A 70,097-nucleotide genomic window follows, 5' to 3' on the forward strand; every position below is an offset into this window, starting at 1 on the left:
ATGTCATATATAAGAAGACCATTTGTGAATACAGTGGTGCATATCTCTGGAGACCAAGGTCCTTTGGAAAGCCTTGCAGAATTTTGTACAGACTCAAAAATTGGGTTGGCATTTTCTTGCTTATTCCCCACCCTCCTAAATACATTTCATCTCTAATGCTAAGGAGGCTCTTTTGCAGTTACATATTATGAGCAAGCAGCTGGACCAGTCAAATACATTAGGTAGTTTAGATTAATGAGATAAGTCAGATCAGATAAGAAGAGAGATTAAATGGAATCAATAAAACTAGGTTTAAGAAAAGAGATGAGATTAGATTGCATCAGGAGAGATTAGAGGGCAAGGGGGAAGAGGTTCCTCTAAAACAAATCTCTGCTCCAGTGTGTGTGCGTGTGTGTGTGTGTGTGTGAGAGAGAGAGAGAGAGAGAGAGATTTCTCTGGGCAACAACATCAGATTTGTTTGTATTGCTTTGCTTGGGAGAAATCCGCAATTATTAATGAGGCTGCTTTATTACTTGCGAAACAGAAAACAGCCACCTTACTGACTTCCACATGCTGGCAGAATAGCAGGTGGGCATGGAGAGGGCTGCAGAGAAGTTACAATGCATCTGTGGCATCCTCTGTTCATCCCGCCACTGCTGCCCCTGTGCATGATGAGTTTCAAGCAGCATCGAGATCCAGTCAGGGCACATTAAGCATTGATGGTTCGCGGCACAACGCAAATGCAATCAGCTGCTCATGATGAGGGTGCTGCCGCTCTGGCAGGCTTCTCCCTCCAGCCCAAGGGGTCCCCAGCATCCACATACTCTTGCCATCATGTTTCCAAGAGAGTCCTCGAGCCAAAAGGTTGCCCAAGAAAGGCTCTGTGCATCCCCAGCCTCTACACCATGATTCTCAGCCTCAAAAACAATTTGAAGCACATCAGCAAGATCCATGTCTCCACTGAAGAGCAGCATGAAGAAGAGCTGTGTGGCCTAGTAAAGGGGCCTCAGGTGGGTGGGTGAGGCTGGCACAGGTCTGTCCCATGGGCCTCAGCTATGTGTCTTGTATGTGACATGCTCTGCCTGCTCCAGAGGAGGGAGCTCCCCCACAAAACCCACTGTGACCAGTCTGGGTGGGCAAGACCCCTGGCTCAGACCCCTGCGGGCCACTGCCTGCCAGTATCGGCGCAGTGCTGCGCAGTGGCCCGCCTCCTTCTGAGGCCGCTCCCTATGGCTGATGCTGGAGTGATCTGCACGAAGGGCTATGAATTCCCTTGGAAAATGTGCCTCTGCTGAACACTTCCCAGACAGCTGGTCTTGATACCCTGCCAGCCCCGAGGGTGACCGGGGGGGGGGGCTGGGGAGGCCAGCAGGGCTGCCAGCAGGGCCAGGGCTCAGTGAGGCCTGGAGGCGGAGAAGGGCCTGCCCACGGGAGCAGCCACTGCCTTGTGTCGCACTGTCAGCGCGTTGCGTTTCAAATTGCACTGCAAATTGCCATCGGATAATTTTTTCATGAAGACTGGTATACAAATAACTTCAGTAAAGATAAAATGATAAAGAAACTCTTTGCCTGGGCCTGAGTCTGATTGTTTAGCATGCTGTGTGTGTGCTTTATTTGTGTAGTTGAAGTTATGCCTTTCAAGATCAACCATGATAAATCCAAGCGCTGCCTACTTGACTGTCTGAACTGATGCATCGAATGGTTCCCCAGAGGTCATCTCCATCCATTCTAGCCCATTGAAAGATCATTTATTTTCTCTCCCTTTTAGAGAAAATGCTTTTTATGGGGGGGGGGGACATTCCAAGGACTGAGACTTTTTCCAAGGACATTTCTCCAAAATGTAATGGAGTTCTCTCCCTCACCCCTTCTCTCTCTCTCTCTCTCTCTCTCTCTCAGACACACACACACACACACACACTTCACCACACAAAACTGTTGAGAAAAAGTCATCCATCGCGAGGTCTGAAATGTGCTGTGACAAGTGGTCCACCTTGGGGGTCACCATCCACCATCAGCGTACCATTCATGTCCAGGTTTTAACCACCAAGATGCCTTCCGCACCAACGTAAGCAGAGGCGTCAGCCTGAGGCACCTGACAAAGGCTGCTGAGCCTCCAGGGTCAAAGTTCTGCTGTGACATTCTGCTTGGAACTAAGAAATGTACAAATGAACTGAATTAGTGAGAATTATTATGGGAGCCGCAGCCTTCCAAGATGGCCTCCTAATGAGCACCCACTCACATTCTGCAGCTACAAGAGCCTTGTCCTGTTACCTGTGTGCTCGGGAATTAATTTTGCAGCCATCTGAGCTTACAACTCAAAATGGCTTTGTATGGAGAGGGCTTTATTCCTTGACTGGTTGCAAGGAAGGCCACATTTCTGAAGACCATGAGCGGCTTCTCTCCTGTGTCTCAGTCTAGGCCCTGAGGAGGGCATTTGCCTTGATGCTGGACCTTGGGGGTTCCTCTGTCTCCTCTTAAGCAGGTGGCTCATGTCCACCCATGTTTTTCAGGTAGAAATATATGCTTGCAACATCCCAGTTATCATCCCTGGGATTCTCACCACCACCACTGTCATTACTATATGCTGGATTCCTCTGCCATACCTTGTCCTGATTAAAAACTGATTAAAAACCAAGAGGGTGATGTACCCAAAGAACATACTGAAAAGTGGCATTTGCCATAGCAACAGTTCAAGATGTGCCTCAGTGTGTGAAAACATGTTTAAATGTTGATGGGCTGTCAGGACCCACTAGCAGGCAAGAGGAGGAAGCTGAGGTCAGCCAGGAGACAAAGCCAGTAGTCACAACCATAGAATCAAAAGCACAGGACAAACAAACCAGGAGGAAGGAGCAAAGGATAACCAGGGATGCAGGAATGCATCAGGGAGCCCATGTTGCTTCAGCAAGTCTCAGCTGGACCACAAAGCCCATCACAGATCTACCACAAAAAGTGCCACAGTCCTTAAGGTGCTCAAAATGATTACTGCAGAAAGTGATTATTCTCTGCATGCAAAGAAGCAAGAACTGTCTTGTCTCAAAGCAGCAAGTCCTAGACAATGGGACATGTTGCATCAGAGGTCATTGGGAATCCAGAGAATTAAACAAACAAAGGCATTGATATAAGTAGGGAAGACAAACTTCTCAATGACTTTTGGGTAACTGATATCAAAAACTAATTAGCAAAGTGGTCTGGATAATGTCTAAAGAGAGAATGCTGAGATACAGCCCATTACTCAAGGTCAAAGAACCACTGGGGGGATGTAAAATGTAGTGTTTGGGGTCATTATTTGAAGAGTCATAGAATCATAGAATAGTGGAGTTGGAAGGGGCCTACAAGACCATCGAGTCCAACCCCCAATCCACAAGTGTTGGATTGTAAAACTTTATCATTGACTCAAGGTCAAATAGAATTGCCGCATTTTTCCCAGACAGAGATCAACTGACGTCCTAACCCTTAGAAACCCCCAGATGGCTGTTCCTTTGTAGTTTCTCTGAGTCTCAAGCAATTAGCATCTGCATGCCTCATTAGGATAAATGGAATTAAAGCCTTGGAAAGCAGCCCGTTTGTCTGAGCGTTGATTTTGGCTATAGGAGTATTCAGTGGGCAACAGGGGAACCCTGACAGCTTGATCTCCGTCTGAGAAAAATGCAGCAATTCTCTGAACTTAAGGGGTGGGAGGGGAAGGTCTCCCCCTCTCCCATGATGCTTCTGGATGCAGCTGTTGACATCACGCCAATCGGGCTGAGCGCCAAAGCTTGGCCCCTGCGATCTCTCACTTGTGCCTACATCTGTGCCTCACATCTAAAAGTTCAAGTTGTCCCTCCCTTTCCAGGCCTGGTTCACTGTCGCTCCCAGGGATGTGAGAAGGGAGGGCTCCCCCTCCAGCTGCGCCTCTGAAGTCTGAGAGAGTTCCTCCCTCACAAGTTGTCTCTCCTCCTCAGAATCAGAGCTGCTTTGGAACTCTTTGGGCTCAGATGCAACCCTGACAAGATAGTTAACTGGCAGCCAAGGGCTCTCTAAATACTGAAACTGTAATCTGATGGCCCTCAGTGATTTCCAGCAGCCCCCCTTCCATTCCTTCCTATCCAGGGGGTCCAGTGGGCAGGGACATTCCAGGGCCCGGGAACACTAAGCTGGCCATGCAGGTGTCATGGCCCAGGACCAGGACCCTTGGAGATGGAAACCTCCAGCAACAGAGACCCCAGGGAGGCACCAGCCCTGTCCCCAGCCCTTCTGAGCGAGCACCCATGGCCTTGGATCTCATATTCTATGCAGATGATCCCCAGAAGGTGCCATTCCCCAGGAGAAGCCAACGCCTTCAGGAAAGGACTGCTGGCCCCAGGTGCAGCTCCTGATGGGGCAGAGCTTCCAGAAAGACTCTCCTGGCCTGACTGTGAATCCCTGCCAGACCCAGTTGGTCCCTGCCAGTACCAGGCTGACTTGCCCGTGCCAGCTGCAGGGCTGCTCTCCATGGTCCTGAAATCGCCCCCAAGTCCTGGGCTGATACTTGTGGTGCTGGCCGCAGCACTAAAGCGCCTTCTGAGCCAGTCTCCTGGGTCACACTGTGCCTCTCGCATGGAACCAAAGGGTCCCGATTCCAGTCCCGAGAGCAGCCGACATGCACGTGGGCACAAGTTGCATGGGCAGGTGCCAGAGATACAAAACTCCTCCGGAGGCGCCTTGGGGAGGGAACTGCACCCTGCAGACAGGAATGTATGCAACTTGCAGCAACCCTATTTTAACAAGGTGTCTCCAAAAGGAAACACAAGGACAGGATGAGGGCAGTGGTTCCAGGGACTGGCAACAGCAAATGGGGACTCTTCTTGGGAATGGATGGCCACCTAGAGCTGGCAGGATGAGGGAGAGACTGAACTCCCCTGGCCAACTCCTGTTTGCTCTCCCTGTTCGCTCGCTCTGATTGCTCTCTCTCTGGGAGCTTGCTTGCTTGTATCACCCCTAGACCAGCTGGAGCAGGGTCCTCTGTTCTTCTCTGCTCAGCTAGGAGGCGGGGGGGGGGAGACCTTGTTATCTGTGAGAAGGAAAACATTATACGCATTCAGCAACATTAGCAGCTCTGAGGTGGGAGAATAAAAGTGAGAATTCTCTTTGGCAAACCTCTTTTGCCATTGTTAGGGAACTGAAACATTGATCAGATGATTTCAGAAACCATTGCTCCATGCCTCGTATCCATCTTCCTCCTTGAGCCATGATCTCAAGGAGATCAAACAGAACAAACTTGAACTCTTAATACATGAGGGAAATTATGACTTGATAGGTATAACTGAGACTTGGTGGGATGACTCTGGAATACAGCAATGGAAGGATATAACTTGTTCAAAAAGAACAGGAGGAACAGAAAGGGAGGTGGGGTTGCACTGTATGTGAAAAATGCATATCTCTGCACAGAAATACAGGAGGAGGAGCTTGGTAGCCCCATCGAGAGCATCTGGATCAAAATAAATGGAGCAAAGAATAAAAGGAACCTGGTGGTCAGAGTCTATTACCGGCCACCCAATCAAGGAGAAGACAAGGATGAAACTTTTGAAAAACAAATAGCCAATGTTTTAAGGAAGCATGATGTAGTAGTAATGGGGGACTTCAATTTCCCCAATATTTGTTGGGAGACAAATTCTGCAAAACATGGCCCCTCCAGGAAATTCCTGACTTGCGTGGCAGATAACTTCCTCCTACAGAAAGTAGAGGAAGGAACTAGAGGATCGGCTATCCTTGACTTGATCCTAACCAACAGAGATGACTTAGTGGATCAAGTAGCAGTTACAGGAACTCTGGGAGAAAACGACCATGTTGTACTTGAGTTCTTGGTTCTAAGGGAAGCAAAAGCCGAGTGTAGTCAAACGCGTACCCTGGATTTTAGGAAAGCTGATCTTCATAAACTCAGAACAAGGATCAGTAAGGTCCCATGGCAAGCGACTCTAATGAGAAAAGGAGTCCAAGATGGGTGGGAGCTTTTAAAAAAGGAAATTCTCAAGGCACAATCACAAACCATTCCAAGAAGAAGAAAAGGTGGAAGACAACAGAAGAAGCCAATGTGGCTTCACAAAAAGCTTAGGGATGACCTGAAAACAAAAAAAGGACACATATAGGAAGTGGAAAGAAGGCCAAGTAACAAAGGAAGAGTACAGGCAGGTAGCACAGAATTGCAGGGATGGCGTCAGGAAGGCTAAAGCTGAGAACGAGCTGAGGTTAGCAAGGGATGCTAAAAACAACAAAAAGGCTTTCTTCAGCTACGTGCATAGTAAAAGGCAGAGGAAATACATTGTTGTTCAGCTATTAAATAAGGATGGCAAAACGATAACAGAGGACAAAGAAAAGGCAGCGGTGCTCAATTCCTACTTTGGCTCAGTCTTCTCCCAAAAGAGGGTCTATGACCCACCTGGCTAAGGCGAAGTGCAGGCTGAAGGGGCAGGATTGCAGCTTGAGATCAATAGGCATATGGTCAAGGAACACCTGTCTGTTTCCCACCTCCCAGCTGAGCAGAGCAGAGCAGAGCAAGCTGCTCCAGCTGGTCCAGGGACTACAGAAGCAGGCAAGCTCCCAGAGAGTGAGCAAACAGGGGGAGCAAACAGGAGTTGGCCAGGGGAGTAGCAGTGGTTGAAGAGACAAAGGAGACAAAGGAAACAAAGGAGACAGAGGCTAAGAGGTAAGTGGGCTGCAGGAAGCCCAGGGGGCTGCCCTTTATCCTTCTGATTGGCTGTGAGCTCACCAGGTGCTTCTGAGAGCTCCAACTGAATTAGAGGGGTGTGGCCTGAGTAATCCCAGCAGCTGAGTGGGCAGAAAGCTTCAGTCTGTTTCCCGCCTCCCAGCTGAGCAGAGCAGAGCAGAACAAGCTGCTCCAGCTGGTCCAGGGACTACAGAAGCAGGCAAGCTCCCAGAGAGCGAGCTAACAGAGTGAGCAAACAGGAGGAGCAAACAGGAGTTGGCCAGGGGAGTTGCAGTGGTTAAAGAGACAAAGGAGACAAAGGAGACAGAGGCTAAGAGGTAACTGGGGTCTATGACCCCCCTAGCAAAGGTGAAGTACAGGCTGAAGGGGCAGGATTGCAGCTTGAGATCGATAGGCATATGGTCAAGGAACACCTCATTACTTTGAATGAGTTCAAATCGCCAGGGCCAGATGAACTGCATCCTAGAGTCATAAAGGAACTGGCAGAAGAACTCTCAGAACCGCTGTCTATTCTCTTTGAGAAATCATGGAGGACGGGGGAAGTGCCAGATGACTGGAGGAGGGCTAACATTGTCCCTATCTTCAAAAAGGGTAAAAAGGAGGAACCTGGGAACTACAGACCAGTCAGTCTGACATCCATCCCTGGGAAAATTCTGGAGCAGATGATAAAGCAATCCATCTGGAAGCACCTTGACAACAATGCCGTGATTACTCGAAGCCAACATGGATTTGTCAAAAACAAGTCCTGCCAGACAAATCTGATCTCATTTTTTGATCAAGTCACCTCCCTTGTAGACCGTGGGAATGCTGTAGACATCATATACCTCAACTTCAGCAAAGCTTTCGACAAAGTGCCCCATGATATCCTGATGAGCAAACTAGCTCGAAGTGGGCTAGATGAAACAACGATCATGTGGATCCACAGTTGGCTACAGAATCGGACTCAAAGAGTGCTTATCAATGGGACCTTCTCAAGCTGGGGAGAGGTAACGAGTGGGGTACCGCAGGGCTCAGTCCTGGGCCCAGTGCTCTTCAACACTTTTATGAATGACTTGGAAGAAGGCTGCTCCAGCTGGTCCAGGGACTACAGAAGCAGGCAAGCTCCCAGAGAGCGAGCGAACAGAGCGAGCAAACAGGGGGAGCAAACAGGAGTTGGCCAGGGGAGTTGCAGTGGGTGAAGAGACAAAGGAGACAAAGGAGACAGAGGCTAAGAGGTAAGTGGGTTGCAGGAAGCCCAGGGGGCTGCCTTTTATCCTTCTGATTGGCTGTGAGCTCACCAGGTGCTTCTGAGAGCTCCAACTGAATTGGAGGGGTGTGGCCTGAGTACTCCCAGCAGCTGACTGGGCGGGAAGCTTCAGTCTGTTTCCCGCCTCCCAGCTGAGCAGAGCAGAGCAAGCTGCTCCAGCTGGTCCAGGGACTACAGAAGCAGGCAAGCTCCCAGAGAGCGAGCGAACAGAGCGAACGGACAGGGGGAGCAAACAGGAGTTGGCCAGGGGAGTTCGGCAGGGGAGGTCAAGGGGGAGGCCCCTAACATTTTTTTTAATTATTTTTATTTTTTATTTTAAAATAAAAATATTTTATATTTTATTTTAAAAATCACAAGCTGAACATGAGCCAACAATGTGATGTGGCTGCAAAAAAGGCAAATGCTATTTTGGGCTGCATTCATAGAAGCATCGCTTCCAAATCCCAGGAAGTACTAGTTCCCCTCTACTCAGCACTGGTTAGGCCTCATCTGGAGTGCTGTGTCCAGTTCTGGGCACCACACTTGAAGAAGGATGCAGACCAACTGGAGTGGGTTCAGAGGAGGGCAACAAAGATGATCAGGGGACTGGAAACAAAGCCCTATGAAGAGAGACTGAAAGAACTGGGCATGTTTAGCCTTGATGCTTGGAAGCGATGCTTCTATGAATGCAGCCCAAAAGACCACTGGCCTTTTTTGCAGCCACATCACATTGTTGGCTCATATTCAGCTTGTGATAGACAACAATTCCAAGATCCTTCTCGCTTGTAGTGTGGTTGAGCCACATATCCCCCATCCTGTAGCTGTGTATTTGGTTTCTTTTTCCTAGGTGCAGAACTTGGCATTTATCCCTATTAAATGACATTCTGTTGTTTTTTGCCCAGCGCTCCAGTCTATCCAGATCACTTTGAATTTTGTTTCTGTCTTCCAAAGTATTAGCTATCCCTCCCAATTTTGTGACATCTGCAAATATGATCAGCATTCCCTGCACCTCCGCCTCCAAGTCATTCATACAAATGTTGAAGAGCACTGGGCCCAGGACTGAGCCTTGCGGTTACCTACCCCCACTCGTTACCTCTCCCCAGTTGGAGAAGGTCCCATTGATAAGCACTCTTTGAGTCCGATTCTGTAGCCAACTGTGGATCCACCGGATCGTTGCTTCATCTAGCCCACTTTGAGCTAGGTTGCTCATCAGGATATCATGGGGCACTTTGTCGAAAGCTTTGCTGAAGTCGAGGCATCTGATGTCTACAGCATTCCCACGGTCTACAAGGGAGGTGACTTGATCAAAAAATGAGATCCGATTCATCTGGCAGGACTTGTTCTTGACAAATCCATGTTGGCTTCGAGTAATCACGGCATTGTTGTCAAGGTGCTTCCAGATGGATTGCTTTATCATCTGCTCCAGAATTTTCCCAGGGATGGATGTCAGACTGATTGGTCTCTGTTTTGACTGACTTTCAGCCTCTTGCTCACTCTCTTGTAGGTTCCCCTGTGATTCTTCCTCTGCAGGCTGTCCTCCAGTCTCATCCGCAAGTACCTGGAATCGGTTCCACAGCTCCACTGCTTCCACGGGTGCAGAGTGGCGTCTAGTTCTTCTTCTCCTGTCACCCTTTTCCAAGGTGTATCCTCTATTCCATTTTTCCTCACCTCAGCATTACCCACTTCTGCCTCATCTTGCTGTTGCTCTTCAAGCTTCTGGTTTGCCCTTTGCTGCTGTAGTTCCCCCATTCTGTCCAAGAATGCTTCGTGTTCTCTTATTCCCCGGAGGGTCAACAGTCGCCGCTCCAGTCCACTTACTTTTTCCTCCAGCAGCGTGATCAACTTGCACTTGTTGCAGGTGTAGGCCTTGTTGTTCTCAGGCAAGAAAACAAACACTGCACACACCTTGCAGGTCACCACCACTGGAGAGTCTTGTCCTTCCATAGCCTCTTTTCCCTTTTTGTGTCTAGCTTTGTGATTGCTCTAGACTAGCCTGTGCCTGCTCCTCCACTCAGTAGAGGTTAAAAAACAGAGTCCCACTGGTGTGGAAGTGTGTGTTACAAGACAAATAAATGAAAAAAGTTAGTTAAAAAAGAAAAAAATGCTAGGGGCCTCCCCCTTGACCTCCCCTGCTGAACTCCCCCCGGCGAACTCCTGTTTGCTCCCCCTGTGTGCTCGCTCTGGTTGCTCGCTCTCTGGGAGCTTGCTTGCTTCTGTAGTCCCTGGAGCAGCTTGCTCTGCTCTGCTCTGCTCTGCTCTGCTCTGCTCTGCTCTGCTCTGCACTGCTCTGCTCAGCTGGGAGGCGGTATACAGAGGTCTACTATCTCATAAACCAGAGATAACATATAGCCATCAGGACAAGTAGCCACTGAAAGCCTTATCCTCTGCAATTTTGTCTAATCAAATTTGCAGGGTCTGTATCAGCACCTCAGAGGTAGTTAATGTTTCCCTGAGGGAGGGTGTAGCTCCAGCTGCCCTTAAAGAGGCAATGCTGAGACCCTTAATTAAAGAAACCATATCTGGACTCTGTAATTTTTCATAACTATGGCCCAGTGTCTCATGTTCCATTCTTGAGTAAGATACTGGAAAAGGTTGTTGTCTCTCAGCTCCAGGTAGTCTTCAGGAATACCAATATTTGGCTCCATTCCAATCTGGTTCCAGTTAGTCTTGGATGGCACTTGGAATGGAGCCCAGAAACGCACTGGTAACCAATGTAGCTGGTACAGAATCAGTATTATAGGCCCTGATCCCTTGGCTGCTGCAGGCAGCTGCATTCTGCACCAGCTGAAGCTTCTGAACAGTCTTCAAGGCAGCATCAAGCAGAGTGTATTACGTCACTCCAATCTGGATGCCACCAGGGCATCTCTAATGGTGGCCAGTGCTGTTTGCTCTAAATAGGGGCACCACATGCAAATGAGCTGAACTGCTAAAAGGTCCCCAGCCACCAAATGCAGTCTCCACTTCCACATATAGTGCTGGGCCCAGAAAAGCCCCCAAGCTCACACCTAGTCCTTCAGAGGAGATGCAACACCATCCACACAGTTACAAAGAAAAGATGCCAGGCATCAATAACACATCCAGTACCAACATACTGATGACACTTTAGCCCAGACCTCCGGGTGGCTTCACTCACCAGCTTCATAGCAGTTGTTTAAAAGTGCGGGGGACAAGGTGGACCCCTGAGGCACAGGAACAAGAATTCCCCAGCACCCCTTCAAACCTTGTAAACTGCCTTGAGGGGGCTTTCTGCCTGGAAAGGCAGCATATAAATACATTGGATGGAAGAAGAGGGGGAGAGAGAGAGAGAGCGCAGTTATACGAATAATGCCCACTTCTCATGCAGGGAACTGAGGCGCAGGTCCTGGAAATCCCTATCCAACTGCAAGTATAACAAGAAAGCCCAGCCTCCAGACATTGAGTCTTCTGTTTTATGAAAGGAAGGAGTGTACAGGGGCAGTGGAGGAGTGTCCCTGCAAGGTTCTGGGAGGGCCCACAAATGTTGGCTCAAGCTCCTTCTCACTACAAGCTAAATATCCCCCCTCCCCCGCCTTCTCTGCCCTGGGCAACAGAAAAGGAACTCTCAGCTGGCATCCTCTGTGCTTCCGCAGACAGTCCCCTCTGATCTTTCTTCATAAGAAATCAGTTGCACAGTATAAATGCATGGCAGAGGCCTGTCATTGCACCACAGATCTTGCCACGGGCTGCAATTAGTGTGAGTGACACCACAACCCCGCAGAGACTGAGGGGGACCCACACACAGCAGTGCACAGGAGGGGAAAAGACAGGGCCTGGGTGAGCAAGGCCTCTGGGCACTGCAGGTTGATGGGAGCCCTCTGGGGCGAGGGGCTTACAGGCAAAATAGGAGCATGAGGGTGGGGGGCTAAGCGCCCCCTGGCAAGGGTGTGGCGCCTGGGCTCGCTGTCCAGGTGACTGATCTCCACAGTGCAGCCCCACCCGAATGCCACGGGTGTTCACTGGCCCCTGGCAGCTTCTCCATGTGGTGGCCGGAGTGCCTGGTGCCTGGCTGTGTGCACCCTTCGCACGCTGTGGGAGCCTGCAAGCCGCCTCTGCTGTTTCCCTGCAGCTTCCACACAGGGGCTGCCCAGCGCAGACTGGCTCTCTGATTGTGGCTGGGGCCTGGGGAGCGTGTTGAGCCTTGGGGAGCTCCCAAACATGGCTCCAAGTGCCGAGGAACACGCCCCTAGGCCTGCGGAAGTGGGGCGGGGGGCAGCCAGGCTCTGGAGGACATGGGAAGAGTCACTGCTGCCAGAAATCCATTTGGTTGAAATGCTCTGTGAAGCCCCCAGGGGCTCATCTTACTCATCCCTCCCAAGAGGGAAGGACAACAAAGGCATGTATTAAAAACCATTTGTCACTTATCTGGGTTTTTAAAAAATGTTCTTCCCCGCCTGAAAACTCAGTAAGGACTTACAGTGACCAGATCTGGAGCTAAAGTAGAGTTGATGTCAAATGTGTCTTTGCATTTTGCATGAAGGATTCTTGCTGTTTGCAATGCAAATTGCATCAAAGTGGAGAGCTGATAATTAATGGGATCAGAGCAGTTGTGGAAGGGGCATCTAACCCTTTCCTCCTCTGCTGAAGTTCTGAGGGAAATCCCTCACCATGCATTTGCACTGTAAGGACGTCCCCACCACCACCACCAATGCGGGATTCCCCCCCCCCTTAGCAAATAGCAGCTTCGGGAGGGGGGGAGATTTTGCTCAGGACCACAGAAGGTGGGTGCAGGGGCTAAATCCCCCCCATGCCTGTTCTGATTCTGTTATCAGCCTCCATCCCAGCTGATTCCATTTGCACTTTTTTAAACTGCATGTGCAGTACAAAGACACGTTGTACGTTAGGTGTAATGTGACCTTAGCTCCGGATTCAGGACATCTGGCACTCTTCACAGGATCTGTCCCGCTCTTTATTTTTTTTTTTAAAACTTGGCCAGGGTAATCTTTCCACTCTGTCTCGGCACCCCTTCCAGGAAAGTCTGTCCCTCAGGAGCCCAGAAGAGTGAGTAGAGGGACGTGGCTTCCCCTTAGTGGATTTGGTATGGTAAATAAACACATATATTCCCTCCTTCCTCCTCTGACCTGCAGGTTTCCCACACAGTTAATCAACCACAGGTGTGCGGTTCCCCCCTTGGCGTCTCCCCTTGGCCATTGTCTACAGGGCTTTCCATCCTGGCCCTGGAGCTGACTTGGCTCAGCATTTGGTTTGCAGTGAAAAGACCCTGCAAGTACATATTTCTCTGTTTGACTATCTGCTCTCCCATATAAATACTCTGGCGATAGGCCATACTTCCCTGTACAAATATACTCTTTCCAGGTGTGCTCTCAGGAACCACCTCGCTTCCTGTGCAAACAGTTGTCTCTAGCAATGCTTTGATCTCTTCATATGCAAATCTCCTTTTCTGTCTAAGAATTACCCAGGACTGACTGGAGTGGATGTGACATGCCTGAGGAAACAACATTTTTCCGGAATCATTGAGGACCTGTGAGAAAGTGGGAAAGGATGGCACCCTCCCACTGTATCTCTTCAAAGTGCGGAAATTTCAACGTGCAATGGTATAAAGATCATAGAATAGTAGGGTTGGAAGGGGCCTACAAGACCATCGAGTCCATGGGTGCCAACAATTATTTATTTATTTATTTATTTATTTATTTATTTATTTCATTTGTATACCGCCCAATAGCCGAAGCTCTCAACAAAGATCCTGCACAGCCATGTCTGCTGAGAGGGATTGCAATCAGACTGGGGAATAGGAAGGGAAGAGAGAAGCGCCCAAATGTGCTGTAATCAGCAAGACCCAGAAGAGAATGAAGCTGAGCAAATCCTGCCTTAAGCCCATTGCCTTGACTGCCAAAATGCTCTTAGTTTCTAAGAGAGTTTGCCCAGGCTATGCATATGGATCTGGTGCAACCAGCTGCATTGTTGGTGGGAATCACTGGTCTTTACATGCGTTTCATGCAAGCTCTTTGTTTCCTTCCAGAATCATCTGCTTCCACCATAGTGCTAAGCTGCGATTTCAGCTTTGGTACCTGTAGAAGACCTTTTACCTACAGTTATACTGTTTGTGTTCACTGGAGTCCTCTCTATATGTGGAGCTTCTGTGGAATCATTTGCTTCCCAGAGAGTCTTTACACTTATGTCACATCAACGTTAGCACCTGAAGCAAAAAGTTTAGAAGCCCCCTACCCCCTCTCCTCTTCAGGTCTGGAATGCTCTCTTTTTTCAGATGATACACAGAAAAGGCTACTAGAGGCAAGGAAATGGTACCCACTCTGAAATTTTAAAATTGCACATGTGTGATCCACTCACACCGGCACTAAAGCAATCCTAGCTAAATATAGCGTAGGTTCCCCCAGCTCAGAGGAGAACCTCCAGCAGCCCACAGTGCATCTTCACAACCCCCTTGGACACTCCACCTGGCAAGGGTAGGGACAGCCATTCCAGTGGCAACTAGCAGTCATTTAGAGGTCCTGGGATCCATGGTCCACAGCCTGCAGTGTGGAAAAGCAGGGCTGCAGTAGAACCATGCAGGGTGGAAGCATCCAGTGTGACTGCCAGGGGAGGATGGTGGCCACAGTTGCTGCAGCACAACAGCTAATGCTCTGTTGTGGTTTTCCCTTGCTTTGTCCCAGATTGCTGCACTTTTACCATACAATTTCCTCTCACTTGCCCATTATGCCCACCTGGCTTCAGCCTGTGCAGAACTATGTAGAGAAAATGTGCCTCTGGGTGAAGAGAGAGGAACTGAGGCCCACCCCCACCCTATGAATTATCTTGGTTCTCAGAGCATATAATTAACCTCCCCTCTTGTTTCAGCACACAGAGCCAAAGAGTGCATTCCTAAAGCAGAAACGTATCAGTGTTATTGTCAGTGTTAAAGTCAATGTTACTTCAGTAGTGCTGGTGTGAATTCTTTATTCTAGCCCAGTCAATGAAGTGCTGGTAAAGTCCACTGGAAATCTCTTGTGTGTGCCCATGTGCACATACACATTCTGTGCTCACATTCTCTGCTTCTTGCAAAATATTGGTTGTCACTGGGAAATTACAGCATGCTCCAAAGACTGCCAGACAATATTCAGAGGAAGGTGATGTGGGCCAGGAGGTGGGGGAGGGGCCCTCTGGGAGCACAAAGTGATGCAACTCTTCCCACACAAGCCCTGAGATGTCTGCTTGGTCAGCTGTCAGGAGGAGAATTTGGTAAAGCCAGCAAGTGGTCAAGGAGGCTGCAGCTCTGTATTCACTGTAACTCAGAGAGGCTCCCCAGAGGAAGTGCAGAGGACAACAATAAAGCCAGAGTAGGAGAGGCCAGGCTGGCAGATCTCAGAGGAACAGCAGGCACTGGGCCAGGCCAGCTGGTATGACTGTGCAGTGCAGCTGGAGGGCAAACTCAGCTGCAAATGGCCAAATGGCCTGGAAGAAGGGTTCTTAAGCGACGTCTTGTCCTGAACCCCAGTTGCTCATGCAGCCCATCACCCTGGCCACAGGCCTTCCCCATACAAATGGTGAGCCCCTCCTGGGTTGCAGGGTTGAATGGGGGAGGCAACCCTTCCAGTCTCTCTGAACAGGCACTGCCTCGCTGGTGGCGGCGGCTGCCATGGCCCTGCCCCTGCACAGGGACTCTGAAGCCAAGCTGGACTTGTGCCCATGCAAGGCACATCAGGGCACACTTCTCCTGTTGAAAAGGTTCTGAGGGAGCCAGGCTGGGAAAGGCTTCTCTCCACCTGCGTCCAGAGAGTCTCTGCCCATCACGGGAGGCAGCGCAGGGTCAGATGGACCAGTGGCCCATCTCACTCTGTGGCAACCTCAGATGCTCCTTGGTTTCTTGTGAAGCTGCTGCAGAAGACCTGCATTCTCCATGTTCAGCAAGCTACCATTTGGGAGGGGGAAACCCAAATCCCCATGCCACAAAACCAAGAGACCATAGAATCACAGAATAGTGGGGTTGGAAGGGGCCTACAAGACCATCGAGTCCAACCCCCTGCTCAGTGCAGGGGGTTGGACAAGGGATGATCGAGAAGATTATCTCTTCTCAATCATCCCAGAGTGCAGGACACGGTATAATGGGCTCAAGTTACAGGAAGCCAAATTCTGGTGGAACATCAGGAAAACCTCCTGACTGTTAGAGCAATACTACAATGGAACCAATTCCCTAGGGAGGTGGTGGGCTCTCCCACACTGGAGGTGTTCAAGACGAGGCTGGACAGCCATCTATCAGGGATGCTGTGACTTGGATTCCTGCATTGAGCAAGGAGTAGGACTTGATGGTCATGTAGGCCCCTTACGACCCTACTATTCTATGATTCTATGATTCTATAATGGGCTCAAGTTACAGGAAGCCAGATTCTGGCTGAACATCAGGAAAAACTTCCTGACTGTTAGAGATATGACAATGGAACCAATTCCCTAGGGAGGTAGTGGGCTCTCCCACACTGGAGGCATTCAAGATGAGGCTGGATAGCCATCTGTCAGGGATGCTCTGACTTGGATTCCTGCACTGAGCAGGGGGTTGGACTTGATGGTCTTGTAGGCCCCTTACAACCCTACTATTCTATGATTCTATGATCAAAAACTGAGACCAGATGAGTCTGGCAGGATTTGTTCTTGAGAAATCCATGTTGGCTTTGAGTAATCACTGCATTGTTTTCAGGTTGCTTCCAGATGGATTGCTTCATCATCTGCTCCAGAATTTTCCCAGAGATTGATGTAACACTGACTGGTCTGTCATTCCCAGGTTCCTCCTTTTTACCCTTTTTGAAGATAGGGGCAACATTAGCCCTCCTCCAGTCATCTTCCACTTCACCTATCCTCCATGATTTCTCAAACATAATAGACAGTGGTTCTGAGCATTCTTCTTCCAGTTCCTTTAATACTCTAGGAAGCAGTTCATCTGGTCCTGGTGATTTGAACTCCAAGTAAGTAGGTGTTCCTTGACCACATGCCTATTGATCTCAAGTTGCAATCCTGCCCCTTCAGCCTGTACTTCACCTTTGCCAGCAGGGTCATAGACCCTCTTTTGGGAGAAGTCTAAGCCGAAGTAGGAATTGAGCTCTTCTAGTTTTTCTTTGTCATCTGTTATTATTTTGCCATCCTTCTTTAATAGCTCAACCACCATTTTTTCCCTCTGTCCTTTACTATGCATGTATCTGAAGAAAGCCTTCTTTTTGCTTTTAGCTTTCCTCACAAAACTCAGCTCGTTCTCAGCTTTAGCCTTCCTGATGCCATCCCTGCTATTCTGTGCTACCTGCCTGTACTCTTCCTTTGTTGCTTGGCCTTCTTTCCACTTCCTATATGTGTCCTTTTTTGTGTTCTGGTCATCTCTAAGCTTTTTGTGAAGCCACATTGGCTTCTTCTTTTTCTTTTCCTTTTTTAAAAACTCCCATCCATCTTGGACTCCTTTTCTCATCAGAGTCACTTGCCATGAGACCTTACTTACCAAACAAAAAAATGACACATATAGGAAGTGGAAAGAAGGCCAAGTAACAAAGGAAGAATACAGGTAGATATATGTATTTTTGCAGCAATTGCAGCAATGGCGTCAGGAAGGCTAAAGCTGAGAATGAGCTGAGGTTAGCGAGGGATGCTAAAAACAACAAAAATTATTTCTTCAGCTACGTGCATAGTAAAAGGCAGAGGAAAGAAATGTTGGTTCAGCTATTAAATAAGGATGGCAAAACGATAACAGATGACAAAGAAAAGGCAGAGGTGCTCAATTCCTACTTTGGCTCATTCTTCTCCCAAAAGAGGGTCTATGACCCCCCTGGCAAAGGCGAAGTACAGGCTGAAGGGGCAGGATTGCAGCTTGAGATCGACAGGCATATGGTCAAGGAACACCTAATTACTTTGAATGACTTCAAATCTCCAGGGCCAGATGAACTGCATCCTAGAGTCATAAAGGAACTGGCAGAAGAACTCTCAGAACCGCTGTCTATTCTCTTTGAGAAATCATGGAGGACGGGGGAAGTGCCAGATGACTGGAGTGGGGCTAACGTTGTCCCTATCTTCAAAAAGGGTAAAAAGGAGGAACCTGGGAACTACAGACCAGTCAGTCTGACATTCATCCCTGGGAAAATTCTGGAGCAGATGATAAAGCAATCCATCTGGAAGCACCTTGACAACAATGCCGTGATTACTCGAAGCCAACATGGATTTGTCAAAAACAAGTCCTTCCAGACAAATCTGATCTCATTTTTTGATCAAGTCACCCCCCTTGTAGACCGTGGGAATGCTGTAGACATCATATACCTCGACTTCAGCAAAGCTTTTGACAAAGTGCCCCATGATCTCCTGATGAGCAAACTAGCTCAAAGTGGGCTAGATGAAGCAACGATCCGGTGGATCCACAGTTGGCTACAGAATCGGACTCAAAGAGTGCTTATCAATGGGACCTTCTCCAACTGGGAAGAGGTAACGAGTGGGGTACTGCAAGGCTCAGTCCTGGGCCCAGTGCTCTTCCACATTTGTATGAATGACTTGGAGGAGGAGGTGCAGGGAATGCTGATCAAATTTGCAGATGACACAAAATTGGACGAGATAGCTAATACTTTGGAAGACAGAAACAAAATTCAAAGTGATCTCGATAGACTGGAGCGCTGGGCAGAAAACAACAGAATGACATTTCATAGGCATAAGTGCCAAGTTCTGCACCTAGGAAAAAGAAACCAAATGCACAGTTACAAGATGGGGGATACGTGGCTCAACCACACTACAAGCGAGAAGGATCTTGGAATTGTTGTCGATCACAAGCTGAATATGAGCCAACCATGTGATGTGACTGCAAAAAAGGCCAATGCTGTTTTGGGCTGCATTCATAGAAGCATCGCTTCCAAATCCCGGGAAGTACTAGTTCCCCTCTACTCAGCACTGGTTAGGCCTCATCTGGAGTACTGTGTCCAGTTCTGGGCACCACACTTGAAGAAGGATGCAGACAAACTGGAGAGGGTTCAGGGGAGGGCAACAAAGATGATCAGGGGACTGGAAACAAAGCCCTATGAAGAGAGACTGAAAGAACTGGGCATGTTTAGCCTGGAGAAGAGAAGACTGAGGGGAGATATGATAGCACTCTTCAAGTACTTGAAAGGTTGTCACAGAGAAGAAGGCCAGCATCTCTTCTCCATCATCCCAGAGTGCAGGACACGGAACAATGGGCTCAAGTGACAGGAAGCCAGATTCCGGCTGAACATCAGGAAAAACTTCCTGACTGTTAGAGCAATACGACAATGGAACCAATTCCCTGGGGAGGTGGTGGGCTCTCCCACACTGGAGGCATTCAAGACGAGGCTGGACAGCCATCTGTCAGGGATGCTCTGACTTGGATTCCTGCACTGAGCAGGGGGTTGGACTCGATGGCCTTGTAGGCCCCTTCCAACCCTACTATTCTATGATTCTATGACCATTGTTCTGAGTTTATTAAAATTGGCTTTCCTAGAATCCAGGGTACGTGTTAGGCTACACTCGGCTTTTCCTTCCTTTAGAACCAAGAACTCTTGTATAACATAGTCGCTTTCCCCCAGAGTTCCTGTAACTGCTACTTTATCCACTAAGTCATCTCTACTGGTTAGGATGAAGTCAAGGATAGCCAATCCTCTCGTTCTTTCCTCTACTTTCTGTGGGAGGAAGTTATCCGCCACACAAGTCAGGAATTTCCTGGAGGGGCCATGTTTTGCAGAATTTGTCTCCCAACAAATATCAGGGAAATTGAAGTCCCCCATTGCTACTATATCATGCTTCCTTGAAACATTGGCTATTTGCTTTTCAAAAGTTTCATCCTCGTCTTCTCCTTGATTGGGTGGCTGGTAGTAGACCCTGACCACCAGGTTCCCTTTATTCTTTGCTCCATTTCTTTTAACCCAGATGCTCTCAATGGGGCTACCAAGCTCATCCTCTTGTATTTCTGTGCAGAGATATGTATTTTTAACATATAGTGCAACTCCACTTCCCTTTCTGTCCCTTCTGTTCTTTCTGAACAAGTTATATCCTTCAGTTGCTGTATTCCAGTCATGAGAGTCATCCCACCAAGTCTCAGTTACACCAATCAAGTCATAATTTCCCTCCTGTATTAAAAGTTCAAGTTTATTCTGTTTATTTCCCGTACTCTGGGCATTAGTATATAGACATCAAAGACCATATGCTTTATAGTCTGGCTTTCTTCCTACATGTTTCTGAAGACTATTATTGGGTGCTATTAGAACTGTTCTCTCTGTTGTGGTGCATGAGCCTTCGTCCATTGTTACCCCCAACTTTACATCTCCCTTCCCCGTAGGATTCAGTTTAAAGCCCTCCCGATGAAGTCCTTCATGCTGTGGCCAAACACAGTCTTCCCAGCCCTTGTGAGGTGTAACCCGTCCCTTGCCAACAGCCCATCTTCCAGGAAGTATATGTCAGGGTGGACACTGAGCCCATAGAATCCCAGAGTAGTTCTGATTCTGAGGAAAATCAGTCGCTCCTGGGAGAGGAGCGCGCTCCTCTTTCCCAGGGCCAACAGCTGATGGAGATTTCTCCCACCAGAATTCCTAGCTTAGATAGCAGTCCAGGGAGTGACAGAGTGCGGATAGCAGACTTGGTGGACGCGCGACACCGACGCAGAGAACGGCGCCAAATGGAGGGTGCAGAAAGTAGGCGTAGTGCCCGGTTGGCGCGCAAACAACGGCTGCGCCCAGAGGATCCCAGGGAAAAGGGGAGGGACTCTCCCTAGTCCTTAAATTCAGGGGTCTGCCAGTAATTCCCTTTCAAACAGGGACCAACTGTTCCAACTTAGGGCATAGGTACTCTGCTGCTCAGATCTAGTTGCTACCTGTAGAGTTGTTAAGTTGTAAAAGAAGAATAAAGATTGGAAAGGAATCCCTTTTCTGTGTCTGGTCTTGGCTACTGGATTAGACTGAGAGAGGCCTCCAAGGAGCCCTTGACAGTATAACCCATGGTCCCAGAATCCAAATCTCTCATGTTGGCACCACCTTCGTAGCCGGCCATTCACCCAGAGTATTTTCCTTTCCCATTCTATCCATCTTCTAACTACTGGAAGGATAGATGAGAAAACTATCTGGACCCCAAAGTTCTGGACTTTCCTTCCCAAAGCTTCAAAGTCTGACATGATTTCTTCATAGCTCTGTTTGGCGGTATCATTTGTTCCCACATGGATGAGAAGAAGGGGATACCTGCCAGTGGGCTTTATGAGTGTAGGCAACCCTTCAGTCACGTCTCTAATCCATCCTCCTGGGGGACAGCTTACCTGGCAAGTCCATGGGTCTTTGCAACATACTTGGGTTTCGATCCCACACAGCAAGGAGTCTCCCACTACTACTACTCTTCTCTTCTTGTTGTTGGAGGCCTTGGTTTCATTGCCTCTGCTTGACTGACCTTCAGCCTCTCACTCGCTCTTCTGCAGGGTCCCCTGTGATTCTTCCTCTGCAGGCTGTCCTCCAGTCTCATCCTCAAGTACCTGAAAATGATTCCATAGTTCCAATGCTTCCACTGGTGTAGAGTGGCATCTAGTTCTTCTTCTCCTAACTGTCACCCTTTTCCAAGGAGTATCCTCTACTTCATTTTTCCTCACCTCAGCATTTTCCTCTTCTGCCTCAGCTTGCTGTTGCCCTTCTGGCTTCTATACTTCACTTTGCTGCTGTGGTTCCACCATTCTATCTAAGAACTGTTCGTCTTCTCTTATTCCCTGGAGGATTGACACTCACCATGCCAGTCCTCTTCCTTTTCTTCCAATGGTGTAACCAACTTCCACTTGTTGCAGGTGTAGGCCATGTTGTTCTCAGGCGAGAAAACAAACATTGCACAGACCTTGCAGATCACTACCACTGGAGAGTCTTTTCCTTCCGTAGTGTCCATTCCCTTGTTGTTTCTAGCTTTCTGATGGTACTGGAATAGCCTGTACTTTGTCCTCTGTTCACTGGAGGTTACAACAGAATCCCACTGGTATGGAAGTGTTTGTTACAAGAAAAATTAATTTAAAAAATTGTTAAGGATCTCCCCCTTGACCTCTCCTGCCAAACGCCCCTGCCAAACTCCTGTTTGCTCTCCCTGATCACTTGCTCTCTGGGAGCTTCCTTGCTTTTATAACCCCTGGACCAGCTGGAGCATCTTCCTCTGCTCTGCTCAGCCAGGAGACAGGAAACACTGGAGTTGTTTGAGATTGTAAGCTCCTTGGAGCAGACACCTGTCCCCTTGTACTCTGTATAGCACCAGACACACTGATAGATGGTGCTAAATAAATAACAAAAACAGCAACAGGCAGGATGCCATAAGAACAAGACAACATCAGAAGAGACCATCTGGATCTGGCACCCTGTTTCCTCCAGTGGCCACCCAGAGGGTGACCCACATAAAGCTACTTTCACACTTGGCTCCACAGCAGCAGGGGGGTGGGGAATGTGCAAAAGGGCTGCTTAAATAGCTATGTAAGGGATGGAAGGGGAGCAAAACCAGCTCTGGCTTCAATTACAACTAGTCCAACAGTCAATCCAAATGCTAAAACTGCTGAGCCATTGCACAGCTTCCTAAAAATATCAAAACAAAACCTTTCATTAAAGGCCTTAGAAGTAACACTGCTGGCGAAAAATAATTACTAGCTTTTATTGTTATTTTTTAAAGCAGGAAAGGGAATACCTGTGAAATGGGAGCATCGCTCAGACCTGGTTGACAAGCACTGCGCATTGCTCAGGGAATTAACTAATAAGCCCACAGATCATTAGACATGACACAAAAAAGTCATGGCAAACCACACAGTTCCTCAAATGGCTTCTCACCACCGACCAGCTCCTCCAAACTCTGAACTCAATATACATTCAATAAAGACAGAGGAGAAACTGCAGCAAATGAATGAAGCCTGGGAGAGAAAGAAAATATTTCCTTGAGGAAGGAAGCTCAGAGGCGAAGGAAGCAGAGCATGGGGGCACAGAGCTCTCTGGCTGTGGCAGGGGGAGGAGGGCTTCCACTCAACAGGGGCTGCTGCCGGTCTCCTTGGGATGCTGAGACTGAAGCCCCAGCCCAGGACTGAGGAAAGAGCCACAGGCCTGGTCTGCAGGGGGGCTGAAGGCAGCCACTGGGAAGCAGCCTTAGGCCAAGGCTGACTAGCAGCGGCTCGCCAGGGTCTCCAGCAGGGATCTTTCCCAGCCCTACCTGGAGACCCAGGGCTTGTCCTCATTGCCTGGCAGCAGCTTTTGGGCATCCCTGACAGAGAAGGGTCTTTCCCAGCCCTACCTGGAGATGTCAAAAATGGAATCTGGGATGTGTTGCAGTCAAACCAGGTGCTCTGCCGCCAAGCTATGGCCCTTCCCCTAAAAATGGGGCAAGATTTCAGTCCTCATGGTTGTGAATAAAGGGCACCAGAAAAAGAAGCACCAGAAGCTGCTCTAAACCACGTCAGATCATTGGTCCATCTAGCTCTGCATTATCGACAATGACTGGGTGCAGTTCTCCGGGCTTCAGTCAGGGGTCTTTCCTATGCCAGGAACTGAACCTGCAACCTTCTGCATGCAAAGTGGGTGATCTGCCAATGAGCTACAGTTTCTTTCTCATACTGTATGCAAAGAGCTGAATTGCTCAGCTAAGGCGCTCATCTCCCATGCAAATTGACCTCAGGACAACAAAGATGATCAGGGGACTGGGAACAAAGACCTATGAGGAGAGACTGAAAGAACTGGGCACGTTTAGCCTTGAGAAGAGAAGACTGAGGGGAGATAGGATAGCACTCTTCAAGTACTTGAAAGGTTGTCACAGAGGGGAAGGCCAGGATCTCTTCTCGATCATCCCAGAGTGCAGGACACGGAATCATGGGCTCAAGTGACAGGAAGCCAGATCCCGGCTGAACATCAGGAAAAACTTCCTGACTGTTAGAGAAATACAACAATGGAACCAATTCCCTAGGGAGGTGGTGGGCTCTCCCACACTGGAGGCATTCAAGACGAGGCTGGACAGCCATCTGTCAGGGATGCTCTGATTGGATTCCTGCATTGAGCAGGGGGTTGGACTCGATGGCCTTGTAGGCCCCTTCCAACCCTACTATTCTATGATTCTATGATTCTATGACAGACAACATGGTTAAACTGTAGATAAAAAGGCTATAAAAGATAATACACAGAAAACACATCTCTGTTTTCGTCCCTCAGTTCATTGCTCTTTTTAAACGGTGATTCTGTTGTTCCTTTTAGCAGAACTGCATTGGTGGTCTTTTACTACGAATGTGACCTCTAGAGCAGAAATGCCTTTGCCTGGAGCTTCTGTGCTGCCTGCAGTGAGGACAGAGGCCTACCTAGCTGGCTTCTTCCAGGGAAAACCAACTACCCCCTCTAGCTGTAAGGTCTTAAGATCCAAAGCACATGTACAAAATAAGGGGGATGATTATTCCACTGTGAAAGTGGGATTTAACCATAAGGGAGCTGCTGCAGCTTCCATCACCCCAACTGGGCAAGACAAAACAAGTAATTCAGCTGTAATTCCCCAATCTCTCCTCTTCCTTTAAAAAAAGTTGCTGCATTTGTACTATGCGCTTTTCAGTGAGCCCATACCTTTCTTCACACAAAACAATCAACCTTCTCTTCTTCCTCATCCTCTCACAAGGGGCCAGGGAGAGCTTGCAGCAGGAATCCCACCTGGCAGTCATCTTCAGGGACCACCTGGGCTCCTCACATGGTTCATCTGAGCAATGAGGTTGGGACTCAGTTTCCCCCATTATTTGGTGACACTGTTGACTTGCGAAGGGAAGTTGCTGGGCTGCAGACGTGGCTGCACACAAATCCTGTGCCTGCTGCTGGAGCACAGGCTGGGTGGAGTTGGTTGTGGCTGTCCCACCAGGCCAGGACGTAACCACTCAAGGATGGGGGATATTTTATATTCTTATTTGCTGCACCTCCATCACTTACATTTTGGGGAGGTGGGCTTTCCCTTGGTGCATCAGAGCTGGGAAATTCGATCTGATATGCCAAGAGAATTCTCCCTTGGAGGAGCCCAGGGGTGGCTTTGCCTCCTGCTCTTGGTATAATTGGTGTTTCTATTTGGGGTCCAAAAGGAAATGTCAGATTGGATTCTGAGTTTCTATTTTGCTTTTTGTCTTGCAGCAAGTGCTTATCACTCGCCTGCTTGAGCCGTCCAGATTGTTTTATTAAACCATCCCTTGAAATGTGGAAGCACCTCTAGCATCCTAGCATCCTGGGTTGCAGCATTTATTTTATCCAAGTGATGGTGCATCACAGACCAAGCATAAAGGGGGGGGGGCTACCAGGACTCTGAGCAGACAGGAAAGCTGCGCCCACCTGCAGCCCTCCTGCTGCTTTGCTTCCTTGCCCAGCTAGACTCCTTCCCCTGCAGCGCTCTCCCCCCACCCTCTGGTCAGCCAGATTCCAATGCCTCCCTCATTTCCTGAGCTCTGTTCCAGTTTTGTCTGTGGGCCTTCCGAGGACACCAGCTGGGTGTGTGTGTGTGGGGGGGGGTCAGCGTGTTTGTCTCAGACCCAGGCTCTCAACCATGACACTCGCTGGGCAGTGGCCTTGGACCAGTCACATGCTTTCAGCCTGGCCTACCTCACTGGATTGTTGTGAGGATTTAGCTCTGTGCTCCATGGAGGAAGGACTGGACGAAGCAAGATGAATGAACAAACAAAGGGAGTACAACGGGGTGTCAGGGAGGGGGCTGCAGGCACCTCCACTGGCAGAGGAGTGGGTGCTGCCTTGGGAGCAGTGGTCGGGGCACGGAGGCACTGGGAGGGAGCAGAACAAGCCTGGAGCAAGGCCACATGGGGTGGGGGGAGGCTTGCTCGCAGCCCCTTTGAGAGCAGCTGTGGGGATATTGCGTACAAGACAGATGCTGCCCTTCCACCCTTCCGCCCCCCTCCCCAGCTCTGAAAGCCACTTCACTGCTTCCATTGCTGAGCTGGCTTGGTGGCCCTGCACCCTCCATTTCAGCCCACCTCTTCCCCATCCTGATGTTCTCTTCGAGGCCTTTTCCTGTTCCAAGCAGTGCCCACCCAGATGCCCCAATGAGAAGACAAGAAGCAGGAGACCTCAAAGGGAGCCATCTGCACCCACTGGAGCTCCCGGCTGCTGGGATTCAGCGGCGTCTGGGTCAGGAGGTGCCAGCCAGCCACCATGGCTAAGAGATGATGGCCAAGCCCTGTGCTTTTATTTCACAAGCATAGCTAAACTAAACTAAACTAAACCAAACCCCTCCTTCTCCATGATTTTGTCTAATCCCCTTTAAAAGGCAATCTGAGCCACTATCACCACATCCCATGGCAGCAAATTCCTTACGTGAATAAAGTGTTGTGTGAAGAAGCCCTTTCTTTTTCCTACCCTGAATCTCTTCTTGCCTGTTGGTTTCATGGGGTTATCCCTGAGCTCTAGCTTTATGAGAATGAGAAGGAAAGGTCTGTCTACCATTTTCTAGACTACACCCTGCATTCACCACCACACATACATTATTTCTTAGTGAAGGCAGTTCATGGCATACTAAGTCATGTATGCTCAATGTACACCTATGTGTGAATCATACAAGATAGTGGGTAGTAGTAGCCGTGATGGGAAAATTAAAACCTCCATGTACAGGGGCAGTAGACCTCTGAATGCCAGATGCCAGGACCAAACACAGGGCAGCAGGTGACCATCACTCTCCTGCCATGCTTGGGAGCTTCCCCAAGACATCTGGCTGCCCCTTGCATAAAGCAAGGTGCCCATCTAGATGGACCTGGGTCTGTTCCAGCAAGGCCAGTCTGGCATTCTGCATGTGTCCTTTTGCTAAACAGTCCCCCCCATCTCAATGTTTAGGTGGGCAGGCAGTCAGGTTGTTTGTAGAACTGGACCTTCTTGTGGATGGCAGACCGTAATACACATCTGCTCTCACTAACCAGACCAGGCAACTGGGCTGCTCAGAACAGACAAACTATCAAGGTGCTTTTAGGCAATTCAGAATGACCCAGTGCAGCCTAGTGAGCAGGCAGCTAATGAACATTTTATGCACTAATTGCATCACTTTTCATTAAAATTGGAGATGCCCAGGGAGAAGGTGCAACACACACACACACACACTGGAGACACTAAAGGGTTGGATAAAGGTTCCACTTACACTAATATTCACTCCTTCCAGATCAATAGCTGGTTTTATTTATTAATTTATTTAACAATATCTATTTTAATGGGTTTTAAGCTAAAGCATTTCTCTCAGCAGCTCCTCCGGGAAGTGGCTGCTCTTCTAACAGACTATTTAACTCTAATAATCATTTGCATGGCTACAAGAGGCCTCTTTCATCCAAGGATTTCAGAATGTTGTGCACATATTAGCTAATTAAACTTTGCAAACCCCTCGAAGGAAACTGAGCAACATTCACGGGAAGCAGAGAGTGGATGAGCATGTTACAGAGCAGGAAAAGGCAGAACTGAGCGGCAGCACAGCACACCTGTTTGCAACAGATGTGGCGGGGGGGGATCCATTTCCCAAAAAGGAGCAAGGGGGCTAGCTCAACACCCCATCCCTTCAAATGGCAAAGGACTCCTAAGGGTCGTGGGTGTTTGCTCTCCCCCTTTCCCGCAGTAACACACTCCTTCCTTCCTCCCTGCCAGCTTCCTTGGGGATTATCCAGAGAGGAAGACCTTGAATGCAAAAGCCGCCGTGCATGTGAGGCTGATTGAGCCTCCTCTTGCCCAATCTGTCTTTCTAAGGCAACGGGCCTCCGGGAGGGGCAGCAGCAGAGGGGCTTCACCCTCTGAGCCCCATGTCAGTGGAGCCGCCACAGCGTGTAGTGAGTCACTCCGCGCATACACACGAGGCATTTTTGGCAACTCTTGGAACTCACGCTCCTGGGGGGCACCAGGTTGAGGGAGACCAGGCTAGATCGCCCCGAAGCAGGCCAACGGCCCGGCGAGGGCCGCGCTCCTGCGAGGCCGCGCGTCCGCCCCTCTCCGGCGCCGGCGCCGGCGCTCCAGGCCGCCTGTGCCCGGCACTGCGCCTCTGCTCGGCAGCTGCTCCCTGCCGCCGCTGTCCAGGGTGCTGAAATAGCTCCTGCTCCTGGGCTTTGTTAAAGCCTTCAAAAGCCGCCCCGTGCGCGAACGGATGATCAGCGGACTTGTGCGCCATGAACAGGCCTGGGGATCCTGCATTAGTCCACCAGACACAAACCCCCTTATTATAGGCCGAGGAGCAGCAACGGGCCCAGTGCCAGTCCCTTCTTGCAGAAAACGGGTCAGATGCCCTCTGTGCTCCAAGGCAATCAGTGGCGCAGCTGCAATAGGAGCACTGCAGCCGCTGCTGGGGGCCAGGCCTGGGGCCTTGTTTTGATGGGAAGACTCCAGCACGCCCCCCCGCCCCAGCCGGAGGCAGGCGTGGCTCTTGCCGCTGACCCAGCCCTGCAATTCCTGACAGCAACTGGACTTGTGGTTGCAGTGGAGATGCCCACGAATTGTGTAGGCTGCCCACGTGGGTTCTTGCCATGAGCATGAAGGGTGCCAGCTGCACCTCACCCCTTGGCCTCAGTCGACTGGAAGTACAACATTCCAATGAAGTGAGTGCCAGCAGCTGTATTTATAGTTAATTAGTAACAACTCCATGGAAAATATTTACAAAAGGTACCAAGGATTGTGTTGTTTTGAAAAGAGCCTTTGTCTTGTGAACACCACGCACATCTGGAGGAAGCACAAAATGAATTTGGCAAACTTCAAAAGTGGAGTCTGCAAAAATCATCCCAGCCCACAATTCTGAACCACTTGCAAGAATCATGCGCAGAGCCACATGGAGGGAAACATATGTAAGAATCCACACATGAGCAAGCTGACTAGCTTACGAAGCCTGCCAGCACAATGGGCCTTATTCCTCAGAGAGAAGGCAGTAAAGGGAAGAAGAGCAGCTCTTGGCTCCAAGTGTGAGGCCACTGAGCCCACCTGGACTGGCCCTTCATTTGTCTGATAGGACAGCTGCTGCTCCTCATCTCCATTTCAAGCAGGCTGAGCCAGGCAGACCTGCACATCCATCCCTGGTACACAGCACCCTCTTGTGGCTCCTACTCTTCATCCGTAGGAGGGAGGCCAGATGTCTGAGTGTTCCCTGGTGGTAAAGAAACGTGCTGCTGCTGCTGCTGCTGTTGCAGGTGTGTGGCATGGCCAGAGCCACACACTCCAGGGCCATATGCTCATGGAACATTAGCTTGAGCAGACCCAAGGTCCCAGGCAAAGAGTTGCTCTCTGCTTGCCCCAACCAGAACAACCAGAACTGGAGAGGGTGCAAGGAGGTGGTGATGCAAGACATCAGCTAAATCAAGGGGCCACTCGTTTACACAAGAGTTCTTTCTTTTAGAGAGGTGCAACATGCCACATGATATTGCAGCCAATTGTGGCATCCTTGGCACATGCACATGCATTTTACATCAAAGCACGTGTCTTTCAAAACACACGCATGCTAGAAGGGTCATGTGTGAAGCAGTCCTGAGAGTCCTGCTTTCATCTGCACACACAGTTTTTCTTGGGAACTTGCATGAGTCCTGGTCACACCTGGCACTGGCCCAGCCCAAGTGCTAGTGAGTTGCCCTTCTGTTTCAGTGCTGGAGGGCTCCCAGGTTTCAGACAGGATCTGAGCAGACCTGGATGCTCCCAGTAAAGCTGAATAGAAGTGCTTTGACTGGGTAGTTTCTTACTCCACTGCTAACTTTGGACTGGGGTGGGGGAAATGGCTTATTTTCTCCTCATGCAAAAAAAAAAAAAAGGCAGATATTGCCCAGAGGGCATCAAACCTAGGTTCGGCCAATAAATGGCATTTGATGCAAAGTTTCTTGTTTTGCTCAGCAGGGGTCCCCAACCTCCAGCCTGTGGACCGGTATTGGTTCATGGCCTGTTAGGAAGTGGGCCACAGTAGGGTGTGTGTGAAACCCCCTTACCTTGGGTCCATGGGGGGGGGAGGTGATCCATCCCCCCTCCCCCCCAGAATCCTCGCCGGCCCTGGCCGGCTCCGCTTGGCGGCGAGTCTGCAGAGCAGCTGCTGGCGGACTTCCGGCCGCTGGGACGCAATTGGCATCTGCGTAGTGGATGCCATTTGCATCCCTGTTCTTCAAGTAATAGGCTATGTAAATCTTTACGTAGCCTATTACTGCAAAGAACAGGGATGCAAATGGCATCCGCTATGCGGATGCCATTTGTGTCCCAGTAGCTGGAAGTCCGCCAGCGAAACCATCCCCTGCCGGTCCGTGGAAAAATTGTCTTCCACAAGACTGGTCCCTGGTGCCATAAAGGTTGGGAACTGCTGAGTTAGGGGGGTCATTGGGACCATCAACCCAGGGCTGAGGTGGGGGAAGGGAAAGAAGCATGGACAAAGGAGGGGGTTGGATAGCGAGGGGTAGGAAGTCCTCCTTGAGAATGCCAGAGCCATTTGCTCCTGTCACCTGGGCTTTCCCACATCCAGAATAAATGCCCATTTTTGCTATCTAAACGTTAGGATAGCTGAGTTGGCTTCAATAATTAGGTGGTGGAGGAGGAGGACCCCAAATAGGCCTGTTCTGATGGCCAGCCTGCCATCTCTCTCTCCTTCAGCACATACACATGCACTGGGGCAGCCACTCCAGAATAAGCCTCCATTGAAACAGGGCTCGATTTCTCTCCCAAGCACCTGAAGCCTCCTCAGGAATGGGCTGGAGTGTGAGGAAGGTATTGTGCTCAACCACTTCCTCTGGACAAGTCCTTCCTAACTGCCGGGGTATGTGGAGATCTCAACAACTGAGCACCTTCTCCTGCTAACAGGTGCAATTACTGGCACCCCAGGGTTGTTGCAGAAGAAGCCCATATTCAAGGACTGAGGGGAGAACCATGACTAGGGAAGACCTTAAATCTTCAAAGAGCAGGGGGAATGAGTTAGGAACAGAGCTGGTTAGCTGGCTGCACAGCAGCAGAACTGGGGTTAAAGAATTTGTGTGGAATTTCAGGATTGCAGTGACACAGGCACTCTCCACCCTCTGGAATTCTGGAATCTTCTGGTCCTCACTGAAACAGGTGGACTCATGCCCTGGCATACACACACACACACACACACACACACACACACACACCTCCTTCTTCCCTCTGCCCAAACCTAGGGAAAATATCACAGTCAGCTCACAAGATGGGTTGCCTCTGAAACTGTTCCATGGACAGGAAGGACAGGATCTGGTGGGGCTTTTCTATCAGGTTTTAGTATCAAAGTATGGAATTCTGCTTTGCAAAAGAGGAAAGAGTTGTGTTACAAAAGACCGTGAACAGCTTGTGCAGTCTGTCTTGGAATGTTCCAAATATGCACCCTCCTGAGCAATTCCATTTGGGCTATTCAGGGGTGATGGCAGGGAGGAACACACAGCTGGAGTACAATTGGGAACTGGAGCTCCTTAAAGCAGTCCAAGGGAGCTGCCACCAGCCATCTTAGTCTCGCTGAACAGGAAGAAGAGGAGCCACAAACCTGAGAGAGAGCAGCTGGAAACCCCCAGCTGGGAATGAATGGGAGGGGCAGCCATATTCAGAGCTGCAGCCTGGAGATGGGTCTATCCAAGACAGCCGTGATGAGCAGCACATACCAGGGGCCACTGCCTCCTCACAGTTTAGCTCCCTCCTCATCCCTGGGTGGGCTGATGGAGCCATCAGAGAAAAGCTCCTCCAGGTGGTCCTGCTTCACCTTACTCTCCACGGAGGTGATACGCTGCTTGAGCTTCATCTGGGCAGCATCGTACTCTGCCAGGAGTCTAGAGAAGCGGGAGTTCAGTGTCTCCAAGCTGGTCTCCAGCCTGTCCAGCTTCTGACCCACATCCATCCCTTCCATGCCTTCCGCTGCTGCTGCTTCATCCAACAGCCCTTCCTTGGTGAGGATCTCTCGGCCGCGTTCCTCTAGGACTCTCTTGGCATCCGGATATTCAGTCACTGCTTCCATGAGGTCCTCCTTAGAGAGGCAGAAGAGGTCGGAGTAGCCAATGCTGCGGATGTTTGCTGTCCGTCGGTTGCCCATTTTGCTTCCTTTAATGTTGAGGATGCTGATCTCCCCAAAGCAGCAGCCAGCAGTCAGCAGCGCATACTGAGTCACACCATCATCTGCCACCACCGCCAGCTTCCCATCCTTGATGATGTACATCTCCTTGCCAATATCCCCCTTCCGGCAGATATAGTCACCTGGGCTGAACACCTGGGGGCGCAGCTTGAGCACCAGCTCCACCAAGAGCCCAGCCTCACAGTCTTGGAATATCCGCACTTTCTTCAAGGTCTCCAGGTGGACGTTGATGGCAATCTCAGCCCTCAGCTTGTTGGGTAGGTTCTTGAGCACCTCCCACTCGTCCACTGTTTTCTTGTTAGTCCAGAGGTAGTCGAACCACTTGATGACCTTGACCTCCATCTCCTTGCTCACTTTGCGGAACTGCATGTAGTGCTTGACAGCATCTATCTTGGCCTGGAACTCTGCCCTGTTGGCGTTCATATTGGAGATCATAGAGCCCACATTCCCCACAATGGTGGCAAAGATGAGGACCCCAATCAGGAAATCAAAGATGACAAAAAGGTACTCTTCATCCCGCACAGGAGGGGGTGTCTCTCCAATAGTGGTCAAGGTCAGCGTGGACCAGTAGAGGCAATAGATGTACTCCCGTGTTAAATAGCCATACTCTGGGTCTGATATATTTGGATAAACCCAGGTGTCTTCTCCAAAGCCAATGGCCTTAGAGATGGCATAATAGATGCAGGCATTCCAGTGGATGATGACCAAAATGTACATCACCAAGTTGCAGATCCGAAAGATGTTTGGGTAGCTGGTCCTTGTCTCCGTCCGATCAAAGAACTCAAACATGCGGGAGAAGCGCAGCAGCCGATTGAAGCGGAGCTCTGGGCGGTGTATGCCAGTTGCAAAGTAGGCAAAGTCAGTGGGCAGAATGGAAAGGAGATCCAGTTTGAAGTGCATTGTGCCAATGTACTTATCGCGCAGCTTCTTGAGGTCTTTGACAAGTAAGCCCTGCTCAAGGAAACCTGCCCGGGAAAACACAGAGTGGCATTCAACCCCAGCAGCCCCTCGCCTCCTGGATGGGGTAATTGCAAAGATGGTTAGGTATGTATGTATTAATTTATTTCCACCCAATCTGCTCCTTTCACATGCCTTAACCCACACCCATCTCTGGCCTCTTCATCTGACTAGAGCCAGACACATGCAAGATAGTGGCCTACGGGTTGTTTCAGATGGCAGATAGCTACAAAGGAACACATCTTTCATTCTTCCAGTGATGAATTAGATGCAGGGGGTGCTGAGATGATGCCCGGCCCCAGATATTCTGAGAACATTCAATACTGTATTTTCTCCACTTACATCAGGGATAGGCAACCCTTTTGGGCCATGGGCATATTTAGCAATTTCATAAACTGTCCTGGGCACCACCACAAAATGGCTGCCATGGGAGGTTTGGCAAAGGACATGAGTACAAGGCAGAGGTGGGTCCTGAGCCCCAATGGACTTAACAGCCCACAGTTTTCAGCACCAACAGAAACCTGTCTTTGATTTCATACCACAAAATGTGTTTTTTCTAAAATTGGGAGGGGGTGGGCAGCACCAAGAAAGATGTCTGGGAGCTCAGTGGTGCCCACGAGCACTGTGTTGCCTATCCCTGATTTAGATAGTTCATTAACTCAATGTGGTGCCATGGCAAAGGCCTTTGCCATGCCAGAATACTAATGCCCAGGTGGGTAATCCAAAAATATTATCCAGCACTGAATGTTGATCAATCTTTCATTGGAAAGCTCTATTTTTCAGAGCTGCTGTTAATAAGATTCACTTTCTTGGGGTCATTTTTTGCCTCGCAAGGCAGAACAGGATCTTCAACCTCAGCCATAGGAAGGCACAGCTGGCCCTTCCGTGCCAGAGCCCTCCGGCCCCCAATCCCTCACCTGTACGCAGCTGGATGACAATGTCCGCAATGTAGATGCTATCAGCAAGGTAGTCTAGAACTAGCCACCAGAGCAAATACTTTGTTTGGAGTTCATTGAAACAGGCTCTGCAAGAGATGCCACAAAAGAGGAATTCAGGAGTCTGGAGCAGCCCAGCTGTGGCTGCCCCAGTGGCCCAGGAGTGAGGCAATGAGGAGGAGGAGGATGGCCCGACAGCCAGGTCAGCCGCCCACCAGGCTGTTTTGGTATGCGCAAGGGGGAAGTACAGGCATGTGGCAACCCAGGGGAGGACATGTTGTGCAAACACACACACTGCATGAAACACACTCTTCCGGCTGTGTTTCACACCCCTACCTGCAAGGGTGACAAACTACTTGCAAGGGGGCAGGGACAGGTGCAGGGAGGAGCTTGTCCCTGTTGCCAGGGCAAGTGGTCTGGCACTTCTTTGCCTTGATCCAACCATACACCTCTGAGTGTGTGTATCCCCATCTATATGCATCCCCTGCTAATCATGCATAACTATGCACACCGAGAGATGGATTCAGGCAACATCCCTCTGCCACACAGCAAGGGCATGCAAGGAAGGAGCAGCTCTGGGAGCATCCACCCAAAATAAGCAGGGAGCCGGGTGGGAGTGCAGCAGCCCTGAGAATGCCCATGATGGGGATGTATGTTTGTGAGTTTGTTTCCTTGTTTACATCTGGGCTCTGAGGAAGGGCAGATTGGAGGAAGCAGGAGCAGTGAGGCAGCCTCCCTTGCCAGAGACCACCAGAGGCATTTGGTAGGAAATGGAAGCTGCTCCTTGGAGAAGCAACTGAAATGCCAGAGTGGCAGCAGATTGGCCCAGCTTGGACCTCGCATGCCTTGCCAAGTCTGGTAGCCAAAACAAGGGCTTCTGACAACCAGCCTGTGTGCGTGCATGCGTGTCCCCACGTACGTGTATTACCAGATGTGTTGCAACTGCTCTAAGATAGCAAGTGAACTATGTGTTTCCCAGAGTTTCAGCAGTGGATCAACCCTGTCTTGCTGGGATTCCAGCGAATTACTGACTGTTAAGCCCCTGCTTGCTGTAAGGAGTGGGGATCCAGGAAGCAGCCTAGCCAGAAAATGGGGTAGAGGGGAGAGGAAGGGCAGGGAAGAAAGGAAATGCAAGGACTGCGTCCCATTCTGCAGAGTGTGGCTCCTAATTTTGCCATTCCCAGCGGGTGGAACCTGCCCCTCCCCCTCTTCTCTCAAGGTGCACCACGGGCATGAGAAGGACCATTCTTCAAGGCTGCTTTACCCAGCAACAAGGGCTCCCACTCACCGTGCTACCAGTGTGCACCAGTTATAAAGAACAGGCACAGCAATGACCAGAAGCCAGCGGTAGTACCAGTTCCCAGCAGGGTCCACTACAAAGATTCTCCATTTCTTCCTGAAAACAGAATCAAAGCATTATTTTAAAGGACATGAGCTGTCAGTGGTAGTGGGGATAAAGGGGAGCTGGTGGTGAAGAATGCAACCTGTGAGCCTAATATCCCCCCCCCCCCGTTGAAATCTCAGCTCAGACAGGAGCTCACTGAATGGGGTGGGGGTGATTTGAAGCAGTGAGAGGAGGAAAGATTAAGCAAACACTTGCATATGCACCCACGCCCACATCACACACACATACCAAAATAATATTTGGTTTTCTGAGTGCCAGCTCCAGGTTTTTGAGGGCCCTTGGGCAAGACACCCTGAACAGGCCCCTTCCCTCAGCGAGTCTACCTTCTCACCACCACTGTCACCAGCAGCGCTCTCTCTCTGTCTCTCTCTCTCTCTCTCATCACTGCTATCCCTTGTCAGGCAGAGAGCCAGTGTGCAAGTCAGCAATGGCATCTGTTGCTCCTTGTTCTCACCACCACTGTTGTCTGGTCCAGAGCAAGAGGCAGGTGAACAAGCAGATTGGTGAAGAGGAGGACCAATTCCAGGAGGCTCTTGTCAGTGGGCCCCTGCTGGGGCGTGGGCCCTTGGCAGGTGCCCAGCCATGCCTACCCTTGACACCAGTCCTGGCTTTTTATAACAGCATGGAGGCGCCTTTACACACAACATGTTGTTAATCCCAGAGATAGCCACTGGCAAGAACACAGGGGTCAGATGTCCTGCTTCACTGGGAGTGAGGTGGCAAAGGAGGAGGAAACAACCACAGGCTGCCCCATCCTTGGGGTTCCTCCCTCCCTCCCTAGAGTATGATGGATCAGCCCTCTTGCTTTACAGTGCTGCATCCATGCCTTCTCAGCTTGTTTGCGGAGCAGACAGTAATGGAAGATGTGGGGGCTTTACGTGGCTCCAGCCAGATGGGAGAGAAGGTGGCGGCTTACTTTTTCTTTTGGTCCTGGTCTCCAGAGCCATCTTCAGTTGCCGCTGCCGCCAAAGTCTTCACATCTGGCCCTCGGAAGCGCTCGAGGAATGAGTCTGGCCGCTCCTCCTTTTCTTTCAAGCTTTTATTTGCCCATCCCCGGAGAACCATCACCAGCCGGGCTACCCTGGAAAGGAGGGGGCAGGAAATCAGGTGTGAGTCTCAGCCGGTGGAGGGCTGGGCGGAAACCAGCCAGCCGCCTTGTGTGGGCCTTCCTGACTTCTGTGCTGCGTGGCACTCTTTCCACTTTCATAATCCACCCAAGAGTGCCTGTTACTGGGCAGTTTAAAATACAGTCCATAAATGTTGCCCTGGGCCAGAGTAGAAATGTCCAGGCAGAGCTCCTCCTGACATGTCCCACTTCTGGAAAGGACATCACCCAACCACCATCACATTTTGCAACCTCATGATCAGAAAATGTTATTTAGACTTGGGCTGACACTTGTCCACATCATCCCTGCATCCACAGTGGAACTGCTGACAGAGGCAGGAACAGCAGCCCTGTTTCCATTGACTGACTGGACCACAGGGCAGCTCACCACACCCAGCCTAACTCCTACCCACCACCAGGAACTAAGAACAGAAGCATCAGGTGCTTCTCGACACCTTGGGGCAAGAAGGCTGCTACGCTCTACCTTCCAGATTCACGACAAAGCCTGCACAATGGCTGTCCTCCACAGGAGGCATGGAGAAGTTGCCTCTTTCCTTTGGCAGGGCTCAGTGGCCCTCAAGCCGTGCCTGGCTGAAGCTACACAAATACCTGGAGAGGGCCCCTTTCTTGCGGAGAGCTTGGTGCGGTTCCTGTTTTGCATCATCCAAGGCAGCCACCCGCTGCAGCTCTGAGGACGTATCATCGCCAGTGGAGGGCAGTCTGGGGAGAGACCAAGTGGGCAGGTGACCCACAGAGCAGGGGAGGGAAGGACATGGAGATCAGCATGCCTCCCGGGAGGGATCTCTCCCCACATCTCCTCCTCCGTGCCATCCATGTCAACAGAGGATCCCTGCATCAGTCCAAATCCTGAATCTCTCTCACACAGGTGCATTGACCCCAGAACATGCTGAGGCTCTGCGCCCTCTTCCCCACCACTCACCTCTCCCCCCACCCCCACCCCACCCCCACCCTGCTCTTGACCCTGAGCTCCTCCCCAAGGGCACAGGAGGGCTCCCCTTCCTCATAGGTGCCTTCCCCATATTCCATCAATTGCATGTTAACAAAGCTATTTCTGAGCATGTTTAGAATGCCTTCTCCTCATCACTGAGCAGCCAAGCTCACCCCATGTCCCTCTGATTGGCTCCTTCCTGGGCCAGGCCCTTGGAACAAAGCCCAGGAGCAGCCCAGTCACCTGCTGCAGCGGTTGCTGTGCTCAGTCCCCTCCAGATCACCTTCGGAGGCCATCGTCACCGACCCCTGTGGCTGAGAGTTGGCAGGGGAAGCCTTCACGCCATTCCTCTTGTCCATCATCCTCCATGTGCAGAAGGGTGCACCAGGAAGAACCTGCCCCAGAAAACATGGGAAATCGATCCTGGAGATGGCCCCAGGGATGCCTTTTTGGTGGCGGATGCTTTGCACACAGCCTTTTGGGTGCACTGGGGGAGCGTGTGGATGAGGCCCTGGTGCAAGCACAGCCTGCCGAGCACAGCCCCTCCCTGGTGAAGCAGAGGGGCGGGGCAGGCCTCCCCTGCCTTGGCCGAGGGGCAATCCCCACGCAACCCCCTCCCCCACATTCCTTCTACCCCCCCATCTTTCCTCATCAAGGAGGTCTGGGTCGGGAGCACCGGCAGTCCCCCATCCAGGCATGGGACAAACTGAGACCTGCTTAGCTTCAGCAAAGCTGCTGCATCATGTGCCTTCGGATCGTGCCCTTTGGGGCCAGGGACAGGCCTGCACATCAGCAATCTTCAGGCAACTGAGACCACCAGAGGTTCCACCCCTGCTGCCCTCCCCTCCTTGCAGCCTGGCCCCACTGCCCCAGTCTCGGGGGGGGGGGTGCCACTGAACGCACACAGACTCCCAGGTGCCTGCATTGCACCTCCAGCTCCCAGGAGCATAAGCACCCTTCCATCTGGCCCAGACAGCATTTGCTTTCTGGCTCTGCCCGGGAGCGGTGTGGGGCCAAGGAAACAGAGTGGGGCCTTTTGCGTCTTGGTGGGACAGGTCCAACCCTGCCACCAGCACCCTGTGGAGTCCAGAGCAAACCACCATTGGCTAAAGGCCTCCCAGCCACACTCAGGAGCTGACCGCCCCAGCATTCCCTCTTTCAGGGAGTTAAAAAGAGGGAAGCTGAGCAGGCAGCACCTGCAGATCTGGGGCCTGGCCTGGGCCATCCTCACGATCCCAAGTCAGTCCCAGAGCATTTGCTTGTAGTGGGCAAACCCCTGTGGCCCACTTCTGTTTCCCATCTTTATTTCAGGTAAGCTGAAAGATCTCCCCCCATACAGACCCGGTAGGCCAGTCCAACCTTCGAGAAAGCCTTGCTGTCTGTGCCGCCTCCTGCAAAGTCTCCCCTGGGGGCAACGTGGCAAGTCTCTGTGGTGGCCCCTACCCTGGGGAACTGCCTCTTCCCCTCAGCGATATGTCAGGCACCAACAATGATATTCTTTCAACCACCTTTAAAAACTTGTTTACCCTGGCTTTTCCCAACTGTTTGCTTGTCTAAATGTTGTTGTACTTTTATAATGATGAATTGTTTTATAAGCTGTTTGCTTTGGCACTTTTTTTACATGGGAATCAGTATATAAATACTCTAAAATAAATATTGTGGAGATGCAGCTCATCTACTGCACAGGATTTTAACTGATATTAATAAAGATAATAAATTATTTTAAAATGGTTAGTTCACAGATTAATAGGTAAGTCCAATTAATAGATAAATCACTATTTTCAAAGATTAAAGATGTGAGCTGGATAAATGTGAATGTGCTCGGACGCTCATTTGAATGTTAGTGTACAGGAGAACCTCCTTTCACCTCTCCTTCTCCACCCTTGAAATCCTCGACCTTTTTTCCTCCACACCCCTTCCCTTCCCTTCCCTTCCCTTCCCTCTCCCATGGGGTCCCTCCATGTCATTATTCAAGGCTTCTCCCAGAGGCTTTCATCCTTGTCACGGTTACCAAGGCAACAGCATCCGCATCAAGCCTTCCCTAACAACAGGTGTGGGTGAGCTGAAGCGCGCCCAGCCACGCTCAGCGGGCCCACAGCAGCAGCGAGAGCCCCGCAGCGGGAAGGGGGCCCTGGGGAGCACGTGCCGCTCACGAGGCGCGCGGAGGCCGTGCTGGAAATGCAGACGTCGGGCAGCAAAGATGGCGCGACCGCGGCGCGGCTCCTGGCAGGCTGCTGCGCGGCAGCGGCACGGAAGCCGCACCAGCGCGCCACGCCGCTCGCAGCTGATCGCGCAAACGCCGCCCCCCAGTCCCACGGCTCGCGGGAGGAAGGCCTGTTCTGTCACGGGTCCCGCTTGCATCACGCCCTCAAGGCGTCACCTGAACCTCAGAGCTGCGACGGCGGGGGCCGGGGGCTGCCGCGGGGACTGGAGCGGCAGTCCCCGGGAGCCGCGCAAGCCCCGCGAGGGCGGCGGCGGAAGCATAGCGCGCGGGGCCGCGCCTCCCGCTCGCCGGCCCGCCGCCGCGCCGCCGCAGCTGACACCCTGCTCCTGTGCGGGCACATCGCAGGCGCAGCGCGCCGCCGCGGCGCCCTTCCAGCTCCCTCCGCGCGCGCGCGCGCGCACGGACGGCCAGAGCCAGAGGATACGGCGGCAGCACTGGCTGTCTCGCACGCATCGAGAGCCGTTCATGTTCTTCCTGGATTCATCCCAGTGGAGATTCGACCTCTGGCGGTGCGCCAAGGGCCACCTCGCCTCCTAACTTGCCCAAGTCGGTCCAAATGAACCCCTCGCCTTCCAAACGCGGACCTCTGAGCCCCGCGCGGCCAGCGGCGCAGGAGGAGGTGCAGGGGGACGTCACGCCTGAACTACGCCCGGCGCTTCGGCCGGTCGCCCACCTGACCCCCGGCCAGGCCTGAGCCGCCAGGGGGGCGAGCAAGGGAGCCGGACTCCCCGAGGCCCAGCGCCAGCGGGGTTCGGCCCTGTCCGCATGTCCCTGCTGCGTGCGGGGGGCGGGAGCAGAGCATTCCGGGGCAGTTGGGAGAGTCCGTTGGGGGGGCGTGAAAGACAGTTAGAACTGGGTGGGGAGCAGGACGCAGAGTGGGAGGCTTGTCAGCTGCGTCAGCCTCATGGTTGCGAGTGTCGACGCCGGACATGTTATAGGAGTCATTAATAAGATGCTGTTCACGGTTTGGTTCTTATTTCCAAGTAATTCTTTTTTAAATTGACACTGACTTTCTCTGCCTCTTCTGTGTGTCTGAACTGGAATTATCTTCTGACCTTCTTTGGGCGTCCACAAATGCAGAGTAAAGAGACCCCTTCCCATTTCTTTATATGGAAACTGTCCGCCAGCATGGAATAAAATAGGTTCCCTGTACTGAGGGAATCTATTTTATGTTTATATAATTATTTCCTGTGCCAAGGTGACATGAAATGGGAACAAGCATTGGGAACGTTCCCCAAAGAGCAGCAGCAACAGGAAGAGAGGCGGGTGTGAAGCCACGGGGGGGGGGGCACACGGCAACAAAGACATGGCCACTACACAGCACTTCAGCCCCTCCGACCCGCCCCATCTCAGCCAGGGAGGCTGCGGGAATTCGGTCCCCCACTCCTACTCACTGGTCAGGTGCTCTGCGCAGGGCTGTGCCCGGACCCAAGCCCAGCGCGGGCACCGGGCAGGCTGGCACGCGGAGCAGCTGCAGCTTCCGGCGGCTCTGACGGCGGCGTGAAGGGAGCCCCCTGCACCCGGGCCTCAGCTCCGCGCCTCCGCCCGCGGGTGCCCGGCGAGTTGGAGGAGTTGCTCTGGCTCTGCTGCTGCTGCAAAGGCTGCCAGGGCAACTAAGCTGTGTCCAGGATCCATCCTAAGGAACCCAGAGAGTCTTCAGCAGGCTGAGATGGCAGAGGATGACCTGCCCTCAGAGCCTGTGGCATGGAAGAGTGACCCCCAACACCCACGCACACGCCCTTGCTCTCCAGCCCCGGATCTCAGCGGGAGGACAGAGCTAACTTCTAGGGCTGGCAAGAAGGCCGAGGAAGCCGCTGCCCGAGCGTGCGTTCGCCTGCCCCTCTGGCTGCAGTGCACCTGCCTCCCGCTCTGAGCCAAGGTGTGCTCCGGCAAGCGTTGATCAGCTGCCTTTGTGTCTAGGGGATGAAAGGGAGCCACCAGGCTCTCCCTTGCCTGAGCCATGGCTGCTGCTTAACCCTTCCTCTGGCTTCAGTTCAGCACCGAAGCCAGACCCAAAGGAGGTGGGATCCCTTTCTACTCTCTGCTGCCCCAGAGCCTCCCACCCCATCACACTCCTTTCATAGGGGTGCAACAGTTGGCTGCTGAATGTGCCCTAATACTGGAGCTATGCCAAAACATGAACCTGCTTAGCCAGTAAAAATGCAACTCCTCTTCCTTTGAAATAGGGCCCTTCCTTATGGCCAGTGGGCATGGAATGTCAGATCAAGCTAAAGTACCAACAGCTGGCACTGCAGATGTCTCACACCAATATCCAAACATACTATTTTCTGGTTTGAAAATATGTCCCCCCTCTGCCCCCCACTTTTCTTTTTTTGCAGCTCCAATTTCCAGAATTCCTGGACAGCCGATATCACCAGGTTACATTTAGTGCTGTTACTTGATTAAAGAAATGGAAGTTGAATGATGATATGAATTTTATTTGATTAATTGATCCAATCTGTATCTGAATAAAATGAGTTCTGAAGCAAAAAGCACCTTCACTTTGTTTTTAGATGTGTGTGCCATAAGAGGCATGCATTCCTATTGTGTGCGAGAGAAAGGGGGTGCCTCTTTTAAGCTGCTGTTCTTGGCAACTGCAGTTTTTATAAGTAACTGATTTTTTTAACATTCCTCTGCTTAATCAGGGCACCCTTGACCAAAAGATGCATGTGTGTGTGTGGGGGGGGGGGGTAATCAAGTAATCTAAATCAACAAATTGAGTAAACAATGCAGCCCTCATTACATTAGAAGCAACTCATTGCTCTGCTTATTCGTCACCTCATCATGACCACGCACACACATGTAATGACCCACACTTTCCAGTTCTGTGCGTGTGCACAGGGCACACCCGTTTGTGTATCACAACTGCCAGCAAAGACAGTCACCATTAAGTGGCCCTGCAGATGGAGTCGAGCTCATATGGAGCAGTCCAGGAGATGACCCAAAGCAAGAAGTGAATGAGGGGTCCCTGCTGATGGAGGTCCACCTTCCCACAGCCACTCCTGAAAAGTGGAGCCACCCCTAACCCCAGTGGCCTCAGGGCTCAAGTTCTAAACCGGCTGGTGTCAGGAACTCAAAGCCAAGGCCCTGCTGGGAGCTCTGGGTGCCGGCCATGGCTATGTGGCAGAGTGAAAAGGAGGCGGGAGGTTGCCATCCAAACACCTTGCCTAGCGCCCGATATTGTCTGCTATGACTTGCAGCAGTTGTCCAGGGTTTCATGCAGAAAAGGCTTTTCCCATCTGGTGGCTGGACCTTAATGGCGAGAGTGCTGGACTGGGAGCCGGGAGATCCGGGTTCTAGTCCTCAGCCATGGAAGCTCACTGGGTGACTTTGGGCCAGTCACAGACTCTCAGCCCAACTTACCTCACAGGGTTGTTGTTGTGAGGATAAAATGCAGAGAAGGAGGATAATATAAGCCACCTTGGGTTCCTTGCAAGAGGAAAAAAGGCAGGATATAAATAAAATAAATAAAATAAGGGATTGAACTGGAACCTTTTGCCTGCAAAGACTGAGCTATGGACCCTCCCCAAAGGCAGATCACACATGCTCAGAGGGACTCCTCTCTTTAGACAGGGTGCAAATGGAGGGAGGCAGACTTAGGCTTCCAAAACACATGGCTGGGCCTGGCACCAGAGCAGCCACGGTGAGGAAGAGCAGACTTGGCAGGGGGTTGACTTGCTTTTCTTCCAAGCTGTGAACATGCCCAAGAAGATCCTTATGCTCCCCTGTGGCGGTGCTGGTGATGGGAAACACACAGGGAAGCTGGGGGAACCGCGGCCCTTCACCCCGAGGGCCCGCACTGCAGAGCACCAGAGACAGGCGGCAGCGGCGCTTGGAGAAGCAGCAGCCCAGCCACTGCCCCGCCTTCCCCACAGGCCTGTGGCTCCCTGGGGCACCTCTGTTACAAAACACACCACCAACCCGACAACAGTCCTCTCCCAGGAGAAAAAGGCAGAGGCAAGCAAGCAGCGCAAAGGATGGCCAAACAGCGGCAAAATGCCCGCTCATGCAGGAGGGGCAACAGGCACACGTGAGCCCCGACTGCGGACTCCCTGCTCTTGGCAAACACTGGCGGACTCCCTGCTCTTGGCAAACTTAATGCTTGGAGGGTTACAGAGGGATACTGAGGCATGCATTGGACAGTCTGCTCAAGGAACCAGGTGTGGCGCTTTAGGGGGAGGCCAGCAGCAGCCAGACGCCCATGCAGCCCATCCAGCTTTGTTGTGAAGTGCGGAGATGCTGCTCCCATCCAACATATGACTCCTATGGGCTCCGCTCTCTTGCTTCTGCTGCTGTGTTTAAGGAGTTACATCCAGACTTAATTTTCCTGTTACGAACCATGGGCCTTAACTGTTGATGGGATTGTTCACAGCAGACTCATGGGAGGGGCCCACCAGACCCCCCCCCCCAGTCCTTACCTCTCGTTGTCAAGGTAAGGTGGGCTGGGCGGGCAGGCAGGCGATAGATCTCAATCTACTGGCAAGTCTCTGGGCAATTTGCAGTATATGTACAAGGATTTCTGACTCCCAGTTTTTAAAATAGCAGCAGCAACAAATCACACAGATGCTGCTCCCCTAAATTATACTGCTAGAACAGAGGAAGCTTGGGGTATCCAAGAGTGGATTTTGTGGGAAAAACTGTGAGGTCCATTCACTTCTGCTACTCAAAACAAGTTTTTGGATTCAGAATTCTTTCTTTCTAAGTGTCCGTCTTTCTTGCCAGGCTATGGTTTGTGGATCCCTGGGTTCTGGGAAGAAACAAAAGAGATCCCACATTTGAGTTCTGCCCAGACCCGTTGTAAAGAACAGCTTGAAGAGAACTCGATTACCTGGAGAGCACCACCCGACTCCAAGCAAGCTACTTGCACTGCCTGTGCTGCCCCTCCTTCTGAGGGCACACCCACCATGCACGCCAGCAGCACTGGTTCCGGTCCAGCAGCCCAGCGAGGTGGGCACTCCCAACACGGCAAGGGCTGCAAAATTCACTGTCCTGCCCCTCCAAGTGAAGCAAAGCACAGAGTAGGAAGAAATGGGCAATTCTCAAAATGGAGGGATGCAATCACTGCCTTGTTGTGGCGAAGGGGCTTGCATAACTCAGTGAAGCCATAAGCTATGCCGTGCAGGGCCACCCAAGACGGACAGGTCATGGCAGAGAGTTCTGACAAAATGTGGTCCACTGGAGAAGGAAATGGCAACCCACTCCAGTATTCTTGCCAAGAAAACCCCATGGAACGTATCACAAGGCTAAAAGATATGACGCCGGAAGATGAGCCCCTCAGGTCGGAAGGTGTCCAATATGCTACTGGGGAAGAGCAGAGGGTATTTCCAAGTAGCGCCAGAAAGAGTGAAGCGGCTGGGCCAAAGCCGAAAGGACACTCAGCTGTGGATGTGTCTGGCGGTGAAAAGAAAATCCGATGCTGTAAAGAACAATATTGTTTAGGAACCTGGAATGTCAGATCAATGAATCAAGGTAAGCTGGAGGTGGTCAAACATGAGATGGCAAGATTGAACATCGACATCTTGGGAATCAGCGAACTAAAATGGACAGGAATGGGCGAATTTAATTCAGGTGACCATCATATCTACTACTGTGGGCAAGAATCCCTTAGAAGAAATGGAGTAGCACTCATAGTCAACAAAAGGGTGGGAAAAGCAGTACTGGGGTACAATCTTAAAAATGATAGAATGATCTCAGTACAAATCCAAGGCAAACCATTCAACATCACAGTAATTCAAGTCTATGCCCCAACCACTGAGGCCGAAGAAGCTGAGGTTGATCGGTTCTGTGAAGACCTACAACACCTTCTAGAACTAACACCAAAAAAAGATGTCCTCTTCATCATAGGGGATTGGAATGCTAAAGTAGGAAGTCAAGAAATCACCGGGATAACAGGCAGGCATGGCCTTGGTGTACAAAATGAAGCAGGACAAAAGCTAATAGAGTTTTTCCAAGAGAACATGCTGATCATAGCAAACACTCTTTTCCAACAGCACAAGAGGCGACTCTACACATGGACGTCACCAGATGGTCAATATCGAAATCAGATTGATTATGTCCTTTGCAGCCAATGATGGAGAAGCTCCATACAGTCAGTAAAAACAAGACCTGGAGCTGACTGTGGCTCAGATCATGAGCTGCTTCTTGCAAAATTTCGGCTTAAATTGAAGAACGTCGGGAAAACCACTAAACCGTTCAGGTATGACCTAAATCATATCCCTGATGAATATACAGTGGAAGTGAGGAATAGACTTAAGGGATTAGACCTGATAGACAGAGTGCCTGAGGAACTATGGACGGAGGTCCGTAACATTGTTCAGGAGGCAGCAACGAAATCCATCCCAAAGAAAAAGAAATGCAAGAAAGCCAAGTGGCTGTCTGATGAGGCTTTACAAGTAGCTGAGGAAAGAAGGGAAGCGAAAAGCAAGGGAGAAAGGGGAAGATATACCCAACTGAATGCAGAGTTCCAGAGAATAGCAAGGAGAGACAAGAAGGCCTTCTTAAATGAACAATGCAAAGAAATCGAGGAAAACAACAGAATGGGAAAGACTAGAGATCTCTTCAAGAAAATTGGAGATCTCAAGGGAACGTTTTGTGCAAAGACGGGCATGATAAAGGACAAAGAAGGCAGGGACCTAACAGAAGCAGATGAGATTAAGAAGAGGTGGCAAGAACACACAGAAGAACTATACAGGAAAGATCTGAATGTCCCTGATGGCCATGATAGTGCGGTCACTGAACTTGAGCCGGACATCCTAGAGAGTGAAGTCAAGTGGGCCTTAGGAAGCATTAGTAACAACAAAGCTAGCGGAGATGACAGTATTCCAGCCGAGCTATTTAAAATCCTAAAAGATGATGCTGTTAAAGTGCTGCATTCAATGTGCCAACAAATCTGGAACACTCAACAGTGGCCACAAGACTGGAAAAGGTCAGTTTACATTCCAATTCCAAAGAAGGGCAACGCCGAAGAGTGTTCAAACTACCGCACAATTGCGCTCATTTCACACGCCAGCAAGGTGATGCTCAAAATCCTACAAGCTAGGCTTCAGCAGTATGCGAACCGAGAACTACCAGAAGTACAAGCTGGGTTTAGAAGAGGCAGAGGAACTAGAGATCAAATCGCCAACATTCGCTGCATCATGGAGAAAACAAGAGAATTCCAGAAAAACGTCTATTTCTGCTTCATTGACTACGCTAAAGCCTTTGATTGTGTGGATCACAACAAACTGTGGCAAATTCTGAAAGTGATGGGAGTACCAGACCACCTTACCTGTCTCCTGAGAAACCTGTACGAGGGTCAAGAAGCAACAGTAAGAACCACACATGGAACAACCGAGTGGTTCAAAATTGGGAAAGGAGTACGACAAGGCTGCATATTGTCACCCTGCTTATTTAACTTATATGCAGAGTACATCATGAGAAATGCCAGGTTGGATGAATCAGAGGTCGGAATTAAGATTGCCGGGAGAATTATCAACAACCTCCGATATGCAGACGATACCACCCTAATGGCAGAAAGCGAAGAGGATCTCAAGAGCCTCTTGTTGAGGGTGAAAGAGGAGAGTGCAAAAGCTGGTTTGAAACTCAACATTAAAAAAACTAAGATCATGGCATCTGGCCCTATCACTTCCTGGCATATAGAAGGGGAAGAAATGGAAGCAGTGACAGATTTTACTTTCTTGGGCTCCAAGATCACCGCAGACGGTGACTGTAGCCATGAAATTAAAAGACGCTTGCTCCTTGGGAGGAAAGCTATGGCAAACCTAGACAGCATAGTAAGAAGCGGAGACATCACCTTGCCAACAAAGGTCCGTCTAATCAAAGCTATGGTTTTCCCAGTAGTAATGTATGGCTGTGAGAGCTGGACTATAAGGAAGGCTGAGCGCCGAAGAATTGATGCTTTCGAACTGTGGTGCTGGAGAAGACTCTTACGAGTGCCCTGGACTGCAAGGAGGTCAAATCAGTCCATCCTAAAGGAAATCAACCCTGAGTGCTCATTGGAAGGACAGATAATGAAGCTGAAGCTCCAATATTTTGGCCACCTAATGCGAAGAGAAAACTCCCTGGAAAAGACCCTGATGCTGGGAAAGACTGAAGGCAAAAGGAGAAGGGGACGGCAGAGGATGAGATGGCTAGATAGCATCACGGATGCAATGAATATGAACTTGAGCATGCTCCGGGAGAGAGCGCAGGACAGGAAGGCCTGGCGTGCTATGGTCCATGGGGTCACGAAGAGTTGGACACGACTGAACGACTGAACAACAACAACAAGGATTCCCCAAGGATCTCTGTTGGGACCAGGGGCAAAAAGTCCAGAATTCATATGGAAGCTGATGGGATCTGAGTTAGTTGTGACTGACCAAGAAAGAGATCTGGGGGTCATGGTGGACAGTCAGATGAAAATGTCGAGCCAGTGTGCAGTTGCTGTGGAAAAAGGCAAACTCCATGTTAGGCATAATTAAGAAAGGAACTGAAAGTAAAACTGTTGGTATCATACTCCGTCAAGGAAGGAGGGGAGGGGAAGGAAGGGATCCCCGCTGCCGGGACTGGCCCCAACCTCCCTGTGAGGGAGGACCACCCAGGACCCAATCCCAGGACCCCCTTCGCAAAAACAGGACTGGCCAAACCTGGCCTTTCTGTCCCCCAAAATACCCAGTAACCACCCTTGTAAGCCAAGAGGCACTGGAATTAGCACTGAGGTTATGCAGAGAGATCACAACAACTAAAGGTTGGATAAAGGTTTATTAAGATCAGAATAAAAGGGTAGAGGGAAAGGGAAGAATGGAAATAGCAGGTTACAAAGAGGGTACAAAGCTAAATCACTTAATTACAAACAGAGAGCTTCATGAAAGCACAGCCAAGCAAAATAATAAATCTCCCTGGCCTATCCTTACATACCTAAGTATGGATCTCCCCGGATAGCAACCAGCCGTCTGCAGGTTCAGAACCACCAGGATGAAGGGAGACCCCATGTCTCGGCCTCAGCCCACTTTTAAAGCCCAGCCCTGGCAACCCAGGGCAGATTTTCCTTCAACCAATCCCTGGCTCAGTCCCTGGGTGGGCCGCCCTGGCCTCCGAGAGGCTGGAACTCCCCACCACCTCCAGCTGTTGGCACTTTCCAGGTAGCAGGGGCTGCATCTGGCCTTGGGTAAGGCCCTGAGGAGCCTCTAGATTATGAACAATTCCAGGTGGTTACATCCGATGTGACAGCCTGACCTGACCTTATGGAGGAAAGCAGGCCATTATCCTTGACACTGCCCTTATACAAACCTGTGGTGTGACCTCTTAGAATTCTGTGTCCAGCCACTTCATCCCAAAAAGGATATTGTAGAGCTGGAAACAGTGCAGGAAGGGGCAACCAAATGTTCAAGGGGCTGGAGCATTTCCCCTGCGAGGGAAGGTCACAACATTTGAGACCTTTTCATTTAGACAAAAGATGAGTGAGGGGAGACATGGCCTTCTCTCTGTCCCATCAGCCAGGACAGCTAGACTGGTGGGGACGAGGGAGAGGGCCTTTTCTGTGATGGCCCCCACTCTGTGGAACTCCCTCCCTAGGGAACTCTGTCATGCCCCCTCTTTAATGAGCTTCCGTCGTGCATTAAAAACGTGGTTGTTCAGGCAGGCATTTGGGTTGGGTTAGGGTATTTTAGAAAATGTTTTTATTGTAGAATTTTATTGTTTTAAACTGTTTTTATTGTATGTTGTACATCGCCCAGAGTGGCTGGGTGACCAGCCAGATGGGCGATTAATAAATTTAATAATAAATAAATAAATAATAAAAACATTTGAATGAGAGCTAGAGCTGCGTGTCATCCGCATATTGATGACACCGCACCCCAAACCTCCTGATGATAGCCCCCAGCGGCTTCACATACATGTTAAATAGCATCGGGGAGAGGATGGAATCCTGTGGCACTCCACAAGTGAGCGGCCACAGGTCCGAAACCATCTCTCCCAGTGCTACCCTCTGGTACCTGCCAGAGAGGAAGGACCGGAACCACCGCAATACAGTGTCTCCAATGCCCAACCCCTCCAGGCAGTCCAGGAGGATACTGTGGTCAATGGTATCAAAAGCCACTGAGAGGTCGAGGAGAACAAGGAAGGAGCATTCGCCCCTATCCAGAGCCCTCCTCATATCATCCACCAAGGCGACCAAGGCCGTTTCTGTCCCATGCCCAGGCCTGAAGCCTGACTGAAATGGATCTAGAAAGAATATGCAACATGATGAAAACAAAGCTGTGAACTGGCTGAGACGGCATCATTAGGGTGGGCTGGAGTACCAGCTGCCCTTTGAGCAGAGCCCGAGTGTCCGACCTTGGCCCACAGACCCTCGAGATGACACCTGCCCTCCCCTCCCCTCTCCTCCCTCCCGCAGCTGGTGAGCTGTTCTGACAGATGCAGAAGGGAGGAGTGCGGAGGGAGCCCTGGATGTGGGCATGCAGGCGATGCAGGGGGCATGGGGGCTGTGAGGGAGGAGAGGCTCGGAGGGTTAGCCACTGCCACACCAAGCTGGCATAGCAAGTGCGCACACGCACCGCGTGGGGTAGGAAGCATGTGCTGGCTTCATGCCCCCTCCCGACGTGCTCACGCAGGCCTCAGCACAGTGGAGAGAATCACCTGAGTTGGGCTTGGCCAGGCCTCTGGAACAGCTGGAACAGCTGGTGCTCCAGGAAGTGCAGCGCCTGAAAGACATTCTGCAGGGAGTAGATCCTGCCCTCCAAAGGGAATGGAGGAAACTGGGGGAGTGGAGGCAGGGGTCCCGGTTGGCTCCAGCTGGCCAGGGACACGTTGGGCTCCAGCCTGCAGGGCACAGAGACACAGCCAGACCCATGACTTTCTCTGGCACCAAAAGCAGGGAAAGACCTCACTTGCCTGCTCCTTGGTCAGAAAGAGGAGGCTGATGCCAACTCCAGAGCAGAGTCCCGGAGGAAAGGGACTTCCTAAAACCAATGAAAAATCTGCCAAACGTTTCTTTCTGGCACCAAACATCCATTGAAACCCAAGCGTGCTTCACCTCGGAGACATGAAAACCTCCAGCAGGCAACTGCATTTTTTAAATGAAGTTCAGTGAACTTGGTTGGAATACATTCCATGCCATAGGGATGCTTTCCATCACAGGGCAATGCAGGTTGGAAGGGGCCTTGGAGACCATCGAGTCCAGCCCCCTAAGCAAGGCAGGCTCTGCAAGGCAAGGCTCAGCTCCAGCATCCCTGGCCCAGCTTCTCCTTAATCACTCCCAGGGGTGGGGTGCCCACCACTTGCCAAAGCAGCCTGCTTAAGGGCATATGGAATCACGGAGTGGGAAGGGACCTCTAAGGTCATCTAGTCCAACTCCTGCTAATGCAGGAAATCTACTGTTCCCTGGCAGGTGGCCAACCAGCCAGAGCTTCCAACCTTTGACAAAGGAGCATCCCCAACCCATTCCACTCCTGAACAGCTCAAGCAATCAGGAAGTTCTTCCTATTGTAGAGTGCAAAAGCCCTTTGTAACTGGAACCCACTGGTTCCAGTGCTGTCCTCTGGAACCACAGAACACACATTTGCTCTGTCATCTCTGGGAGAGCCCTTCAGATATCTGAGGATGGCTCTTGGACAGCCTTGTAATTGTCTCCATGACCCTGTCCGCCAGGCAAGAAGCTGCTACATGACTCTGAGGCCCTCCTCTGCTGGCACCTGCTTTGCACTGGCACAGCCGACCCAGACGATGCCGCCTGAGTCTGAAAGGCAGCCATCTTGCGCCAGGGCATGGAGCCCTTGGCTGGGACCAGGGGGTGGGCTGGCTCCCTGCCAGGACTGAGAAACAATAAGTATCAGCCGAGTCAACCTAGAGCAGGGACGCTGTGAGTGACTGAGAAGGCCAGTCCCTTATCTGGCCTGCCCCTCTCCTGCATGTTCAATGTTGCGTCCTTACGGGCAAGAGCAGGGAACACGGCAGAGAGTCTGCACTTCTGCTGGTGGAATTCCTTCCCTCCCGCTCCTCCTCCTGCCCTGGTAGATTTTATGCCACTTCCTCTTACCATTCCTGCCTCTGCCGGATGTCCCCTGGGGCCAGCTGAGGGTTCTCCGCTGGCATTCTCTCCTTCCGGGCTCTGCTGTGATGTGCCTGTTGGGAGCAAGAGGCGAAGGACAGATGGACGGATGGACTGACGGACGGACGGACGGAAGGAAATCACCCCCTGACACTCCAGCAGCACCCTCCACCATGACACAGAGAGCCCTGCAGGCAGCCCTTTGTTCAGCAGAGCCTCCAGGAGGCTTGGCTGGGGGCAACACAGAACACAGGCAGCTTTTCCACACGCACACGGACCCTACAGGGACATAACAGCCTGATGGTCCACATGGCTCCCTGGCACTGCAAAAGGCAACCTGGCAGGCCACTGTAGCGAAGGAGCACTGCGGGTCCATCGGGGGCCCAGGCACATCTCCACTGGGGCCAACTGCAGCATTTGCCAGGTCAGAACGGCCTGCGCTGCCAGAGGGTCTGTGGGACGAGCGCATGGAACAAGCCAATGGTTTAGATCTCAGGGAGTGATGTTCTCTTTATATTATGCACACAGGGACACACACACACCAATATACTCAGTGGGAAAGTCCCTCTTCTAGCTGAAGGAGTTTTCCCCTGCCCTTGTCCATCTTGGGCACCAAGTCCTAGCTCCCCTCATGCTTCTCTGCTGGATTGCGCATCAGCGTCCCATCTGAGGGTGGCTAACCTCTCTGGCTGCCATGGAGGCTGGCAGCAATCCTGCCCATGGGTGGCTTTGGCCTCCTCAGCTGCCAAGAGTGCAAGAGACCCATCCAGTTACCGTCCCTTTGGAGAAAGGGAGCTTTCCAGCAGGGTGGCTGATGGCTGTCAAGAGCCTGCTGGAAATGTGAAGGACCTGGAGGGCAGGAGGCAAACGCCATCAAGTGCAGGTTTGCTTTTGCTTCTGCTGTGTGGATTTGGGCAGAGGTCTTCACCGTTGGAAGCTTTGGCTCTGTGGGGGTTGAGCAACCCCTGCCTCAGTACCATGAAGCACTCACCTCTACCTCCAGTCCTTTTTTTAAAGGAGTAATGAGGCTATTCCTCTCAGCCCCAGCAAGGTCACTGGCGTCCTCTCCCAGAGAGTGTAACTGGCATTTACTTAGGACTGATGTGAGGTGGGAACAAGTCATGATCTTGCTGTGTGGGGAGCGGGGAGGTCTCCCCAGGAATCCTACCTCAGTCTATTCTGCTGCAATGGAGCCCCCTTCCTCCCGCCCTCCCCGTCTCTCTGGCCCTGAGAAACAGCTGCTGCTTCTCCTCCTTTTTTACTGCCACCTGGAAATGGGCACTACAGCCCAGGTCCATTCTGAACAATGTACCAGTCGTTTGCGTTTCTGGGGTCCAGTGTGGGAGGCAAGGCTCGGAAATGGGAACTCCCCATAAATCACAGTCTGGACAGCCGGCTCTAGAAGAGGATCATCGACAACCAGGCAGTGCTGCCGGCGCTGGCTCCCCAAGAGAGGGCTGAAAGCTGCATCCGCCTTTTCTACAGAGAGCAGGCAGGGGAAGAGAAGGGTGATGGGAAAAGTGTCTCCGTCAGTCCCACAACGGAACAGGGAAAAGAAAAAAGGATCCAGCAGGGTAGCATCTATCTTGCCAGGTTCACAGGCATGGAATCCCACTCAGTGAAATCTCCCCACATGCATCTGAAGGGGCTTCATCCAGAATCTGGTGCTGGTCTCCACCATCACCACCACATACCTGAGATTTTATTGGCTGTTTGGGCAGGGGTGGGGAGAGTTATCCTGCCTTAAGCCAGAAGGTTGGACATAAACGTGCCCCCTTGGATCGAGTCTGACCGTGAATCCTGGCAGGGTTTCAGAGAAGCACAGCACCCCTCACACTTCACAAGGGGAAGTTGGAAATGTGTCATGTGCAAAGGCAGTGTGAGCAAATATGGATGCTGGCAACTCTTTGCCGCTCAGGGCACAGCACACGGCCAGCCCTTTCGGCAGCCCCCGAACAAAGCACCAGCCCCAAAGCTCTCCCCCCCTCACTTACACTGTTGTGCTGCACATGTCATACACATGGCTCCTTGGAGCCAGTGGTGCCCATGTGCTAAGGGCAAGGTGTGCACCTTCCAGACTGTAGAGGCACCAGTCCTGAGTTCTCGCCACATCCCACAGAAACACAGGGCTGGAGTGACATGGCCACCTTTGCCTCCAAGCCTCAGCGGTGCCAAAAGAGCGCTTGCCTTCATATCTCACCACAGACAGTGCCCAGGCCAGCTGCCACATGGAGGACTCATCTCACCCATCCAGCAACAGCCTGTCAGGGACATGCATCTGAAAAGACAGGGGGAAGCCCTCCGGCAGCCTCTCGTTGGGCTCTCCTGTGCTGGAGTCATCTGCTACCCTCAGCCGGCTGGGAACTCGCATACTCTTGTCGATGGCTTCAGCGAAGCCCAGTCGTCGCAGCGGGCCTTCTCCAGCTGCATGCACCATGCGGGCCACATTATCCTCTCTTCCTTAGCCCTGGGGGCAGCAGTGGGAGTCACTCAGAAACCACACCTCCTCCTTCCTGCTCAAAAGGTTAAATGGTGAAATCATGATCTCTCTCTCCGTGGGTGTTGTGTAGGGAAGCAGCCCTTAGGGTTTTCACCCCATCTTCCTCTGGCAAAGAACGTGCCGTTCAGGCATTGTGTCAAAGTGCTCTCACAGAGATTCTTTTGGGGTGCAGACACCTGGGGGCTGGAGGGGTGGTTTCTTGACCCCTCTGCTCCACTCACTGAAATGGATGACCACGGACTCCAGCACTGGAGGGAGACTAAGTCTATTGCGAGCATCCCTTGCTGACTTATCAAGCCCTTGGTGGCTCTGGCCCAACGTGGCTGGTGTCCCTCATCCTGTCCCCACCCCCATCTTGCTTTCTCTGATCCACAGGATCTATTCTCCCCAGACGGTCAGGCCAGAGCTTTTAAGAGTTTGCACAAATGCTCCACTGGAAGCTTTGTTAGGCATTGCTTTTAAACTGCAAAGTGCTCCAAGGCCGGGCATGTTAAATCAAGCAAGTGCCCAGACCGAGAACTGGGGGGGGGGGGGGTCGAAGCAGGCAGGCAGCAAAACTCATCAGTCTTTGCTTGGTCTGTCAGGTAAAAAAACAAAACCCCACAACGTTGTTCTTTTTATAGGTGCATGGAGGGGGCGGGTGAGGCGTTTTCCATCAGGGAGAACAAAAGGAAAGATGAAACAGAAAATTCACGTCAGGAGCCAACTCCTCAGTCTCCTAAAAGCCATCCTCTCTGGTGCAGCCCCTGCGGTGCCTCCAGTGCAGGGAAGCAGGTCGAGGCAAAATACACCGAATACCATCCAGCGCTTTTGTGCAGGGCAGAGGGATGTGTGCAGGTGCCAAGAGCTCATGGTGTCCCCTGGTGCACTGAACAGAGTTTGCCACAGCAGCAGCAGGGGTGGAGGGCCCCGCTTCAGGGTAGCTCAGCTCTGCGAACCTGGGAGGAACCCCTCCCCTGCTGTCAAGAGATAGCTGCTCGGCTTCATCCTCTTACCCCCCCGCCCCAGCAGACACTCCTGAGGTGGCTGCTTGCAAGCTGCTGCCAGAGACTGGGAGCTCCGTTTCATAGAATCATAGAATAGTAGGGTTGGAAGGGACCCACAAGGCCATATAGTCCAGCCCCCTGCTCAGTGCAGGAATCCAAGTCAGAGCATCCCTGGCAGATGGCTGTCCAGCCTTGTCTTAAACGTCTGGGAGAGCCCACCACCTCCCTAGGGAAGTGGTTCCATTGTCGTATTGCTCCAACAGTCTGGAAGTTTTTCCTGATGTTCAGCTGGAATCTGGCTTCCTGTCACTTGAGCCCATTATTCCGTGTCCTGTACTCTGGGATGATCGAGAAGAGATCCTGGCCTTCTTCTCTGACAACCTTTCAAGTACTTGAAGAGTGCTATCATATCTCCCCTCAGTCTTCTCTTCTCCAGGCTAAACATGCCCAGTTCTTTCAGTCTCTCTTCATAGGGCTTTGTTTCCAGTCCCCTGATCATCTTTGTTGCCCTCCTTTGAACCCTCTCCAGCTTGTCTGCATCCTTCTTAAAGTGTGGTGCCCAAAACTGGACACAGTACTCCAGATGAGGCCTAACCAGTGCTGAGGGGAGCTAGTACTCCCCGGGATTTGGAAGCTATGCGTCTATTAATGCAGCCCAAAATGGCATTGGCCTTTTTTGCAGCCACATCACATGGTTGGCTCATATTCAGCTTGTGATTGACAACAATTCCAAGATCCTTCTCGCTTGTAGTGTTGTTGAGCCACGTATCCCCCAAAATATGTGGCTGCGAGCCATTGCTGACTCTGTTGCGCTTGGCTCTGCAGGACCCTGTCACTGTTGAGCCTCTGTTTTTCACACGGGCACTGCAGGAAGAAGCAGACAGGGCTAGGAAATCAGGGAAGTGGAGAGGGAGCCCAGCCAGCTCATCTGGCAAAGGCTGACTGAGCCACCAGCCTCTGCTGTGTGTTTGTTCATCTCTGTTAATTTCCGGGGCCTACAGAGCAGAAATGGGCTTGCCCCGTCCATTGCCCAGGAGTGGCATCCTCCAGCCTCTGTCCATGGGCCAAAGCCTGGCAGCCTGGCTGAGCAAAGCTGCTGGAGCTGCAGCAAAGGAAGTCCAACATAGAGCAACACATGGCCTCTGCCCCAGGTACTTCAGCTCAGCCTAGCACAGCCTTCCCCAACCCAGCGTCCTCTAGAGGCTGTGGTCTACAACTCCAGGATTCCTCTCCATTGACCAGACTGCCTGGGGCTGATGGGAGCCGAAGTCCAAAACAAGTGGAGGGCACCAGGTTGGGGCAGCCTGGCTGAGCGGGATGCAACAGGTAAGCGGCTGGCATGGAAAGAGAGACCTCAGCAGGGAAAGTGGCTTCTCTCGTGTCCGCTATGGGGGGCTTCCAGACAAGGCTTCTATGGCGCCTTCACCCTGCCTCATTCGCAGAAGGGGGGGGGGCAGATGTCACCGCCTAACCCTCCCTTGTTTTCCCATCAATTCTTCCACCATTTTTCTTACCATGAAAAATCTGTTAAAGAAGACAGAAAAGGCGCACAGGGCCTTCTGGCTGGTAGCGCTAGGAGCCTTCCGCCCAGAAGGCCCCTCAGGAAGGAATGGCCTGAAAGCAAGAGGCCTGGCTTACATCCAGGCTCTTCAAGTACTTGAAAGGCTGTCTGTCACAGAGAGGAAGGTCAGGATCACTTCTCGATCATCTCAGAGTGCAGGAAATGGCCCAATTTTCCAAATTTCATCCAAATTTGCAGATGACACCAAACTGGGTGGGATAGCTAATACTTTGGAAGACAGAAACAAAATTGAAAGTGATCTTGATAGACTGGAGCGCTGGGCAGAAAACAACAGAATGACATTTAATAGGGATACATGCCAAGTTCTGCACCTAGGAAAAAGAAAACAAATGCAGAGTTACAAGATGGGGGATACGTGGCTCAACAACACTACAAGCTAGAAGGATCTTGGAATTGTTGTCGATCACAAGCTGAAGATGAGCCAACCATGTGATGTGGCTGCAAAAAAGGCCAATGCTCTTTAGGCTGCATTCATAGAAGCAGAGCTTCCAAATCCCGGGAAGTACTAGTTCCCCTCTACTCAGGACTGGTTAGGCAAGACGAGGCTGGACAGCCATCTGTCAGGGATGCTCTGACTTGGATTCCTACACTGAGCAGGGGGTTGGACTCAATGGCCTTGTAGGGCCCTTCCAGCCCTCTTATCCTATGATTCTATGATCCTCCTCCACCGCTATGGCCACTAGCCCTTGCTGCTTCTCCAACAGCCACACTGGATTTGCAGATCTACTGAAGCTGCTGCTTCAGGCCTGCGCCCGGGGGCCGCAACTGGCGCCGGGCAGAGCCTCCCTAAGGCCCCGGTCGGGGCGGGGCGGGGCGGGGCGGGGCCGCGCGAGGAGCTCTTCGCCGAAGAGGCCCCAGCTCTGCCGCGGGGCTTCTGCCCGCGGGGCCCGCGCCCCCTCCCTCTCGATGGGGCTCCTTGGCGCGCCGCCCGCCGCCGGAAGCTGCCCCGCCTCCGCCGCTCCGAGGGGACTGCGCGCCAGGCCCGGCCGGATCCGCGCCCTCGCCGAGCGCGCCGCGGGCCGCGGGCCGCAGCAGGCGGCGGCCGGGGCCCCACGCAGCGCGGGCGTGCTGCAGCAAAGCTCGGCGAGGCGCCGGCGCGCTCTCGAAGACGGGGAAAAGTTGCCGCGGGCCAGGTCGCGGCTCGGACGCCCCGGGCGAATCGGCTCCTGTGCAGGGCAAGCGCCTCCGCTGGCTTTCGCGGAGCCCCCCGCCCCCGGGGAGGCCCCTGCCCCTGCCCCTGCCCTGACACACTCCTTGCCGGTGGAGGCCGGCGGCTCCGATTTCGGTGGCGCTGCGGATCCATTCTGGGCTTCAGTCAGTACTCTGCCTGGGGAATGCTGGGAGTTGTAGGCCTTTCCTCTGTCTAAACATGCATAGGATTGCGCCCTAACGGAGCTATCCGAAGTGCTAAACCCTATACCCGAACTAAGATCAGCGCCGGGATAGCTCCTTCCGAGTTCTGGCTGAAGCCCAGAATGAGCTCGCGGCGGCACCGAAATCGGAGCCACCAGCCGCCGCTGCTCTTTGCTTGCTTATGGCCGGATGCGGCCAGGGTCGCGCGCTGGCCTGGGGCGCAGAGCGAGCGCGGCGAGGGCGAGCCACGCGCGTCTACGGGAGCGGAGCCGCTCCGGCCCGGGGCGCCTCCAGCCACATCCGCCCCGGGAGCGCCTGCGCCCGTGCGAAGCGCGCGCTCCGCCGCTGAGCTGCGGCCCGGTGGCACCGTGTCGTCCTTCTGGAGAGGCGCCAGGCCGAGAGGCTGCCGGGCGGCTCCGGAGCATTCACCCCGCCAGGCCCCCGGCTTCTTCCCCGTCATTCGGCATCTACGCGAGAGCGCCGGGAGAAGCTGCCGGAGTCGGACGCCCCCGGTCTGCGAGTGGCGCTGAGCCCGGCCCCTTTCCCGCGAATCCGTGCGGAGCCGGCTCGGCCCCGGCGCAGAGGCGGAGGAGGGCAACGAAGGGAAGCTCGGCAGCCGGAGGACCCGCAGGTGCGGTCGCTTCCTCGCCTTCCAAGCCGCGGGCGGGAGCGGGCTGCAACCTGGCCCCGGAGGGTGGCCCCCCAGCTCGGGAGCAGGGCAGGCGGGGCTGGGGCAGGGAGGGGCTCTTTGAGCCGTGCTGGGCCTGGGCGCGCAGGTGAGGCGTCCCCCCCCCCCGCCCTGGCTCTGGCTCTGGCTCTGGCTCTGGCTCTGGCCCTGGCCCTGGCCCTGGCCCTGGCTCGGAGCGAGGCGACTGGCGCAGTGATCCGAACTCTGCTCACAGCCGGAGCAGATCGCGGGCTGCCGCGCGCTGGGCGGCCTCTAGCAGGCACGTGGGCACGCGGGGCGGGGCGGCCGGGCTGCTGACCGGTGGTCCGGATCGCCGTGCGCATCCCGAAAGGCCCGCGCGGGCTCCTGGCGCCTTTCTCGGCCCAGTTCAAAGTGCCGGCGTTGGCCTTTAAAGCACCCCCCCCCCGGGCCTGGAGCCAGATCTTCTGAAGGACGGCGCATTATCCTTTGGAAGCCCCCTGGAGGTCAGGAGAAGGCGGCCTACTGGAAAGGGCCTTTTCTGGGGTTGCACCCAAACGCAGGCAAAGCCCAGCCTGTTCTCCTGTGTTTTTACCGGTACTTAAGACGCTTATCCATTATCATCATGGGGTTTTACCGATATGTTATTGTTACTGAACAGTGTGTTTTTATCTTAAAGCATGCAGTAATTAGAATAAAACATAACAACAACGGATAAAAGGAATGCGATTGTGTTTTCTAAGCCAATTTGAGGGCTTTTAAAGTTGAAATGTGGGGTTCCCACAGTGGTCCCACCAGTTTTGAACCCCGGGGGCTGAAGTCCAGGGCGCCCCCAAATGGCCACCTAGAGCACAGCAGCTTATGAGGCAGCAGCCAACAGACCCATGTCAGCACCTGGGCTGCAACTGACACACCCACCAGGGCTGACGCTGGTTACCACAGCATCCTCTTTCCCATTTTTTAAAAAAATATTTTCTGGTTCAAGGTGGCTGGGTGAGTAGGTAGATGTTTACTGATGCTCATTTTATTATTTTTAATTTTGAAATATATTCCCCTTTTCTACAACAAAATGGTGCTTATCCCCAAGTAAATGTGTTTTGCTACAGAAGCAAACTCAGTTTTACTCCTATAATCCTGTTGGGACTAGGATTCAAGTGTGTTTATAATGCAAAACTGCACATGCTCAGGGTATTTCTAGGAGGAACAGAAAGGGAGGTGGGGTTGCACTGTATGTGAAAAATACATATCTCTGCACAGAAATACAGGAGGAGGAGCTTGGTAGCCCCATCGAGAGCATCTGGGTTGAAATAAATGGAGCAAAGAATAAAAGGAACCTGGTGGTCGGAGTCTACTACCGGCCACCCAATCAAGAAGACAAGGATGAAAATTTTGAAAAGCAAATAGCCAGTGTTTCAAGGAAGCATGACATAGTAGTAATGGGGGACTTCAATTTCCCCGATATTTGTTGGGAGACAAATTCTGCAAAACATGGCCCCTCCAGGAAATTCCTGACTTGTGTGGCGGATAACTTCCTCCTACAGAAAGTAGAGGAAGGAACTAGAGGATCGGCTATCCTTGACTTGATCCTAACCAACAGAGATGACTTAGTGGATAAAGTAGCAGTTACAGGAACTCTCGGGGAAAGCGACCATGTTGTACTTGAGTTCTTGGTTGTAAGGGAAGCAAAAGCTGAGTGTAGTCAAATGCGTACCCTGGATTTTAGGAAAGCTGATTTTAATAAACTCAGAACAAGGATCAGTAAGGTCCCATGGCAAGCGACGCTAACGAGAAAAGGAATCCAAGATGGGTGGGAACTTTTAAAAAAGGAAATTCTCAAGGCACAATCACAAACAATTCCAACACGAAGAAAAGGTGGAAGACAACAGAAGAAGCCCATGTGGCTTCACAAAAAGCTTACGGATGACCTGAAAACAAAAAAGAACACATATAGGAAGTGGAAAGAAGGCCAAGTAACAAAGGAAGAGTACAGGCAGATAGCACAGAATTGCAGGGATGGCATCAGGAAGGCTAAAGCTGAGAACGAGCTGACCTTAGCGAGGGAGGCTAAAAGCAACAAAAAGGCTTTCTTCAGCTACGTGCATAGTAAAAGGCAGAGGAAAGAAATGGTGGTTCAGCTATTAAATAAGGATGGCAAAACGATAACAGATGACAAAGAAAAGGCAGAGGTGCTCAATTTCTACTTTGGCTCAGTCTTCTCCCAAAAGAGGGTCTATGACCCCCCTGGCAAAGGCGAAGTGCAGGCTGAAGTGGCAGGATTGCAGCTTGAGATCGATAGGCATATGGTCAAGGAACACCTAATGACTTTGAATGAGTTCAAATCTCCAGGGCCAGATGAACTGCATCCTAGCATAATAAAGGAACTGGCAGAAGAACTCTCAGAACCACTGTCTATTCCCTTTGAGAAATCATGGAGGACGGGGGAAGTGCCAGATGACTGGAGGAGGGCTAATGTCGTCCCTATCTTCAAAAAGGGTAAAAAGGAGGAACCTGGGAACTACAGACCAGTCAGTCTGACATCCATCCCTGGCAAAATTCTGGAGCAGATGATAAAGCAATCCATCTGGAAGCACCTTGACAACAATGCCGTGATGACTCGAAGCCAACATGGATTTGTCAAGAACAAGTCCTGCCAGACAAATCTGATCTCATTTTTTGATCAAGTCACCACCCTTGTAGACTGTGGGAATGCTGTAGACATCATATACCTCGACTTCAGCAAAGCTTTCGACAAAGTGCCCCATGATCTCCTGATGAGCAAACTAGCTCAAAGTGGGCTAGATGAAGCAACGATCCGGTGGATCCACAGTTGGCTACAGAATCGGACTCAAAGAGTGCTTATCAATGGGACCTTCTCCAACTGGGAAGAGGTAACGAGTGGGGTACTGCAAGGCTCAGTCCTGGGCCCAGTGCTCTTCCACATTTGTATGAATGACTTGGAGGAGGAGGTGCAGGGAATGCTGATCAGATTTGCAGATGACACAAAATTGGGAGGGATAGCTAATACTTTGGAAGACAGAAACAAAATTCAAAGTGATCTGGATAGACTGGAGCGCTGGGCAGAAAACAACAGAATGACATTTCATAGGCATAAGTGCCAAGTTCTGCACCTAGGAAAAAGAAACCAAATGCACAGTTACTAGATGGGGGATACGTGGCTCAACCACACTACAAGCCAGAAGCATCTTGGAATTGTTGTCGATCACAAGCTGAATATGAGCCAACCATGTGATGTGGCTGCAAAAAAGGCCAATGCTCTTTTGGGCTGCATTCATAGAAGCATAGCTTCCAAATCCCGGGAACTACTAGTTCCCCTCTACTCAGCACTGGTTAGGCCTCATCTGGAGTACTGTGTCCAGTTCTGGGCACCACACTTGAAGAAGGATGCAGACAAACTGGAGAGGGTTCAGAGGAGGGCAACAAAGGTGATCAGGGGACTGGAAACAAAGCCCTATGAAGAGAGACTGAAAGAACTGGGCATGTTTAGCCTGGAGAAGAGAAGACTGAGGGGAGATAGGATAGCACTCTTCAAGTACTTGAAAGGTTGTCCCAGAGAGGAAGGCCAGGATCTCTTCTTGATCATCCCAGAGTGCAGGACACGGAATCATGGGCTCAAGTTCCAGGAAGCCAGATTCCGGCTGAGCATCAGGAAAAACTTCCTGACTGTAAGAGCAATACGACAATGGAACCGATTCCCTAGGGAGGTGGTGGGCTCTCCCACACTGGAGGCGTTCAAGACGAGGCTGGACAGCCATCTGTCAGGGATGCTCTGACTTGGGTTCCTGCACTGAGCAGGGGGTTGGACTCGATGGCCTTGTGGGCCCTTCCAACCCTACTCTTCTATGATTCTCAGAACTGGCAAACGGTTCTGGGGGGGGGTTGCTCTAACATATCAGGAACGCAGAAGAGTTATAAAGAAACGTTGCGCACTGCACAACTGAAGTAATACACACGTCATCTAAAGCCCCAATGCACACCCCCTCTCTCGAATACCAGTTACCGAACTGCCCCACTAGATGCAAATGCCTTAAATTAGATAGAAGAACAAAGCGTCAGGCTGCTCTTCCTTGTTTCAGAAAATCAAGTGATTAAAAACAAAGCTACACTGGACCCATTTGAGAGTGTGTTGTGTTTTTAATAAAATTTGTTTTTGCACAGAAATAGACCAGGTTTTACAGAATATAAACAGGGTGTTTTAGCATGAAAGCTGGAGATGATGGAAGAGACCTAACCCTATTTCTGCCCCAGTCTTCTGGCGGGCGAGATCGTCTCTCACCTTGCTCCAGTCCAGGCCTAGGCAGGCAGCAAGAATTCCCAGGGAGGGAGGGACACACAGCGACTGACAAGACGGCAGGCTCAAGAAGAACCCAGAGCAAAAGGCCACAGTCCAGAAGTCAACGTTTACGGTGAAGGGGGCGAGGCAGGAAGGATGTCGCTGGGCCTCACGTGAATGGAGCACATGGGGCAGGGGAAGGGAGAGGGAGCCAGCAGACAGCCCGGAGTTCATGATGTCGTGTGCAGATGTGCACTGGAAGGGGAAGAGCATTACTTGTATCCTCTTATTGGCCCTTTGGCCACTATGGCGGACTACTAATACCAGGAAGCCTCTAGCCCCAGGCAGGCGATCTGCCCTCCAGATGTTTTAGACTACAACTCCCATAGCCCTGACTATTGGTCATGCTGGATGCTAGAGGGTATGGGAGTCATAGTCCAAACCCTCCGGAGGGCACCAGGTTCCCTCCCACATCTTTGCTCTTCCCTCCTTTCCAGGCTGGAGTCAGAGGAGCTGCCTTGACACCCCCCTCTCTTTGGGCCAGCAATGGCACAGACACCCCCCCCCAAAAAAGACCCCTTTTCCATCACAAAAAAACATATACATAGCAGCACTGGTCATTTGTGGGCTGCTTCCCCCCCCCCATTTTCCTGAAATCATGGGGGGGGGTGCTCATGGGATTAAGCATCAAGTACACCAGTTGTGTGGTTTGCTTGCATGCTTCCCCATCCCCCACCACCCCGAAAGGGGTGGATTCACACAACCAGGTCTTCACAGTCAGCCCCTGGAGAGGCAGCCCTGCCAAGGCATCTGTGGGCCTGTCTCCTGCCACAAAACATGGTGGTTCCTCTGAGGAGGAGCAGAAGCCTGAGCACTACAAAGCTATCGCTGACAGAGGTTGCCGCATGACCCAGGCTGTGCACCATGGCATCTTAACCGGCACTGAGAGCCACTGAGAGCAAGGCCCAATGAGATCATGCAGATGGGCTTCACCACTTTAAAAGTGCCTTACAAATGCAAATCTCATCACAGTAGGAGGCTTGATATAGGTCGAAAGGTGGAGCAGAAGCTGGAACATAAAATAATGAAGTGGCACAAACTCACTTTTACACTAAAACCAGCCCAACCTCTGCTTCCACAGGTAGATGGCCCTTTGCCCACCCTCCCAACTCAAAGCCTAGGGAGCTTTGGGGTTTGATCCTTTGCCAAACTGGCTCAACTGATTTCACGTTTTGTTTTGGAAACTGCTTCAAGCTTTGGAAGAATGAAGACAACACAAATTGCTTTCTTTGGTTTGTGTTTCATATGCTGCTGTTCTGCCCCTGAAAGGAGATGAGCCAAAATAACGGGGGGGGGGTCACCAGAGTGCCCCCAAAACAGAATGGAGGAGAAACCCACAGACCCCCAATACACTCGTTGAAGCAAGCAGCATGTCAGATGACTAGAAGCCAGGCTTTCTCCCCTGCCTCTGCAGACCTCTGGCAGCTGAAGTCAGACCCCCCACACACCTCCCATGCATGCACACACAGTGGCCACCCTCAGCAGGAACCCAGGGTGCCCAGAGCCAGGGGTTTGGCAGAATCCTCACCACCAGGCAGGTGCAGGGGAGGGGAAGAGAGAAGGGACTTGCGTCGTTTTTTGTACTTCTGCACTGCTGTCGCCGTGGTTTTATTCACTGTTGATTTGGTTGCATTAGTTTTGTGGCACAGTGTAAAAAACAATCTACTCCCCGTGTTAAATGAAGTTTCTTTGGGTTTAAACAAAATGTATAACTACAGTAAAGCGGCACACATACACAACAGGACTATGCCTCAGCACCACTGAGAAGGAGGCGTGCCGGCATGTCTTTTGTGTGGAGGACAGAGCGGGAACCATCAGTCGCAGTCTAAGCCATAGCAGCAGCAGCTCGTCTTGGAAAAAGTGACAAACTCTGCTTGTGGCAAAGGAAGCATCATCTGCAGGACACAGAGCGCATCCCCTCCCTGCCTAGGCCTCAGGTCGTGAAGTGTGCTGTGCTCCAGCCCTCACTTTCTCTGGAAGATACTGACAACCGTGAGAGGACTGTACAGAACGCAGCCAAAATGACAGAGAGTTTAAAGCAAATAACAGAGGAGGAGGAGGAGGGCGGGGAGGGTGGCACGGGTGTCTCCCGAATCAGTCAGGAGGACACATGGGGCAGTTTGGAAACAGCTACAGGGAGCAAAGAGGAAGAACAGCAAAAGCACCCAGTGGGGGACAGCTCGGACTGCAGCAGGGGATGTTTGGCCACTGCTGCCTCACTCAGGGAAGACAGTCCAATCCGAGAGCAAAGCAGGGAGGTCGAATGCCTGGCAAGCGGCAGTGGCCTCAGGTCACTGCTACAAGCGACCCTACTCAGATGCCCTCAGCGAGGGAATGTGCAGGGATGCTTCTCCAGAACATGGGAAGGAAGGGAGAGACACCCTTCCTAAACAAAAAGGGGAAAGAGGAGAGGCCAGCCCCCTCCAGCAGACTGAAAGAGACAGAAGGGCCAGTACTTTCATCACACACACACACACACACACACACACACACACACACCTTTCCAGTGTAGGTTTGCTCAACAGACATGTCAGACAGTGGCAACCATCAAGACAAAGGATTTGTGGGTGCAATCATAATTTCCCTTTGGGCTACTTCCAAGAGGGTGGAAGTTTTCTTTGGAGGGGTGGAAGGAGGTGGAGCGAGCGTGCGCACAGCCACACAGGAGTGCGTGCGTGGTTGGTCAGAGGAAGCATTCCACAGGTAGAGCAAAAGGAGAGGGTGTCTCTCCTTCCCTCCCCTGGCTGGCAAAGCCGTTCAGGACGAAAGGAGGGACAGGCGGCACACGCAGCGCTGAGCAGATAAGGAGCAGTCAGCAGTTCCTCAGGAGAGATGCATGCCAGCAGTGACCAGCAGCCCCCTCCCCTCCCCACCACACCAAGAAGCCAGGCCAGAAGCTTATCAGGGGGCCTCCAGCTGCTGGAAAGTCCCCCTGCTCTCCTGGCAGTGTCCCAGCACCATCTGCTCCAGCCGACAGGCACAGGGGAGCTCTCGCCAGCAGCAGGGTCAAATGCTGGAGATAATCCACGCTGAAGCGCCCCTAGCCCAGGCAGCCCCCGCCTCTGCTGTCTCTCGCGGCTGCTCCCCTCTTGGAGAACGACACAAGCACCCCCCTCATCGCCAGCCCAAGGGCACCTCCCAGAGAAGTCCTGGGGAGGGAGGCTGAAGGAGGTCCCAGGGGCCCAAGCTTCCCGTGCCTCTATGGCACCCTGCCAGAGAACAGGGGGCGCACCCGATGCGCGAGCCTTGGGCGCCTCTGCAGCACCCCAGCCGAGGAAGGGAGGCATTCGCGGCGGCCGCTGGGGCTTCCAGCGAGCGTGGAAATCAGGCTTCTCTGCGAGGGCCTCGCCTGGCCAAGAGGAAACTGGGAGAGCAGCGCTCGGACACCTACTTCCCAGGGGCGGCAGCCGCAGCAGCCACAATCTCCTCATACTTGGGCGGCGGGTCGCTGTATGACAGGCCGGCCTCTTCTCCGCCGCCGCTGCTGCTGCTGTCAGGCTGCCCAGTCACCTCCTCGTAGGAAGGGGGCGGGGCGGCACTGGACAGTCTGGCCAGGGCCGAGACAGGGCGATCACAGGGGCGGGGGGTCCGCTCTGCCTGGCCAGCGGAGCCTGGGCCCCGTCGGCCATCGCTGGCCCCTCTGTTGCTTGAGTCCCGCTGGCAGTGGGCTTCAGCCTGGCTGTGTGTGGCCTCGCGGTACACCATCACTCTGGGCAGGCTGCGCCCCGCTCGGCTGGCCAGGTAGCGGCTCTGGGCGCAGGAGGGGTGGTGGCGGGCGGCCTTCTGCAGCTGGCACCGCCAAATGATGAAGAGGGCGATGACGATCAGCAGGGCCACACCTAGCAGGGGCACCACCACGTACATGGCGTCCGAGCGGCCGGCACCATCCGCCGGGGCCTTGACAGAGTAGGCATACCCTTTCCAAAACTCCATCTGCAGGGGGGTGAAAAGATGTCCCCGTCAGCCATTGTCCCCCCTGGCAGGCACCGTGGCCCCCCACCATGCATTACGGGGGAAGGCAGGCAGGCAGTAAGGATGCTGGGCCAGCGGCACATGGCCAAACAAGGCAAAAGCCACAACACGTTCTGTGAGATTCTGTCCATTTCACAAGACAATCGCAGCCAGAAATGGTAATATCTCCTCGCCCAATCACACACACCTCTCTATCTATGTCCCACCCTGAACACTTTGGGACTTTGAAAAGTGGCATAAAGAAGCCAAAGAACTAAACTAAAAACAACAAAACCATTTAACTCTTTCTTCCCCAGCTTGTGCAACGTTTCTGCTTCCCCTCCAGCTCTCAATTCACATCATGCAGGAAACAACTCATCTTTCTACTTTTGTACAATGTCTACTGCACATCAGGCCGTTTTATGCATAATAAAAGATGCTAACAATGAAATGAACTCTACTGCTACACACACACAAGCGCGCACAAAGGGCGCCCCCCCCAGGCACCCGGACCCAGCCCTGGGTCTCCCCTCTCCCAGGCTGCTGCAGCATCAGTGACCAAACCATCCGCCCAGCAAAGGGGTTGCACCACAGCCATCTTAGGGCAGAGGGGAGGGGTGGGCTGGCAAAGGGAAACCTTTATCTCAGGGCAGGGAGGGGAGACACGCACACACCACTCTGCCTCTTCCTGCCCGCCTGCCCACTTCCCCTGCAAGACACCTACCGTCTTCTCCTTGTTCTCAAAGACCTCCTTGACCTCCTCATAGCTGCAGATTTCCTCCACGCACTCTTGCTCAATGGTGCCCTGACGGAACTCCTCCAGAAAGCCGTTGGCTCGGGGGAAGCGCTTGAGGACCGTGTGGGCATTCTGAGCGGCCAGGAAGGCTGAAACGCAGAGGCACGCAGCTGCAGGCTGGCCCACGAGCCCCCTGCAGAGGCCACCTGGGATCCTGGCCATCCCAGCAGTGGGCAGCGGAGCTCTTCTCCACTAGCCGCTTCTCCACCCACTTCCAGCCCCACCACACCGCAGCCCACGCCGCGTTTCGTCTCGCTCGCCATTTCAGCAAGGAAGGCCAAGCTCAGATAAGCCGCTCCCATGTTTACACATGCGGGGGGGGGCACTCTATCAAGCCCACAGCACAACTGGCTCATTGCATTAACTATTTGTCATACTTCCTCTAAGGCACTTGCCTCTCGCTGGCCAATGGTGGGCTTGAGGGATCTGCCTTTCCTGTCTACAAACTGAGGAGTTCTGGAATGCAGTGGATTAAGATGGCCGTTTGCTAGAGACTCCAGCTTGCTTCCTCTTTCTCGTCCTGCCTTAGAATCCTCTTATTTCCATCTTCATCCCTAGAGGGGGAAGAAACCCACCCCAAATCTTTGGCGATGGGTTGGGGGAAAGCACTTACTCGCCATGTTACGTCTTCATCCAGTCACTTGGGGGCCTCACCCATCTGTTGGGAAGAGAACGAGTCAGTCCCAGACACCGCAGCCACCAAACATTGTCCCCTATCCCTCTTCTCCCCACCCCACCCCACCCCACCCCCACTCAGCAAGGTTCTCAAGAGCTCCAGTTCCCCCAGGCATCCACCTGCCAGCTCAGCACTGCCCTCCTCGTCTGAAGGAAATCCAAAGACCACCCCAGCAAGCTCCCAGCTCTTCAAAACTGGCAACATTCCAGCATCTTGAAGTGGGAAACACCCATTTCAAGTGAGAACCCCCAGATTCTTGTGAAGCCTGGGGAGCTGCTCATGAACCGCCAAAAACTCTGTTTCCTCTGTCTAGAACACAGAATGGGTGGTCTGCTTTCCATGCCAGAATCCTAGATTTTGCATTGCCAAAAGAGCTGCTTCTCCCCCTGCCCGCCCCCATCTTTTGCGATATTTCACAGTATTCCAGTGCTGAGCTGTGGATGCTGCTCTGACCTTCCACAGATGCTTCCATTTAAATGCACTAACACCACAAACAAACCGTCTCGCTCGGCATCCCTGCATCGCCTCGCCATCAGTCAAGCATGGAGCAATCCGGCTGTACGGGATCTTGTAAGCCAGAGGCAGTTTCCAAAAAAGCACAGCCCCCTGGGGTGTATCAAGCCAGCAAGTCTGCACACAGCAGGGGAGGAGTCTTTCAGCACCACCGTAAACATGAGTAATATTTCATGCTGTGAATGAAAAGGGCAGCTGACGACAGCAAGACCGAGAGAGAGGTGGGTGGGTGCGGGAGGCGCCCCCAAGCCAGCAGAAAAACAGTCAGTGTGACAAAGAAGGAATTATGTCAATGACATGACCATCTTGCAGGCAGGCAGGCAGGCGCATGCACATGCACACACTCTCATACACCCGCTTCTCCATTCCGAGAGAGGTGTGAGCACCACATTAGCTGTGGAAGAGCAATCCCACACACCCACCCACTCCCCGCAAAAACAACACCCCTGCTTTGTGCAAATGGAGAACCCCAGAGCCACACCAATGGATTAATTCTGGTGGGCCCAGGACCCACGGCCCCCTCCCCCGCCAAAGGAGCGCCTTCCCTCTATAAATACACCATCCCGGTAGCGAGAGGAGGTCGCCATAGCAACAGCGAGGAGGCGAAAGGGATGCAGCGATGGGGATGCTGCTGACGTCATCCGCTCCACACGCAGGAATGTGGTACCCACCGGCCGCGACGGCAGCAGGGCGGGCGAGCAGCGCCCGGGCGGGGAAGCGCCCGTTCCCGAGAGCCCGGAGGGGGGCGGGGGGCGCCCTTCCCCGCGCGGCTCGCGGGATTCCGCGGAGCGCCCGGCGGCCGGGAGGGATCCCCGGCATCCCGTCGCTCCCGCCCGGCGAATTCGGGGCGCACGTTCGCCGCCCCCGCCCGGTCGAGCGTCCGCGTCAAAGGATCGGAAGGGGCAGGGCCGACGGTGGAGGCGCCGTAGCCTCGACAGACCCGCGGGGAGAGCGAGAGGCGCCGCGCCTGCACCGGCGGCTCCCGGGCCGTGGCGGCGGCGGCACGCGGGCAGCCCGGCGGGCGCCCCTGCCGGCGCCCCCGCCCTGGCCTCAGGCCTCGCCCGGCTCCTCGCGGGTGAGCCGCGCACGTGCGCCCGCCGCCGAAGGGCCCGCGCCGGCCAGCGCCAGCCCGGCCCGCGCCCCGCTCAGCGGATCCGCCGCCGCCGCGGAGCCAGAGCAGCCGCGCGACCTGCCCGACCGCGCCCCCGTGACTGCCAATCACAGACGCCATGAGGAGGAGGAGAGGCGGGCCTCGCCGACCGG

The 70,097-nt window shown here is 52.3% G+C and overlaps 2 protein-coding genes across 3 annotated transcripts; both read right to left on the bottom strand.

Moving 5' to 3' along the window:
• Window positions 1-31,022: 31,022 nt before the first annotated feature.
• CNGA2 (cyclic nucleotide gated channel subunit alpha 2) lies at window positions 31,023-39,741 on the bottom strand. Its single transcript, XM_084813413.1, has 7 exons — window positions 39,243-39,741; window positions 37,475-37,626; window positions 36,892-37,002; window positions 36,094-36,258; window positions 35,061-35,168; window positions 33,755-33,861; window positions 31,023-32,845 (listed from the first exon to the last, which is right to left on the bottom strand). The coding sequence occupies exons 2-7, from the start codon at window positions 37,591-37,593 to the stop codon at window positions 31,434-31,436; spliced, it is 2,022 nt and encodes a 673-aa protein (XP_084669539.1). The 5' UTR covers window positions 37,594-37,626; window positions 39,243-39,741; the 3' UTR covers window positions 31,023-31,433.
• A 24,737-nt stretch (window positions 39,742-64,478) lies between these two features.
• PRRG3 (proline rich and Gla domain 3) lies at window positions 64,479-68,867 on the bottom strand. 2 transcript variants are annotated; one of them, XM_084813419.1, is made up of 4 exons: window positions 68,821-68,867; window positions 68,259-68,303; window positions 67,574-67,734; window positions 64,479-66,831 (listed from the first exon to the last, which is right to left on the bottom strand). In XM_084813419.1, the coding sequence occupies exons 2-4, from the start codon at window positions 68,263-68,265 to the stop codon at window positions 66,286-66,288; spliced, it is 714 nt and encodes a 237-aa protein (XP_084669545.1). In that variant the 5' UTR covers window positions 68,266-68,303; window positions 68,821-68,867; the 3' UTR covers window positions 64,479-66,285. The 2 variants fall into 2 exon arrangements, with proteins under 2 accessions (XP_084669545.1, XP_084669544.1); XM_084813418.1 differs by lacking the exons at window positions 68,259-68,303; window positions 68,821-68,867 and having other exon boundaries at window positions 67,574-67,907.
• Window positions 68,868-70,097: the final 1,230 nt, after the last annotated feature.

The sequence above is a fragment of the Heloderma suspectum genome, chromosome 9 (assembly GCF_057233095.1).
Source record: "Heloderma suspectum isolate Gila_16-S chromosome 9, 16-S_ref, whole genome shotgun sequence".
In the NCBI taxonomy this organism is placed as follows: domain Eukaryota; kingdom Metazoa; phylum Chordata; class Lepidosauria; order Squamata; family Helodermatidae; genus Heloderma; species Heloderma suspectum.

Excerpts from the sequence above, each read along its gene's own strand:
- PRRG3 (XM_084813418.1), bottom strand. The coding sequence starts at position 67,807 with ATGGCCAGGATCCCAGGTGGCCTCTGCAGGGGGCTCGTGGGCCAGCCT. Across the intron at positions 66,832-67,573 it reads TTGAGAACAAGGAGAAGACG|ATGGAGTTTTGGAAAGGGTA; the intron begins GTAGGTGTCTTG and ends ACCCCCCTGCAG.
- CNGA2 (XM_084813413.1), bottom strand. The coding sequence starts at position 37,593 with ATGATGGACAAGAGGAATGGCGTGAAGGCTTCCCCTGCCAACTCTCAG. Across the intron at positions 36,259-36,891 it reads AAGAAAGGGGCCCTCTCCAG|GGTAGCCCGGCTGGTGATGG; the intron begins GTATTTGTGTAG and ends CCTCCTTTCCAG. Across the intron at positions 32,846-33,754 it reads TGTCATCCAGCTGCGTACAG|GTTTCCTTGAGCAGGGCTTA; the intron begins GTGAGGGATTGG and ends TTTCCCGGGCAG.